Genomic DNA, 72,089 nt, shown 5'->3' with positions numbered 1-72,089 from the left:
CAGTAGAGCATAAATTAAAAGTTACTTGTTGTGCAGTAATGGAGAATATGTTGGAGTTTTGGAGATGCTTTGTCCTCTGAATCTCTGCTTTCCTCTGTCTTCTGATTCACGCACGCACGTCCTCCTATGGCAAGCTGTGTGTTGGTGGATCACCGTTGTCAATGGCTACCTTCCATCCTTCCAGTGAAAACTACGCTCACGCGCTCTGTCACAGCACGGCTAATCACCGGTTGGTTCTCGATCCGGTTGGAATAGGATTTGCTATCCTTTTGCGTCTGTCACTAACGCCCAGCCTTCAGGAGTTTGAAGCTCGTCACAGTCATTCAATCCTTGAATCCTACTCGGAATACCACAGACAAGGTTTAGACTTTCCGGATTCTCATGAATGCCGCCATCAGTTCTAGCTTATACCACGGAGATTCTGATTAAAGAATCTAAGAGATGCTCATTCAATCGGATATAGAACGGAGGTGGTTGTCAATCACACGTTCGTGGTTTGAGGAAGGTGATGAATGTCACAGATCATCACCTTCATCACAGTTAAGCGCGAATAAACATCTTAGATAGGAACAAGCGCGTTTGAATGGAAAACAGAAATACTTGCATTAATTCATCGAGACACAGCAGAGCTCCTCACCCCCAACAATGGGGTTTAGAGACTCATGCCGTCAGAGAATACAAAGTTTAGATCTGAAATGTCATGAGATACAAAATAAGTCTCTAAAAGTTGTTTAAATACTAAACTAGTAGCCTAGGGTTACAAAATATGAGTGGACTATGATGGATGATGCAGATATCCACTTCTGGGGCCCACTTGGTGTGCCGGGGCCCACTTGGTGTGTGCTGGGGCTGAGATTTCGTGCAGAGGCCATTTGTGGAGTTGAACGCCAGTTTTTATGCCAGTTTGGGCGTTCAACTCCAGTTTTTTATCCTTTTCTGGCGCTGGATGCCAGAATTGGGCAGAGAACTGGCGTTGAACGCCAGTTTACGTCGTCTATCCTTATGCAAAGTATGGACTATTATATATTTCTGGAAAGCCCTGGATGTCTACTTTCCAACGCAATTGGAAGCATGCCATTTCGAGTTCTGTAGCTCCAGAAAATCCACTTTGAGTGCAGGGAGGTCAGAATCCAACAGCATCAGCAGTCCTTTTTCAGCCTGAATCAGATTTTTGCTCAGCTCCTTCAATTTCAGCCAGAAAAATACCTGAAATTACAGAAAAACACACAACTCATAGTAAAGTCCAGAAATATGAATTTTTCCTAAAAACTACTAGAAATAGACTAAAAACTAACTAAAACATACTCTAAACTATATGAAATTATCCCCAAAAAGCGTATAAAATATCCGCTCATCAGATTACAATCGTGTGTAACAAGTTTTTGGCGCCGTTGAGATCACAATTTCGTGCACCAAGTTTTTGGCGCCGTTGCCAGGGATTGTTCGAGTTTGGACAACTGACGGCTCATCTTGTTGCTCAGATTAGGTAATTTTATTTTATGTTTAAGCTTTTTACTTTTTATTTTCGAAAAATTTCAAAAAAAAAATGTCTCTATTTTATTCTTCAAAGTTTTTAAGAATGAATTCTAGAGTTTCATGATGATCTGTTGAAGTCTGGCTGGCTGTGAAGCCATGTCTAATCTTTTGGACCGAGGTTTCAACTTATCATCACAAGAGCTTGTTGATTTATATCAATCTTGCTGTTGAATGTAATGATCTGCTAAGGCTTGGCTGGCCATTGGCCATTTCTAGTGCTTTGGACCGAAGCTTTCATTGAAAGCTTGGCTGGCTAGTAAGCCATGTCTAATTCCTGGACCGGAGTTTTAGACTAACATTGTATGATTCCTGGAATTCTCATTAAGAATTTTGAATTTCTTATTTTCTTTTTCCAAATAATTTTGAAAAAAATACAAAATTTTTTTTTATAAAATGATAATAATAAAAAATAATTTGTGTTTCTTGTTTAAGTCTAGTGTCAATTTTTAAGTTTGGTGTCCTACATGTTTTATTTAATTCCCTGCATTTTTCGAATGTATGAATTTTGTTCTTCATTAATCTTCAAGTTGTTCTTGAAGATTTCCTTGCTCTGATCTTTAATTTCTCTTGTTTTGTGTGTTTTGTTGTTTTTCATATGCATTCTCAATTTTTTAGTGTCTCTAATATGAAAATTTCTAAGTTTGGTGTCTTGCATGCATTGTTTATTTGACCTTAGTTTTCCATGATTAGTTGCATTTTGATTGTTTCTCATCATTAAAAATTCAAAAAAAATTTTAAAATTATGTCTTTTCAAGTCAATAATACAGAGAATTGAAGATTCAGAACATGCAGCAGAGGAATTACAGAGAAAAAGCTAGGCGTTCAAAACGCCTAGTAAGGAAGGAAAATTGGCGTTTAAACACCAGCCAGGGTACCTGGCTGGGCGTTAAACGCCCAAAAAGGTAGTATTTTGGGCGTTAAACGCCAGAATGGATATCATTCTGGGTATTTAACCCCAGGAGGGCACAGGAGGGAAGATTTTGTTTTTAATTCAAATCTTTTTCAAATTTTCATAATTTTTCAAAATCAAATCTTTTTCAAATCATATCTTTTCAATCATATATTTTCAAAATCAAATCTTTTCCATTTTTTTACTATTTTTGAAAATCCTTGCTAACAATTAGTGATTTGATTCAAAAATTTCTTCCTTGTTAAGAAAGGTTTGATATTTGAATTTTAGAATCATATCTTTTAAAATTCCTGTTAGCCAAGTCATTAATCTTAAAATCAAATCATTTTAAATTATTTTTCAATCATATCCTTTCAATCATATCTTTTTAAAACCCTATCTTCTCAATCATATCTTCTCAACCACATCTTTTTCAAAATGATTTTCAATCATATCTTTTTGATTTCTAATTTCAAAATCTTTTTCAAAATCACTTAATTACTTTCTCAATTTTAATTTTCGAAAATCATCAACCAAATTTTCAAAATTTCTTTTAATTATTTCAAAATCTTTCTAAATTTAATTTCGAAAATTCTTTCCCCCCTTCTCACCTTCTTCTATTTAAGGGACTAACACTCATCCTCAATGTGCAATTCGGACTCCCTCTCTCTATAAGTTCGAATTCTGTCCTCTCTACCTCTTTCTTCTATTCTTCTTTTCCTCTGACACCTCAAGGAATCTCTATACTGTGACATAGAGGATTCCATACTTTCTTCTTCTCTCTTTTATATGAGCAGGAGCAAAGACAAAGGTATTCTTGTTGAAGCTGATCCTGAACCTGAAAGGACCTTGAAGAGAAAGCTAAGAGAAGCTAAAGCACAGCTCTCTGGAGAGGACCTAACAGAAATTTTCAAACAAAAAAAGACATGGCAGCCAAAAATAACAACAATGCAAACAATGCAAGGAAGGTGCTTGGTGACTTTATTGCACCTACTCCCGACTTCTATGGGAGAAGCATGTCTATCCCTTCCATTGGAGCAAACAACTTTGAGCTTAAGCCTCAATTAGTTTCTCTGATGCAACAGAATTGCAAATTTTACGGACTTCCATTGGAAGATCCTCATCAGTTTTTAGCTGAATTTTTGCAAATCTGTGACATTGTCAAGACCAATGGGGTTGATCCCGAGGTCTACAGGCTTATGCTTTTTTCCTTTGCTGTAAGAGACAGAGCTAGAATATGGTTGGATTCACAACCTAAGGAAAGCCTGAACTCTTGGGAAAAGCTGGTCAGTTCTTTTCTAGCCAAATTCTTTCCACCTCAAAAATTGAGTAAGCTTAGAGTGGAAGTCCAAACCTTCAGACAGAAGGAAGGTGAATCCCTCTATGAAGCTTGGGAAAGATACAAGCAATTGATCAGAAGGTGTCCTTCTGACATGCTTTCAGAATAGAGCATCATAGGTATCTTCTATGATGGTCTGTCTGAACTGTCCAAGATGTCATTGGACAGCTCTACTGGAAGATCTCTTCATCTGAAGAAGACGCCTGTAGAAGCTTAGGAACTCATTGAAATGGTTGCAAATAACCAATTCATGTACACTTCTGAAAGGAATCCTGTGAATAATGGGACAAATCAGAAGAAAGGAGTTCTTGAGATTGATACTCTGAATGCCATATTGGCTCAGAATAAAATATTGACTCAGCAAGTCAATATGATTTCTCAGAGTCTGTCTGGAATGCAAGCAGCAACAGGCAGTACCAAAGAAGCTTCATCTGAAAAAGAAGCTTATAATCTTGAGAACCCAGCAATGGAAGAGGTGAATTACATGGGAGAACCCTATGGAAACACCTATAATCCTTCATGGAAAAATCATCCAAATCTCTCATAGAAGGACCAACAGAGGCCTCAACAAGGCTTCAACAACAGTAATGGTGGAAGAAATAGGTTTAGCAATAGCAAGCCTTTTCCATCATCTTCTCAGCAACAGACAGAGAATTCTAAGTAGAGCCAATCTGACTTAGCAACCATAATCTCTGATCTAACTAAGACCACTCAAAGTTTCATGAATGAAACAAGGTCCTCTATTAGAAATTTGGAGGCACAAATGGGTCAGCTGAGTAAAAAAGTTACTGAACTCCCTCCTAGTACTCTCCCAAGCAATACAGAAGAGAACCCAAAGAGAGAATGCAAGGCTATAAACACGTCCCACATGGCCGAATGCATAGAGGAGGGAAAGGCAATGATTTCCACTGAGGAAGACCTCAATGGATGTCCATTGGCCTCCAAGGAGTTCCCTAATGAGGAACCATGGGAATCTGAGGCTCATACAGAGACCATAGAGATTCCATTGAATTTGCTTCTGCCATTCATGAGCTCTGATGAGTATTCTTCCTCTGAATAGGATGAAGATGTTACTGAAGAGCAAGTTGCTAAGTACCTTGGAGCAATCATGAAGCTAAATGCCAAGTTATTTGGTAATGAGACTTGGGAAGATGAACCCCCTTTGCTCACCAAAAAACTGGATGACTTGACTAGGCAGAGATTACCTCAGAAGAGACAGGATCCTGAAAAGTTCTCAATACCTTGTACCATAGGCACCATGACCTTTGAGAAGGCTCTGTGTGACCTGGGGTCAAGTATAAACCTCATGCCACTTTCTATGATGGAGAAGCTAGGGATCCTTGTACAGGCTTATGGACTTGTAGAGGATGTCTTGGTAAAAGTTGAAGGCCACTACATCCCTGTTGATTTTATAATCCTAGACACTGGAAAGTATATGGATGAATCCATCATACATGGCAGACCCTTCCTAGCCACAGCAAAAGATGTGATTAATGTTGACAGAGGAGAATTGGTCCTTCACGTGAATGAGGACTCCCTTGTGTTTAAAGCTTAAGGATCTCCCTCTGTAACCATGGAGAGGAAGCATGAAAAGCTTCTCTCAATGCAGAGTCAAATAGAGCCCGCACATTCAAACTCTAAGTTTGGTGTTGGAAGGCCATCATCATGCTCTGAGTATCTGTGAGGCTCTATGAGAGCCCACTGTCAAGCTATTGACATTAAAGAAGCGCTTGTTGGGAGGCAACCCAATTTTATTTAATCATATCTATTTATTTTCCATTGTTATTTTATGTTTTCTGTAGGTTAATGAACATGTGAAGCCACAAAAACAACTGAAAAAAGCAAAAACAGAATGAAAAATAGTATTGAAAATAGCACACCCTGGAGGAGAAGCTTACTGGCATTTAAACTCCAGTAAGGGTAGCAGAATAGGCGTTAAACGCCCAGTCTGGCACCATTCTGGGTGTTTAACGCCAGAAATGGGCACCAGACTGGCGTTTAACGCCAGAAAGGGGCACAGAGCTGGCGTTTAACGCCAGAAAAGGGAGAAAAACTGGCGTTTAAACGTCAGAAAGGGGAGAAAAGCTGGTGTTAAACGCCAGAAATGGGCAGCAACCTGGCGTTTAATGCCAGGATTGGCAATCAAGGGGGCGTTTACACGCCAACATGGTGCAGGGATGAGAAATCCTTGACACCTTAGGATCTGTAGACCCCACAGGATCCCCACCTACCTCATCTCTCTCTCTCTTCTTCACACCTTCCCATAACACCCTTCCCCAGATACCCTTCACCAATCACCAATCACCTCAATACCTCTTCCCTAAAAACCCTTACCTATCAAATCCTACCCTCTTCTCCATAATCTCTTCACCAATCCACATCCATCGATCATAAAACCCCACCTACCTCATCATTCAAATTCAAACCACTTTCCCTCCCAAACCCACCCATACATGGCCGAACCCAAACCATCTCTCCACTCCTATATAAACCAATCTTCAATCCTTCATTTTCACATATCACAAACACTACTTCTCCCCTTTGGCCGAAACATCCACCACCCTACATCTCCCCTAATTCTTCTTCTTCTACTCTTTTCTTTCTTCTTTTGCTCGAGGATGAGCAAACCTTCTAAGTTTGGTGTGGTAAAAGCGTTGCTTTTTATTTTTCCATAACCATTTATGGCACCAAAGGCTGGAGAAACCTCTAGAAAGAGGAAAGGGAAGGCAATTGCTTCCACCTCCGAGTCATGGGAGATGGAGAGATTCATCTCAAGGGTGCATCAAGATCACTTCTATGAAGTTGTGGCCAAGAAGAAGGTGATCCCCGAGGTCCCTTTCAGCTCAAAAAGGGTGAATATCCGGAGATCCGACATGAGATTCGAAGAAGAGGTTGGGGAATTCTCACCAACTCCATTCAACAAGTCGGGATCTTAATGGTTCAAGAGTTCTATGCCAATGCATGGATCACCAAGAACCATGATTGAAGTGTGAACCTGGACCCAAAGAATTGGCTTACAATGGTCCGAGGGAAATGCTTAGATTTCAGTCCGAAAAATGTAAGGTTGGCATTCAACTTACCCATGATGCAAGGAGATGCACGCCCCTACACTAGAAGGGTCAACTTTGATCAAAGGTTGGATCAAGTCCTCATAGACATTTGTGAAGAGGACGCTCAATGGAAGAGAGATTCAAGAGGGAAGCCGGTTCAACTAAGAAGGCATGACCTCAAGCCCGTGGCTAGGGGATGGTTGGAGTTCATCCAACGCTCAATCACTCCCACTAGCAACCGGTCTGAAGTTACTATAAATCGGGCTATCATGATCCATAGCATCATGATTGGAGAGGAAGTAGAAGTTCATGAGGTTATATCTCTAGAACTCTACAAGGTGGTGGACAAGTCCTCTACTTTGGCAAGGTTAGCCTTCCCTCATCTCATTTGTCACCTCTGCAGTTCAGCTGGAGTTGACATAGAGGAAGACATCCTCATTGATGAGGACAAGCCCATCACTAAGAAAAGGACGGAGCAAACAAGAGAGCCCACTCATGGACCTCACCAAGAGCATGAGGAAATTCCTCATCATCAAATTCCTGAGATGCCTCAAGGGATGCACTTTCCTCCACAAAACTATTGGGAGCAAATCAACACCTCCCTAGGAGAATTAAGTTCCAATATGGGACAACTAATGGTGGAGTACCAAGAGCATTCCATCCTCCTCCATGAAATTAGAGAAGACCAAAGAGCCATGAGGGAGGAACAACAAAGGCAAGGAAGAGACATAGAGGAGCTCAAGCACTCCATAAGATCTTCAAGAGGAAGAACAAGCCGCCATCACTAAGGTCGACCCGTTCTTTAATTTCCTTGTTCTTATTTTTCTATTTTTCAAAAATTATGCTTTATGTTTTATTTATGTCTGTGTCTTATTACATGATCACTAGTGTCTAAGTGTCTATGCCTTAAAGCTATGAATGTCCTATGAATCCATCACCTTTCTTAAAATGAAAAATGATCTAAAAACAAAAGAATAAGAAGTACATGATTTCGAATTCATCCTTGAAACTAGTTTAATTATTTTGATGTGGTGGCAATACTTTTGTTTTCTGAATGAATGCTTGAACAGTGCATATTTTTTATATTGTTGTTTATGATTGTTAAAATTGTTGGCTCTTGAAAGAATAATGAAAAAGGAGAAATGTTATTGATGATCTGAAAAATCATAAAATTGATTCTTGAAGCAAGAAAAAGCAGTGAAAAAGAAGAAGCTTGCGAAAAAAAATGACGAAAAGAAAAAGAAAGAAAAAGAAAAAGCAAGCAGAAAAAGCCAGTAACCCTTTAAACTAAAAGGCAAGGGTAAAAAGGATCCAAGGCTTTGAGCATTAATGGATAGGAGGGCCTAAAGGAATAAAATCCTGGCCTAAGCGGCTAAACCAAGCTGTCCCTAATTATGTGCTTGTGGCGTGAAGGTGTCAAGTGAAAAGCTTGAGATTGAGCGGTTAAAGTCGTGATCCAAAGCAAAAAGAGTGTGCTTAAGAACCCTGGACACCTCTAATTGGGGACTCTAGCAAAGGTGAGTCATAATCTTAAAAGGTTCACCCAGTTATGTGTCTGTGACATTTATGTATCCGGTGGTAATACTGGAAAACAAAGTGCTTAGGGCCACGGCCAAGACTTATAAAGTAGCTGTGTTCAAGAATCAACATACTGAACTAGGAGAACCAATAACACTATCTAAATTCTGAGTTCCTATAAATGCCAATCATTCTGAACTTCAAAGGATAGAGTGAGATGCCAAAACTGTTCAGAGGCAAAAAGCTACTAGTCCCGCTCATCTAATTGGAGCTAAGTTTCATTGATATTTTGGAATTTATAATATATTCTCTTCTTTTTATCCTATTTGATTTTCAGTTGCTTGGGGACAAGCAACAATTTAAGTTTGGTGTTGTGATGAGCGGATAATTTATACGCTTTTTGGCATTGTTTTTAGTATGTTTTTAGTATGTTTTAGTTAGTTTTTGTTATATTTTTATTAGTTTTTAAATAAAAATCACATTTCTGGACTTTACTATAAGTTTGTGTGTTTTTCTGTGATTTCAGGTATTTTCTGGCTGAAATTGAGGGACCTGAGCAAAAATCTGATTTAGAGGCTGAAAAAGGACTGCAGATGCTGTTGGATTCTGACCTCCCTGCACTCGAAGTGGATTTTCTGGAGATACAGAAGCCCAATTGGTGCGCTCTTAATTGCGTTGGAAAGTAGACATCTTGGACTTTCCAGAAATATATAATAGTCCATACTTTGTGATGGATATTTTGGAAAACGAATTCCAATCACCTTAAAACTCACCGGCAAGTGGACCGGTTCGCATCAAGTAATAATAACTCACGTGAGTGAGGTCGATCCCACAGGGATTGAAGGATTGAGCAACTTTAGTTTAGTGGTTGATTTAGTCAAGCGAATCAAGTGTTGGTTTGAGTGGTTTGTAATTGACAGAAGCTAAATTGCATGAATTGTAAAGGGAGAGGGAAGAATTGCAGTAAATTAAAGAGCAAAGAAAGTAAATAAGATGAATCTTAAAGTGCAAGTAATATAAATTACAAAAACTTAGATTGCAAGAAATGTAAATGACTGAAGCTTAAAGTGCAAGAAATGTAAATTGCTTGAACAATAAAAGGATCCGGGAGCTGGGAATACAGAAATTAAACAAGAGAAAGTAAAATGGCATTAAACAGAGAAGTAAAGGGTGAATTAGAATGCAACAGATCTAAACAAGAAAAGAACAATTGCTTAAAAATCCAAACAGAGAACAAAATATAGCTCAATTGCAATGGTTCAAGAGGAATCAAAGATCCCAGGGTTAGAAGAGACTAGAGAACAAGTCTAGATCTCAATCCTTCCTTGATCCAACCAAGAACAATTGTAAGAGAAGTAGAAAAGTAAATTGCAGGAGAAGTAGAGAAGAAAGCAGTAAAGAGAATTTGGATTCAAATCTCAGTTGCTGAAATTATGCAGAAAACAAACAAAGGGATCTCAAGGTGAGATTGAAACAGAATTTCTTCAATTTTCCACCCAAGATCTAAAACAAGAAGTAAAGAATGTAGAAGCAAGAACAAGGAAGAAGAGAGATCAATTCTCCTTCCCAATTCTCGAAAATAAACTCAGAGTTCCAAAATCAAAGTAAAGCTCTCAAAATTACAAGTTAAAATTCTAAAAGAAAAGTAAAAGTCCTATCTAAATCAAACTAGCTTCTATTTATACACTTCCTATTTTTGGATTTTTGAATTTTGAGTGGGCCTTTTAATTTGGTGAAGAATTGAATTTAAATTGAATTTTGGTTCAATTATGGCCCATGGGTGTTTGCTCCCAGTAGTGTGCTCTGCTCCTGGTGAGAGTGCAACATTGTGGCTCGTGTCCTTGGCCCTTTGTTGCGTGTCGAACTTGTGTGCATCAGGGTAGTGCTCTGCTCTTGGCAAGAGCACAGCATTGCCTTGTCTTGGCATGTCTTGTGCGCACCAATTTTTCCTGGCCGTGTCAAGTTGCTAGCAAGCAAGGAAAGTAGCGCTCAGCTCTCCTTGAGAGCGCATCATTGGTGCTTCAAAGGAGGGGCTCCTGGTTCGAATCTTGCTGGAGGCATGCGCTGGCCAATTTCTTTTGTGCACCAAGTGGCGCCTTTCTTCTTGCTTCCTTGAGGTGCTTTGTTCGATCCTTGGGGTAGCATTTTATCCATTTTTGGCTTATTTTCCTTTGTGAGTAGCGCTCCCCCACTCCCCCTTGCTCATGAGTTCGAACCTTGTGGAAAGCATTGGTTAGCTTTTTCCTTGAATTTATTTTTGGGTGAAGCCCGATAATGCTCTTGACAAGAGCGGAGCATAATTCTTCTCCCCTCTCTTTCTTGGTTCATTATTGTGCTCCACTCTCAAGGAGAGCGTAGCATCCAAGCCTTGCTTCCTTGGTTCATTATTGTGCTCCTTTAATTTGGAGAGCACTGAGCTCTTGGAGAGAGCATTGTGGCTTTCCTCCTTCATTGTGCCACGCTTCCTTGTTTCTTTTGCCACACTTTTCTCTTCCTTGGGCCACACTTCTTAGGCTATGCTTTGTTGTTTTCTTCTTTTCTTCACCTACAAGTAATCAAAACAACCAATCAAAGTATCACCAAATTCACAAGGTTTATAAATCATCTAAAAATCAATTAAATTTAGCTTAAACCTCATGATTTAGTATCAATTAAAGGGTGGTTGATTGATTCAAAGAAACCATGCAATTCCACTCCAAATTACTTACTTACAATGCAAGAAAGTGCATAAAACTTAATGAAACAAATAAAAAATTGCTAAAAAAATTAGCACAAGATAACTTGTCATCACAACACCAAACTTAAAACTTGCTTGTCCCCAAGCAAGCAATAAACATAAGAGAAATTAAAATGGAATAGAGAAGTATGCATGTCCTTATTTAGTAGATAGTTGAAATTGGTTCATGGGATTTTATGCAGATCAATGGTGGCTCATTTATTACTTGCTGCTAAATAAACAATGTTTCCTTAAGGTTTCACTAAGGTTACTGCTACAATGCCTTGCTTTCTGCTTACTTCCCTTGTTAGCTTTTTCCTTCTTTATTTTGCTTAGAGAGCTTATTATTTATTGAAGGCTTGGTGGCAAATGTTGCAGCAGCCTTTGGCTTAATTGTACTCAATATTCCTTCACCACAGACACATGGCTCACCTTTTTCTTCCTAGGATCATTGGTGCCTAGCATCTCTTTGGATAACTAAGTGTTTTGTAGCTAGGTTGCTCTTTATTGTGGACTTTGTTGGCAATCCCAAATCAGTTGATCTAAGTGGCTAAGTTTTGAAATACTCCTTAGAACTTACTTGTCCAAGCATATCCTAGTACAAAAACACCACAGGCATGTGTCCTAGGGTCCAAGCTATTGGTGTCTAGCCTTATTATTTGTTTCTTTGCCACTTCTTGACTTTTCTTTTTCTTTTTCTTTCATGTTTTGATTTATTTTCAAGGGACTTTCATCAATACAAGGCTTCATAGCAGCAAACCAGCTTAGACTTCAAAGAACATGTCATTATGCAGCATTTATTTTGTGAGCTAACAATTGAATCAAACACATACCACCACTAACTTTCATCCTAACTTTTGCAACATTGAACAATTACTTTTCTAAATCATTTTTTTCTTTTATTCAAACGGCAAGGGGAACAAAACAAAATTCCCAAGCTAATGAAGGATGACAAGATTATGCAGATAGCTTTCTTTAGCATGTACTTCCACTTACAACTAAATGAACCTTCTAGCCAGACATAAAGGAGTCCCTGAATTAAAATATTTCACAACAACAAGGATCAAATGTAAATACAACTTGTTGGGTTGCAGCTTTTCATTCTTCCTTCTGTTGTGCCCCTTCTGAGTCATAATGCAGACGTTCTTTAATTTATTGGCTATTTTGTTGCATACTCCTCAAAAGTTGCTTGCTTTTCAAGCCCTTTAGGTACCCAGTTAATATGCAAAACTTATTTGTAAGCTTTTGAACTTACTTTGGTGTGTGAACACCAAACTTAGTTCCTTGCCAGTGTTTCTCATGCAACAAATTAACCATATGTGAAATCCTTTTTCCTTGCTAAAGGTAATAAAACTAAAAACTATGAAACAGCAGATTGGTTAATTAGTTTATCTGATTGCTTGAGGCTAGCATTATACAGAAGGTGAGAATGTGTTCTATGATGAAGTTTTTAGTGAAACACCAAACTTAGAATCCTTCATTCTCCCTTAGATTGTTTTGGTGTGCAACACCAAACTTAGCTTCTTGCAATATAGATAAAACTAATTGACCTTTTTATTAAAATAGCTATGAAAAGAACACTACCTCAGGTTGGGTTACCTCCCAACAAGTGCTCTTTTATTGTCACTAGCTTGACATCCTCCATTCTTTAATCAATTCAGGTTTTGAACCTCCTTTTCTTTGTCCCATTGGCCTCCCAAATAGTGCTTTGCCCTGTGACCATTGGCTGTGAAATGACTCTTTGTTACTTCATCTAATAATTCCAGGGTTCCATAAGGAAAAACCTTTGTCACCACATATGGACCAGTCCACTTTGATTTGAGCTTGCCAGGGAAGATCTTGACTCTTGAATTATATAGCAGTACTTGCTGTCCTGGTTTGAACTCCTTCTTTGAGATCTTCTTGTCGTGCCACCTCTTAGCTCTTTCTTTGTATATCTTGGCACTCTCATAAGCTTCTAGCCTAAACTCATCCAACTCATTTAGTTGTAGCAGCCTCTTTTCTCCTGCTGCTTGAGAATCAAGGTTGAGGAGTTTAGTGACCCAAAAAGCTTTATGTTCAAGCTCTACAGGGAGATGACAAGATTTTTCATATAACATCTGAAATGGGGACTTCCCAATAGGAGTTTTGAATAATGTCCTATATACCCAGAGTGCATCCTCAAGCTTTCTGGCCCAATCTTTCCTAGTTGCTCCCACAGTCTTCTCCAAAATCCTCTTCAATTCCCTATTTGCAAGCTCTGCTTGGCCATTGGTCTGTGGGTGATATGGTGTGGCTACTTTATGCATTACCCCATATTTGTGAAGGAGTTTCTGCATCTGTTTGTTACAAAAATGACTACCACCATCACTTATAAGTCCCTTAGGTATTCCATATCTGGTGAAGATGCGCTTCTTTAAGAATTGAAGAACAATTTGTGCATCACATGTTGTTGTGACTATTGCTTCCACCCACTTTGAGACATATTCCACTGCTACCAAGATGTATTTGAAGGAATAGGAAGGGGGGAAGGGTCCCACAAAATCTATGCCCCAAAGATCAAACAGCTCCACTTCAAGAATAAAATTTTGAGGCATTTCGTTCCTTCTTGTCAATCCGCCGGCCTTTTGGCATTCATTACACTGGTGAACAAACTCCCTGGCATCCTTGAAGATGGTTAGCCAGTAAAATGCACTCTGTAGTATTTTAGCAGCTGTTCTCTCTGGTCCAAAGTGTCCACCATATGCTGAACTATGACAATGCCATAATATATCTTTCATTTCTTTTTCAGGGACACACTCCTAATCATTCCATCAGAGCATCTCTTGAATAAAAAAGGTTCATCCCACAAGAACTTCCTTGCTTCATTGAGTAGCTTCTTCACTTGTTGCTTGGAGAATTCTTGAGGTATCTTCCTTCCTACTTTGTAATTTGCTATGTCAGCAAACCAAGGTGCTTGTTGAACTTGGAAAAGGTGCTCATCAGGGAAATTCTCATTTACTTGCTGTGGTCTATCTTGATTGGCTTCTTGTGGCACTCTTGATAAATGATCTGCTACTTGATTTTCACTTCCCTTTCTATCTCTCACTTCAATATCAAATTCTTGTAGCAGCATAACCCACCTAATAAGCCTTGACTTTGAATCCTGTTTAGACATTAAATACTTCAGAGCAGCATGGTCAGTGTACACTACAATCTTTGAACCAATCAAGTATTGCCTAAACTTGTCAAATGCATATACAATTGCCAAAAGTTCTTTCTCAGTGGTGGTATAATTTTTCTATGTTTCATTTAACACCTTGCTGGCATAATATATGACATGGTGCAACTTGTCTTTCTTTTTCCCCAGCACAGCACCAATAGCAAGATTACTTGCATCACACATAAGTTCAAAAGGTAAGTTCCAATCAGGGGGTGTGATAATTAGTGCTGTAATGAGTTTTCTTTTTAGAGTTTCAAAGGCATGTTTACAGTTGTCATCAAAGATGAAGGGGGTATCAATCATTAGTAAATTACTCAATGGTTTTGCTATTTTTGAAAAGTATTTGATGAACCTCCTGTAAAAGCCAGCATGCCCAAGAAAACTCCTTACTGCTTTCACATTAACAGGTATAGAGAGTTTTTCAATAATTTCTATTTTAGCTTTATCAACTTCTATACCTTTGCATGACACTATATGCCCAAGAACTATTCCTTCCGGAACCATGAAATGGCATTTCTCCTAATTCAATACCGATTAGTTTCTTGGCATCTTTTCAAAATAAGAGTTAAATGATGCAAGCAAGTGTTAAATGAATTGCCAAAGATAGAAAAATCATCCATGAAGACTTCTAAAATTTTTTCCACCATATCAGAAAAAATGGATAGCATACACCTTTGAAAGGTGGTTGGGGCATTGCATAGCCCAAAGGGCATCCTCCTGTAGGCGAAAACTCCAAATGAGCATGTGAATGAAGTCTTCTCTTGATCCTTGGGATCCACCACTATTTGATTGTACCTAGAGTATCCATCTAGGAAGCAGTAGTAAGCATGGCTGGCCAATCTTTCCAACATTTGATCAATGAAGGGCAGAGGGAAGTGATCTTTTCTTGTAGCATCATTCAGTCTCCTGTAATCTATGCACATTCTCCACCCAGTCACTGTCCTAGTGGGGATCAACTCATTCTTCTCATTGGTAATGACTGTCATTCCTCCCTTTTTTGGTACAACTTGAACCGGACTCACCCATGAGCTGTCAAAGATTGGAAAGAATATCCCAAAATTCCATAGCTTCATCACTTCTTTTTGAACCACCTCTTTCATGGTTGGGTTGAGTCTTCTCTGAGGTTGAACCACAGGTTTTGACTCTTCCTCCAATAAAATTTTATGCATACGACAGATGGCAGGGCTGATGCCTTTGATATCTTCAATTGTCCAACCCAAGGCTGTTTTGTGAGCCTTTAATACTTCAATCAACTTTGTTTCCTCTTCCATGTTCAAAGAGGAGTTTATGATTACTGGTAAGGCTTTTGCTTCCCCAAGAAATACATATTTGAGGTGAGGAGGGAGAGGCTTCAACTCCTGTTTTGGCTTATCCTCTTCCTTGTCTTCAATGGATATTTCTACCACTTCCTCTTCTTGCTCCTCCTGGTGTTCTTGATAGTTGTTCTCAAACATTTCTTCTACCAAGCTTTCTATCACATCCACCTTCATGTAATTCTCTTGCTTAGAGGGATGTTGCATTGATTTGAAAACGTTGATGACCATTTGTTCATTATGCACCCTGAAGGTAATTTCTCCCTTCTCTACATCGATAGTGGTTCTTGCTGTAGCTAGAAATGGTCTTTCTAAGATGATTGAGTTGTTTCCCTCTCCTTCTGTGTCCAGGACCACAAAGTCTACAGGGAAGATAAATTCTCCAACCTTCACCAGTAAGTTTTCTATAATTCCATTGGGCGTCTTGATTGATCTATCAGCCATCACTAGTAACATTCTAGTAGGTTTGATTTCTTCTATAGCAAGCTTTCTCACCATTGAGAGGGGCATCAAGTTGATGCTGGCACCTAAATCGCATAGAGCGTTTTCCAATGTCGTCTTGCCTATGGTGCATGAAACCACAAAACTCCTCAGATCTTTGAGCTTTGGTGGGATACCCCTTTGGATCACAGCACTACATTCTTCAGTGAGCATAATAGTCTCCTTCTCTTGCCAGCTTCTCTTCTTGTTGATGAGCTCCTTTAAGAACTTTGCATATAGGGGCATTTGTTCTAATGCCTCAGCCAAGGGAATGTTGATCTCCAATTTCTTGAAGACTTCAAGGAATTTGGGGAAGTGTTGATCCTTAGTCTCCTTGTTGAACCTTTGGGGATATGGAAATGGAGGTGTGAAGCTCACTACCTGCCTTTGTTCCTTGGTTGGTTCTTCTATTGTATTAGGCTTCTCTGAAGTTTGCTTGCTTGTTGTCACTTCTTTGTTGCTGGCTTCCTCTTTCTCAGCTTGCTTCTTGTCATTTTTCTTTGGCTTCTTGGTTGCTCCTTCATCTTTCACCAAGATCTTTCCACTCCTTAGCTATATAGCTTTGCACTCTTCTTTTGGATTTGGAATGGTGTCACTTGGAAGTGAGCTTAAAGGTCTCTCAATAGCAATTTGCTTGGAAAGCTGTCCAATCTGCCTCTCCATATTCTTCATGGAAGCTTCCTGGTTCTTTGTTGTCATCTCTTGGTGCTTCATTATTTTCTCCATTAAGAGCTCCAAGTTAGTGATCCTCTGAGAGTCTTGTGAGATTGGTTGGTTGTGAGGTGTTGAGGGTTGATGGTGAGTGTTTTGGTTGTTGGCTTGGTTATTGGATGGATAATGGTTAGAGTTGGGGTAAGTGTTTTGGGGTTTTCTGTATGTATTTTGGTTGTTATTCTGCTGGTTGTTGTGGTTTGTGTTTTTCCAACTGTTTTGGTTTGAATTCTTTTGCCATGGCTGTTGAGTCTGAGTGTGGTTGTCTCTCCATCTGAGGTTGGGGTGGTTCTTCCAGTAGGGGTTGTAAGTGTCACCATAAACTTCATTTAATCCAGAATTTTGATTGTGCATATACTGGACTTGTTCTTGTTGCTGATCCTCTTGAGTTTCTTTATTTGTCCCCCACGTGGGTGATGGTTGGCTTATGTTTACTACTGCAACTTGGAGGCTATCAATCCTCTTGGCCATTTGCTCAAATTGTTGTTGAATTTGCTGTTGCATCATTTTGTTTTGAGCTAGGATTGAGTCCACTCCTTCCAACTCCATTACTCCTTTCCTTTGTGATGGTTGGTGTTGCCTTTGGTGAGCAAAGAAATACTGGTTGTTAGCCACTATGTCAGCACTTGATTGAGAAAACTTGGTACTGGAGTCTTTAGAAGGGGAATTGGTGGATTTTCTTGGTTCTTAGGTAGATGTTTACTTTTGTTTGGTCTTAAAAAGAAATTATTAATACTAAAATGATGAAAAACGAAATTAGTTATTTGTTGACATATATGAAATCTTGAGGAACAAATTTTGTTATAAGGTTATCTCTGCTAGACTTGAAGCAGTGGATGAAGCTTTTGACACTTTAACTTTCTTTTTCGAGGCCTTTGAAGTTTTTTCTTTGTGCTTTGAAACGACCTTAATAGCAGCTTTTTTTCGACCATAATGAGAAAAACTTTTACCATACCTAGAAAAATTTGTTCAAGGTTGCGGTTGTATTGCGAAAATATTTTTGCCACCAGATGAGGAAATATTTGGTCACATCAAAGTTGGGAATGAAGTCGATTGGATCGTAATCAACTCGTCGACTTTTGTTGCGGCCTAATAGTTAAGACATTTGTGATTTAGAATTATAAACTTATTTTTCAAGTTGGCTTGATAACTCCGAGCCAAATAGGGATGGCAAAGCTTGAGAGAAACCCATTTATCAAGCAACCAAATATAGGGCATGGAGGGTTACTCGATATTGATCTTTTTTGTATATGAAAAATCCAATGGTGAAAACTTGAATAGCTGTGAAATTACCCCAAGTATTGTCCACATGATGTTACAATTTTTCATTGTCAGATTTTGAAATTCTGGGATCTCAAAACCAAGTTGGGCCACATTTACATTCTACAAAAGGGACGAGTTTGAGGTCTTCGTTTTGGAAAGATTTTGCATTATAAGCTTTGTTAAGATTGTCCAAACAAGTCTCTTATTTTGGGACAAGGAAATTCAGGTTTTAAGGCTGAAAACCTAATACCTTCGACACGTTGTTTGGTCGCAAGTGGTGTTTGATCGATGCCCATGAATTTCTCAAAGACAGCATTTAACCATAATTGGAAGAGCTAAAGAGGGCCTCTTGCACTTAGAGGCATTCAATTACGGAGACTTTCGACCATCTAGCCCAGTTCATCCTATAAGTTGCCTAAAAGAAGCTTCAATAAGCAATAATTCAATGCACCTTCATGGGTGGCCAAAGATTAGTAGAGCTTTTGCATAGTTACGCTGTAAAAGTAGAAAATTACTGCATTTAACCAAAAGCATAAGAACGTTATATGTTCTTCTTCAGTGATGGGATCACTACCTTGCCCCATATTGTTTTTTTATGAATTTCTCATAGGTTGAGCTTTTTCAATTGATTTTATAGTTTTTTGATGGCTTCAGATCGGGAGTGATATTGGTCCCAGAAGGAGAAAGACCAGTGATATCAGCAACATTGAATAGTGTAGGACCTACCATTCCACATGGGGGTTGTAGATTGTTGGTGGTTCGACTCCAAAAGTAAATGGTAGTCCTCATCATCCAATGATGAGTTGTAGGTTGGTATTGAGATAGTTGAAGCAAGTCATATGTACCTTTAATAGCCAAAAAATCCTTTTTAACTGGTTCTAGCCTTTTAAACCAAGTTAGGAAATTAATGTTCATCAATAAAACTTTTGGGTTGTTTCGAAAACCTCGGGTCAAATCATCGAATGGGGCCATGCATATGTCATCCTTGATCAATAATTCTTGATTGGGTAAGCTAGGAAAGAAGGGAAGTACTTCATCGATACGGGAAGGAGGAAGTAAGGGACTTAGAAAATAGTGCAATTGGTTATCGACAACAAAAGGAAAAAGGATTTTGTCCACATTGGTGGTATCGATTGGATTCTCAACGATAGTATCCAAGTCTCTCGATATCACTTTAAGGTTGGTGTTGGAAGTTTCTTCAATCGATTCTTTCTCCTTCTTTGATGATTTGTATTTCTTCAGAAGCTATGGCTTGAAAATAGAAGAAATTGAAGGAAAGTTTAGGGGGGTGTTAATGGAGTTTAAGAAAATAACAAAATTAAAAAAAATAAATAACAACAAAAATCCTAGAATATGTTCTTGATTTTAAATCTGGAGTTTAGATTAAAGAACAAATACTGAATAGGTAGTAAGAACGAGAATGAAAATAGGTTTTGTAAATTATTACCTGAAAAAAAATGGAGATCTCATAGAATATAGAAATGATGAGTTTCACTTCAGAGTAGTAAGTTAAAGATGATGAAGGTAAGGATCTCTTATATGTAAGAGTGAGTAATGTGAGTTAAAAAATATTTTCTCTCTCTAAAAAATGTAAAGTTGGGATTGCTTGAGGATTAGGTATTTATAAGAATGGGAGAGATGAAGCATTTTTTTTTTTGAATGAAGAGGAAGCGCGAGTAATGGGAAGACATACGTGATGGGACGCGTATTTAATGGATGTGACAATAGGGACGGTTACCATCAAGAAGATGTCAGTTATAGGTTTTTGAATGTCAGTTCTAAGTTATTTGGAAGTTGAAAGGATTGAATCGACATATTCACTATTTGGCATAAGAGGTGAATTGTCAATTTAAGGGGCCAATTTGTTACTTGATAAAAATATTTGTAATTGATAAGTCAAGTTCTAGATTAGTGATATTTGTCGAAATCGAGAAAGGGTTCGATTGATAGAGTTGGCAAGACAAATTCGGCTTAGGTTAAAGTCAATTTGATGGTAGAGCAGTTTCTGCAGAGTGGTAAATGTGGCCAAGGGAGCAGTTATCAAGTTATACTTGGCGGGAACGGTTATTTCATTGAGTCATCATCAGATTAACAAGTGTCATTTGAAAATTGGTGAAAGATGTTTATAAATAGGATAGCAAACAAAAATTTGGTGGTTGAAAATTCTTCTAAAAAACACTCTCACATCTCATATCCCTACGACTTTCTGAGATTCTTAGTCTTGAGTTAGTTTCTGCAAGTTTCCTTCCATACTTTTCATTTTCTTTTACAAATTTTGCACTTTATTTTCATACCGTTTATCTTTTTCGTAAATTTAACTTTGAACATTTTTATATTTTAAATTTGTCTATAATTTCTTTTATTTACTTTTGTAACAAAATTTACATTTGGTTAAATTTTATTTGCATTTGAAGTATTTAATTCGCCATTTGATTTTACTTTGGTTTTTTAGTTTATCTTATTTTTAAAAATATATATATATAAAAAATTTTTACTTTTTAGTCATGAAAAAATAAAAGACTTTGAGGTATGATAAATTAGTATTTGCAAAAAAAAAAAAGTAGATTTTGTTCCCACAAATTAAATACTAAATCAACCCAAATAAATTCACAAATAAACTCAGTTTGCTTTGATCTCTGAAAAATCTGTTAAACAATACCATTTAATTTCTTTTATTGTGTTATTGCTTTGAATGGAAGTATTATGTACAAGAGGATGATTTTCCCATTAATCATGGTGTCGAATGTTTCAATATTTTTAAAATTAATTTTAACTATTAATTTTAATTATAAAATATATATAGTTAAAATTAATTACTAAAAATACTGAAATACTAAATAGAATTGAAGGATATATGTGAAATACCTCCTATACAAGATACATAGACTAATATGCATACATGCATATGTATGTTTGCTTGTAACATTTATAACGAAAGAAATCGGCTGAATGGCTCATGTAGAAGTAGTCATCATGTCACTTGATATAGACAGCCATTATAGAGGTTGGTATAATTCCAAATAAAAAGTACCGTAAGTTCTAAAAGAACTAAAAATAGATACATGTCCAAAATGAAAAAAAATAAATAACAATAATAAATTAAAGAGGCGTTATATATAATTGAGAGAATACATATAAAATAATCCATTCGTTTTGCAATATTCAATAATACTGATTAATAGTTAAATTAGTCCATAAAAAAATTCATTTTTTAAATTCGTCTTTAAAAGATTTTATTAATAAAATTGATCTTTTAAAAATTATAAATTAATTATTTTCATTTTTTAGTCACTCAATTAATAGTTTTTGTCAATAATTAATAATATAGAATGTTAACTCACATCATACATGATATCTAACATATCTAATTAGACATTGAATAAATATATTTATAAAAATTTATCAATTTAGTATCGTTAGGTTATATTAGGGTTATAGTTTATATAATTAGAAAAATATACTAATTAAATTGATAAATTTTTATAAATATATTTGTTCAACGTCTAATTAGATAATAGATATGATAGATGTCATGTATGCTATCAGTTAACATTTTATATCATCGATCGTTGACAGAAACTACTAATTAAGTGACAAAAAAATAAAAATAATTAATTTATAATATTTGAAGAATTAATTTGATTGATAAAATTTTTTAGAGACAAATTTAAAAAATAACCTACCTTTCAAGAACTAATTATTCGACCATAAACCCACAATAATGCTCTTGTCTAAGTGAAAGTACACAAACTAAGTGTTTGTGAAAATTATCTCATTTATGTCAAATTAACTTGCTAATATATATATATATATATATATATATATATATATATATATATATATATATATATATATATATATATATATATATATATAAAAGATGCTTTTTAAGTAAAAGTTAAAAAAAAATAGAATACGTAGTAAAAATTTAGAATATATTTTAATAAGAACATAATCACTTTATATTTACTTATCACTATGAGAATTTGTTTAGTAGACAATTTGTAAATATTTCTATAAATGCTCGTTAAGCTTAAAGCCATATCTTTGGCCTTATGGACGCTGATCTCATTTCATGCATGAGATAGATATAGAATATTCCAAATAGTAATATTCTACGCATGTTCGATATAAAAAATGATATTGGCTTAAATAATTAATAAAAAAAATAAACATTAAATGTTAATTAGATTTCTCTTATATGAATAAGTTAGTGCTTGCCAATCCATAATCTAAAAAGTGTATGGGATCCGTAATCTAATTACAGACGCTATATATGAAATTATAAATATACTGCTTTCTATTAAGCGAAGAAAACAAAATGCTACTTGCATTGTAGGACATTGAAGCTAAGTGATATGTTGGATTCCACTATGAAAAATTGAAAATCATGATGGGTTCGTATTACAATTGTGAATCGACATCCAATTGTGGATCAATAATGATCCAAATTTTGACTAAAGATAACCAAATATCATTGCATTGTTGAGATGTTTTGGCATCATTACTAGATATACACAACATCGATCCCTACAATGTATGTGAACAACAATGAACTGTATAGTGGATACCAATCGCTCTCTTGATTATGCAATGTCAGTTAGAGTTGAATATCATGGATTTTGATCATATCATATTAGTCTAGCTAGGGGAAAAAGGCTCTTTAAGTCTCATATATGTTATTTAGACTTTATTTCTAAGCAATTTATCTCTAATATATATAAAAGGTGTGTTTAATGACTTTTCTCATGATTATGTTTTATGTATTTTACATGTGTTAAAGAATCGAGAAAATAATCCATCGACAAACAAAAGTAATCTCAAAGATAAGATAATTGAAACGATTCTTTTGCAAATAAAGATGATTGATAAGCTTTTGGATTAGTAAAACAAAAAACTCCCATCAAATTTATACACTCTGATTTGAACTCAATACTACCATTAAAATTATTGAAAAAAAAAAAACTATTCTTTGTTAAAAGAAAGAAATATATATGATTTTACGTTTAAAGTTTACTTTCGCATATTTTATTATATAAGTATTATTTCTCTTTATTTTCTTTTAACATATCACATGTTACAATTTTTAAAATTTCAAAAAAAAAAAAAAAGGTTAAATTACATCCATAAAATTTCAGTAAAATTACAAATTAGTCTCTATACTTTAAAAATTTATAATTGGGTCCCTAAAAAGATTAAAATTTATAATTTAGTCTCTGCCGTTCAAAAAGTGTTTGATTTAACAGAATATTCTCAGAATATTTTTTATTTTAAACATGTGAGCTGCACATGTTTGACAATAAGAACCAATTTGTAATTTTAGTAAAAGTATGAGGACCAACCATGTAATTTAACTATTTGAAAATGATCAAAAACTCTTTATTCTATTTGAACCCACCCTGCCCCTTCCCAGTTCTCTCACTCTCACTTTTTTCACTTTCCAAAATAACACCCCAATCCCAACACTCACTGTGTAATTTAACCAAAAAAATATGAGAGGTAAGTATGGAAGTATCATATAGTATGCCAATTGCAATTTATATTCTCACCCCTTTTTTTCCCTGTTATGATACGTCAGGTACAAACCGCACACTCTCACTACAAGAAAAACACTGAGTATCGTCGGATTAACCGTTGAAAAAATGAATAAAATCCGACGATAATTCAATTACCAACATAAACAATCAGATGGTATAAACCTCATCAATAAATGTTTACCGTCGAAATTTTTTCGTCCAACGGTAATTATCGTTGGATTTTGCGACGAATTATCAGCTCAGAAAACCAATTAGTTACCAGCAGATTTTTCGATGATATTGTTGGCACCAAAAAATGTTGTTTCGCACACTATTACTATCGGATTATTCCTACAGTAATTCTGACGATAATGTCAATTTCTTTTTAAATTTGAAATAAATGGTCAATTTTAATATTAAATTTAAATTTTTTTCACACAATTAGTGGTTGATTCATAAATAATGAAAAATTTTTATTAAAATAAATAATAAAATATTCAAATAAATTAAAAGTCAAGTACATCAAATGAATACAATGAAACAATAAAACGAAAAACTAATAACTACATATCCAAGTAGTCGTTGTTGTAGTCAATCCCGTGGCCCTGAGTCGGCGGCGTAGAAGGTGGTCATGTTCATATGCCACCAGCAAGGTCGATGCCAGCGACGTGTATCTGGTCTTGGTACACCTCCATCTGAGCCTCCATACGCTGCCATCCGCTCCAACGACTCCCCCCACTCCAGCCTGAGTTCATCCGTACACGTCACGCGCATGAAGATCTCCTGATACCTCTCCCGATAATCGTTAAGCTCCTAAGCCTACTGCTGAAGGCTGCGTTAGAGCTCCTGTACCTGCAGCCTCAAATCCACGCCTTCCTCGGGCTCGACTGGTGGCTGAGCCTGACGACGGCCTTAACGTGGAAGTGCAGAGGCTACTAGCAAAAAACGACCCCATCCAATATACGTGGTTCTTGTACGGCGCTGAGGCAGTCTCGTGCCAAACCGCATTGGGATCGACGACTGAAGCTGCAGAGCCATCGGTGGCGTCCTCTCCACCTTGTTGAGACTACTAAGTCACGACCTCTAGTCTCTATGTGTAGGACTCCTGTGTAATTAACACAAGTTATTGTGATTAGTACGATAGATATACAGTGAATCTCTAATAATTTTATAGCAGAAGATAATCAGATGTATGTTTACTCACATAGTGGTCCTGACACTGCTGATCAGCAAATGTCTCTTTGTTCTCCTTTAGCGTGTGGGTGCACTTGAACGTCTCCGCCAATGTCATCGCACGATCCAACGACTTTGACTACACATGATGCATTCAAAGTTACTTTACATACCAACCTGCCCTTAGTTTTCATGAAGGTCGCTAAGTTGCTAGTATACTTAAACGACCTGGTCGAGGCCCTGTTAGCTCTGTTGGTGAGACGCCGATGCTAGAACCCCTCATCGATCTCCGAATGAACAAATAGAGCATTCTTTATGTCCAGTCGGATCCAGCACGTCCGGCAGTCCCGCCCTTGAGGAACATCATCCAGCATCTGCTAGAGCCGCCAATCCATTCTAGGGTCGAATATCTTCCTGATGGTAAGGTTGTGCTCAGCATCCCACCTAAAGTGCAACTGTAATAAAGAAACTTAAAATTAGTTAAGTAAGATAGAAGATATAAACTAGCTAAAAAGGTTTGAAACTAAAAAAAAATAATTACCACTGAAACCACCGCTCCCTGGTCTCAGTGGGGATCTTCGTGTAACTAGGCCAGAGATGGTCGTACATCAGCTTGATGACATTGGTCATCTCCTAAGTACACGCGTTGCTATTTGCCGCAAACCTAACAACCCACAAACAAGAATCAACTTAAATTCACTAAACAAGAATCATAATCATTGAAACTTAAAACAATAACCAGGCAACCAAATCAACCTAAATCCACTAAACTGGAATCAATTTTCAAGAACTTTCAGCAATAAAGTTAATCATAATCATTGAAACTTAAAACAATAACCAGGCAACTATTTCAACCTAAATCCACTAAATAGGAATCAATTTTCAAGAACTTTCAGCAATAAAGTTAATCATAATCATTGAAACTTAAAAACACAAACCAGCCAACCAAATCAACCTAAATCCACTAAACAGGAATCAATTTCGGAAACTTTCAGCAACAACCATAATCATCGAAACAAAAAACACTAACCAGGCAACCAAATCAACATAAGTGGTGGAGGGGTGGAGGGGCATCAGCTGCTGCCTCACTTCCGTGGTTGGACCCCGGGGCACGACATCCGTCGCTGGAAGCGGCGTCGTCATCGTCGTAGACAAAGGCACTAGTTGGGGTTAGAGACCATGATAAATGGTTGGTCCATTAAACCAACAACATGTGGGGTCACCAGGGTGGTTAGAGTAGAGGGAGAGGATCCACAAGTCCCGAGGTACCAGAAAAAACCTCCCTCTACCCCAACCACGGCTACAACTACAACCAGTAGCCTGATTTGCAGCACCTCTAACTGTCAACATGTCTACAAATAAACAATTATCAAATAATCTCAGCAACAATTTCCCAACAAAGCAGTCATTAACGCAACAATTAACACAATTAGACAATTCCAAACACTTCAACAATTCAAAACCTAATATATTGAATCTAACCAAACTTAATCAACATAAATCCACTAAGATTAGAAAACTAAATGAACTAACTTTGAAACTGATTCAAAATTAAAATTGGAATTCTAATCAAACCTAAACTAAATTAAACTAAAATTAAACAATTATCAAACATTTTCAGCAAAACAGTCATCAATGCAGCAATTAACACAATTAGACAATTCCAAATACTTCAACAATCCAAAACCTAATGTATTGAATCTAACCTAACTTAATCAAGCTAAATCCACTAAAATTAGAAAAACTAAACTAAACTAACTTTGAAACTGATTCAAAATTAAAATTGAAATTATAATCAATTATAAACTAAATTAAACTAAAAGTAAATAATTAGCAAACAATATTAGCAACAATTTTTTAGCAAAATAGTCATCAACGTAGAAAATAACAAATAAGTCCAAACACTTCAACAATTTAAAACCTAATGTATTGAATCTAACCTAAATCAACTAAAATTGGAAAACTAAATCCACTAGATTTAAAATTAATTCAAAATTAAAATTAAAATTCTACTCAAACCAAAACTAAATTAAACTTAATTAAAATAACTAAAAAAGAGTTTCTCAAGAACCTGTAATGAATAATAAAGCAAGAAATAAGGTAAGAGGTGGATGTTGCAGCCTTGATCGCCAAAGTTTCAGTGGCGGCAAATGATGGTGACAGCATATGGTGGTGACGGCGAAGGGGAGAGAGAGAGAGAGAGGGAGGGGAAGAAGGAGGCATCAGCGTAAAGGTTTGACGGCAACGGAGAGGGGGTGGCAACGGCGGTGGTCTCGGCGGCGGCAGCAGATGATGGTGATGGCAGCTGGAATGTGAAAGAAAAAGGGGGGATGGTAGTGACGGTGGTAAGGGTTCAAATGAGGGGGAAGATGTTCGTAATTTGAATTTACACCCTTTTTACCGTCAGATTTACCGTCAAAAAATTCCAACGGTAAACCATTGCGTGTCACCAAAATGCATCATTTCACTAAATTGAGTTACCGTCGAATTTTTCCGATGATAAACCCGACGGTAAAGGACGCACCAATCTAATTTATTTTTCCTCCAAATATTACCGGCAAATTTATCGTTATAAAATAGAATCCACTGTTAATTACTTAACCTTACAGATTTGACGTGGTTACTGCCGGTAAATTTGACGGTAAATCTGATGCTACTCTACAATGCTAAATCCGACGGTAGTTAGCATTTTTCTTGTAGTGTCTGAAAGTATAACTACAAGAAAAATGCTGAATACTATCAGATTTACTGTCGTATTTAGCGTCGCACATTAATGTCAGTTTTACCGGCGGATTTATCGACGGTTTTACGGTCAAATCATTACCGACAAATTTCTGTTTATGAAGGTAAATTCATTAGTAATAATTGGAGAGTGAACGGAAAAAATAGGTGCGAAATTTATCATTCTGCCTATAAATCCACACTACAAGAAATACGCTGAATACCGTCGGATTTAGCGGTGACCATTACCGTTGGATTCGGCTACCGGTATATCGGTTTAGTGAAACGCTGCGTTTAGGCAATTTACTATCGAAAATTTTTGCTGCTAAATCCAATGGTGAAATTGGGGTAAAATTCAAATATGAACCCCTCCCCCTAACTTCTGCGAACTCACTCTCTCTTCTCTGTTCATGTAATCCATGAAAACAGTAGGTGCATTCGTTAACCCGAAGGATATTACTGCAAACTCTTAGTGTCCATAGCATGTTCTAAACGTTGTCTTAGGAATATCATCCTTTTTCTTCCTTATCTGATGGTAATCGGATCTCAAATCGATCTTGAAAATCACTCCAGCTCCTTGCAATTGATCCATCAAGTCATCTATCCTTGGCAGCGGGTACTTGTTCTTCACCGTCACTTTGTTCAACTGTCTATAATCCACACACAATTGCATTCCTCCATCTTTCTTCTTCACCAATAAAACTGGCGCTCCCCACGATGATACACTCGGTTGAATGAACCTCTTGTTCAAAAGCTCTTCCAACTGAGTCTTTAACTTTTCCAACTCTATCGGAGCCATTCTATACGGCGCAATCGACACTGGTCCGGCTCCCGGCACCAATTCAATCGCAAATTCAATTTTCCTTTGAGATGGGAACTCAGGGATATCTTCTGGGAATACCTCAGGAAAATCTCTAACCACCGGTATCTGATCCAAGTTCTGGGCATCACCCAACATATTAGCAGCCAACAGAATATAGCCCTGACACTCCTCCCCACTACAATGCACCATTACAGAGTTCAGGTAATACCTCGTAGCTACCACTGCTCCATTTTCTCTTTCCGGCATAAACCGAATTGTCCGTTCAAAGAAATCCAACAAAACCCGATTCTTTAACAACCAATCAAACCCTAAAATGATCTCTAGCCCCACCATTGGTAAACAGATCAAATCATGCACAAAGTCTCTATCCTCGAGCTTGAAACCTACTTGTCTACAACCTGACCTAGTCATAACTGTCTGATGCGGAGTATGTACATGCAGATCAAATGGTAACTCAGACACTTTCAAGCCTAATTCCTCAACTTTAGCAAATGAAATAAACGAATGCGAAGCTCTAGTATCATATAATGCAACTAAGGACTTATCACCAATTAGACATATACCTCTTATCAACAGATCCGCCTTGGAAGCATCCTTGGCATTCACAGCAAAGACTCGCCCCTGGTGCTGACCTTGACCCGCACTCTGGTTCTTCCCACGTGTGCAATCCCTCGCAAAATGACCAGGAAAGCCACAGTTGAAGCACCCACCTATACCAATCTTGCAAGAGTCATATGGATGAAAACGTTCACAACGACCACAAACTAAATCCGAAGAACTCTTACTCTGATTTCCTCTCCCTTTGCCATGCTGAATTTGATCATGGGTGTTTTTTCTAAAGCCTCCTTGACCTTGAGGCGCATATCCTCCTCTCTTGAAGCTTTGACCTCTAGGTTGAAAATACTTGCCATGCCCCCGACTAGAGCTCCCTCCATGAGTGTCCTTGGATGCCGCCACGGTCTTGGCGTATTCTTCCACTACTCTAGCCTTGTTCACCAAGTCAGAGAAGACACGGATCTCCATAGGAGCCACATCAGTCATAATACTATCCTTTAAACCCCTCTGGTACTTAATGCACTTCCAGCTCTTGTAAGTTTCCAGGGCACCTTGACATACCCTAGAAAACCTACAGAGTTCCTCAAACTTGCTAGTGTAATCTGCCATAGACAGGGAACCTTGCTTCAGGTGCATTAGTTCCATCTCCTTTACTTCCCTTGCAGACTCAGGGAAGTATTTCTTGTAGAAGGCCGTTTGGAACACCTCCCATGGAATGTCGGCGTTCTGAAGTTGTAGCAAGCGACACTCTGCTTGCCACCAGCGCTGGGCCTCTCCCGCTAGCTGATAAGCGGCAAACTCGACATATTGATTGAGAGGAACACGCTGCACCTGTAAAGCACGCTCCATAGCCTGAAACCAGTGATCCGCTTCAATAGGATTAGTGGATCTTCGGAAAGTTGGCGGATGAACCTTGAGGAACGTCGCCAAGGTCATCGAAACTCCTCTCGTGTTATCGCCGTTTCCCTCAGCATTATCATTGGCATTTCCTTCTCCATTCCCATTGCCATTCCCCACCGGTTGGTCTAACCTCTGCACAGCTTGCAGAGTCACAGCAGCATTAGCTTCCATGGTATTAGCGAGATTTGCCATTGCCGCCATGAATTTGGCATGATTGTCAGCTGGTTGCTCATTCCTACTTTCTCGGGTACGTGTTCGACCTCGCCCGCGAGTGGCCATGTAGGGTTCCTGTCTACACCAAACAATCGATATCAAGGTGATCAGTCTCAATATCAAAAGCCTAGTGCGTCAATTATCCCAAACGGGCACTCACAAACAAGCATGCTATGCAATATCAAACAAATAACCTAATAGCATCAAAGAAAAAGACACACAGAGTATGCAATAAAGCATAATTGGTCCATCCCTCAGGCTCACGAGGACGAACCACTCTGATACCACTAAATGTAACACCCTAATTAGCCTAAACTTTACCTCGCGTCGTAAAGCAAAGCTTAACCAGAGATTACGACAGTTCTAAAGCTCATACATATAATATATAGAAAGAATAATATAATCTAGAAGCTCGATAAAAGATATAGCTCAAATTTTTGGATTTGAAAAACACGTACTAACAGAGCTACTAGCTTAAGACACAAGAAACAGATAATATATAATAAAAGATAAGTATATAATATCATAAGAAACTAGCCACGGCTCGCGGAGTTTAAGCCAGCTAGCCATATACAAGTATACAGAACCATACAATGAAAATAGCTTATACAAGTTTTGTTCTCTCAAAAGTAAGCCTTTAGGAAAAATAAAATACAAAAGGAGAGATGTATAAACAAATTAAACCAAAAAAAAAAAAACTCCAAAAGAATCCATGATCCTCCGCTTCTGTCACCATCCAAAGCAACTCACATAGGTGGGTTGCGACCTGCATCTGAAAAACACAACAGAAATACGGTATGAGAACCGGAGGTTCTCAGTATGGTAACAGTGCCCAGTGATGTACGATATAAGACCCCGGGAGGCCAAAGGCAATCCTAAGCTCCATATCCATCACAAGATTCAAACTTAAAGCATTCTAAAACAAATAAGCATAATGTATAAACCTTAACATAGTTAAACCGGGTAATCTATCTTAGGGATTTCTACTCTAACTAAACACCGCTGTCCCATAGCCTTCACCAACCGATCCTCCATGCGATCCCATCGCCACCGCCTTCCGAACCTCCTCAATTCCAGTAGAAAACACAGGTAATATACAATGCAAATAGGCAAATAGGCATGTTATACAAATAGGCAAACTATTTCAAATAGTTAAAGCATGCAAACAGATAGGAAATGCATATGATGAATGCCTGTCCTACTGGCTGTGATATCACATTGTCGGTTCAACTGCCAACCCGACACATCTCCATGGAGACGTCGCCCTTCGGAATTCTCATATGAGAACCCCCGAGATATAGTGCTCGGATCACTGTCCAAGTACTGGTGCCTGCACGCTCTATAGATCCGAAGGGATGCGAGCGGGATACTCTTGCCACAGACCTCACATCTCAACGCAAGCAGGATGAACCATCGCCATTATGTAGCCGCCGCTACCTCGACAGGCGGGATCCAACCACCGTCCCTGCCGGGCACATAGCGTCTCATAATCTCAATATAAAACAATGGTACAGTGGTTTTCAGAAAACATTTTCAGTATAAAGTGGATCCATCAATCTCACTCAGAGTCCTCGACTCATCTCAACCACCGTCAATCTGCAATTCAGTTTCCGAACATCAACAATTCATAATTTCTCATCTCATATATCAATCATCCTTCACCTAACGTCAAACCATTCTCAGCACGCCAGAAACCTAGGCCTCTATTTTCTAATTTGCCTTAAATTCATCTACTAAAGCCTTTAGATTATATCCCATGTTTTAATACTCAAAACTAAGCCCAAAAGCCTCAAAATCATGTTAGGAAAATTTACAACCTTGTTGGAAAGGTAGAATAGTTGAAAACAAATAAAATTTTGAGAAACAGGGCGTGTGTGGCCGCACAGGGGTGTGTGCGTGCGTGTGCTCCGAAGAGTTTTAAAATATGTGCGTACGCACAAGTGGCAAAACTTACAGAATCTGTTCACTCGCACAATCTGTGCCAGCGCCCCAACAGACTGGCCTTCCCAACGTGTGCGTGTGCACAGGTGCGTGTGCGGACGCACAGGTTGTAATTCATCCTTAGATATGTGCGCGCACAAGCTGTGCTAGCGCTGCAAACAGAATGCATTTCCCTGCCTGTGCGTGCGCACAGGTGTGTGCATCTGCACAGATCAAAATTTTCGTAGGGTGTGCGTCCGCACAAGGGTGTGCGCTCGCACATATCAGAAATCATGAAATTCTGCAACTTAGCAGAATTTCAGATTTTTAACACAAACTTTGAATGATCATAACTTCTTCTATAAAATTCCAAAATTTTCAAAGTTTATATCAATTTAAAGGGTTTTCAAAGATCTTTAATTTTAAACAAATCTCATCAAATTTTGAAAACCAAGGCAAAAGTTATGATCAAACAAAGTTTACCAAAATTCCCTTTTTACCCAAATTTCACATACACTCAAATTTAGCAATTCCTCAAGCCACATCCAACTAGACCAATACCAAATCTCCATTTACAACACAATTTACCTTCTAGGGTTACCAATCACCATTCTCAATCATCAACATCAAATATATGACTCTAAATCAATCCTTCACCAATACATTCACCAATCATTACCTCATCTTCATCAATTCACATAATCAACCTCATTCATGATTTAAATCCATATCCAATAATATACAATCATTCAAAGTCATCAAGAATCATATCTCAATATCATAAATTCTCAACACATCAATATCATTTCAAAATACAACATCAACCAACTATATAAATCCAAACCTATCCTATAGGTCACTAGCCTAAGTGTCTATGAATATTATATACTACATAGAGGAAACCGAAACCATACCTTGGCCGATTTCTAATATGCCCTTAAACCAAAGTTGAGCACAAGCTAAGCTTTTCCAACACAATCCAAGCCATCAACAATCACCAAGAAGCTCCAACAAGTTCAATTACTTACCACTTCAAGCTATACCACACATAATTCACAATAATTCAACCTAGGGTTTATCAAACTTGAAATTTCACAAGGGTTTATTGACTCTTACCTTTTTCAACAGATTTGATAGCAAAGATCCAATGCTAAGCAAGGATTAGAGCAAACCTAAACATCCAAAATCACAAAAACTCACTTAATCCAAAATCCTAGAAACCCGAAATTTAGATGAGAAGAACTGAAGGGATTTCAAGCTTTCCTTATCAGTTTCTTACATGGATTTTGTAGAGCTCTTCACAAGGAACGCGTAGCCACTGACAGCATGCAAATCAGAACATCGTAGCTCGAGATATCGCGAAGAGAAGAGATGTGTGAATAGTGTTCTCTTCTCCCCTTTCTATTTCAGCATGAAGTTGTGTGTTATGTGTGTGTGTGCTGGAAATGGGTTCATTAATGAACCTTTTATATGTTGGGCTTGGGCCCAGTCTAACCGTTAGCGTTTTTAGCCCGTTTGACTCAACTTCGGGCCAAACCTTTAAAATTACGTACGGTTTTTCATTTCTAATATTTTTCTAAGGTTTTTGACTGTTTTCACTTTTTCTCGTGCGGTACCGGGCAGACTTGAACCGGTTCAACCGGTTCAACTGTCGGTTCACAGTTTTTTACGGTTTTTCGCAGAAAGCACATTTTCTGACTCAAAAAGATCCACTAAGTCCAAAAATCACCTTTAAATCCTCAAATTCTCACTCTAACTTTTCGGAATCTAATTTGGGCAATATTAATTACTTAATTAACCGGTTGATTAGTTGCGGTTTTTACACGAGATGTTGGAAGATTTATTTATTTTGTTAAATTTTCACCTTGTGAATTTAGCAAGTTTTTTTCATTAGAATGGTGCTATTTCTTTGAGATTAATTGGAGTTTGCTTCTTCTGTACTCTGTGCACCCATGTTCCAGGTAGGTTTTTTATCTTTAAATATAATCAATTGTTTAAGTTTTATGCCGGACTTACTTTTCCTAGGATAGCATTTTAGGACAGAAGTGGGAGAAAGTCGCGTAAAGGCGCCTTCTCAAAACCCTTGTTTGCTGAAAAATTGTGGAGTTATAAGAGGTTGCGCACTAGAACGGTTAGCATTTGATGTGTTATTGAATTCATGTTTGTTCTAATTTATGCCTGCTTATATTTTTCTGTGAAAACTATTAAATTTATTTGGTGGATGTCTCTGAACTAAGGGAAATTTCTACCGAAAATTTTCATTTAAATTGATTAAAATAGCTTTGGTTTGTGAGAAAATGATAATCGAGTTTGGTTGCAGATTCTAATTATAGGAGACACCCTGCCGAATTTTCTAAAAATTTTAATAAGTTGTGTTGTTGGATGAATTCTAGTGTGTTTGTTGCAAGATAATTCTAAGTCATCATTTGTGCATGTATGATAAGGATAACAGTGGTCTAGGGGTTTAAAACTTGAATTCTTTGAAGGAGTTGACACGTTTGTTTCGTATGTCTTCAACATAGAACCGTTTAGGTCTCAAAGGGTATCTAAGTGTCCGTAGTATAAGTGCCAGCTAACTAAGTGGTTAAAACCTTCGGATATAACACTTCACCTTTACTGTAATGGGTTCATGGATGGGTATTGGATATATACGGAACACGGAGAAGTGGATGAGTAGGGAATTAACTAGTCTGCCTCAAATTTCAATATGGTTGGGGGTCGATCGACGAGGGTCAGATGGTTAGAGAACCAAACACGGAAGAAATGAATTGGGAGGGTAACTAAGAGAGATACAACAAGATGGTGTTTGATGCAATAGGTGTTACTGGTACGGAAGATGTTGAACAAGAGCCTAACCTAGATGCAAAGAGTTTTTATCATCTATTAGAATCTACCGCAAAACCCTTGTACGAGGGGCCTGTTCATTCGAAATTTTATACATGTGTTAGAATGATGAGTATTAAATTTGAGTCAAATCACACCCAAGAGTCTTTTAATAAGTGGATCACCCTTTGCAATGACTTAATACCTGTTTGGACTAGTGGCTTCGCCGAAGCAAAGAAGTTAGTTTCAAAATTAGGTCTAAATTCAGTGAAAATCGGTTGCTGTTTGAATACTTGTATGCTGTATTACAAGAGGACGTAGATCTAACTACTTGTAGATTTTGTGATGCACTGAGATTTCATGTCGAGAAAGAATGGATTGGTAAAGGTGGCTAAAGAGAATTTTAAACAAACGAATGCACTACTTGCCCTTAATCCCTAGGTTAAAACAGTTGTATGCATCGATGAGTTTGGCCTCTTGCATGACCTGGAATAGTAACAACAAGATAGATGATGGTTTTATGACACACCCGTCACGTGGAGATGCTTGTAAGCTCTTTGATAGGTATAATACCACGAGTTTTTGAAAAATTAAATAATAAGTTAGTCATAATTTATTATTTTATTTTAAAAAATTTATTTTTTTAAAAGTAATTAAATTAAATTTTATAATACTTTGAGTTTAAAATTCATAGAATTTTAAAATAATTTTTATTACAAAGAGGTATTTCAAAAAAAATAAAAGAATTATTATTATTATTCCTTTGGCCGAAGGCCATTACGAAAGTAGTAAGAAAGAAGCCAAACGTTGCTTATACATGTATATATATACATGCTTAATAAGACACATGTTTCTTATTTCCATCAAACACATCATCACTATCCTAAATCCTCTAACTCCTTTCTTCCTCTCTTGATCACCGAACATCACAAGGAAAAGAAAGAGAGAACCGTGAGGGAGAGAAATTGAGAACCACCATGACCGGAAATCTTTTCGTCTTTTATTTTCTTGCAATCCGTAACTTCAATAAAAAAATTAAATCCGATAAAAGTGTTTGTATCTTCCTCCTCTACGTGTTGGTGTCACCTTTGTTCGGTAAAAGTTGACGGTGACGTAGCTCTCCTTCCCCTTGAGTTCGGCCAATTGGAATTCTAGGAGATACATATGATTTCTGACGTTTTCTTCTTCAACAGCTCGGTCGAAAAGCTTCTCCAGAACCTTGAGTATTTTGATTTCATACGGAGGTAGGGTTTGGTAACTTTATAATAATTAAATGTGAATTTGATAAGTAAATATTGATTTGATTTATTATTATTTGAGTTTGAATGAGTTTATATTGAATTATTGTTGTTGCTTGTGATTTGTTAGTTTGGCTATGAGGAACAGCTTAGTTGTGGTTATTTTAATGGTTTTGAGACTGTTGTGATGTAGTATTATGAGGAAATTGATGAGATTTGGTGGTTGAAAGATTAAATTAAAAGCTGAGAAAAATCAGTATCCGGAAGACTCAAAAACAAATTAAAATACAAGTAATATTTTGAAAGGGAAGGACTAAGGTTTCGATTTTGGGTATAAAAGGAAGATTAGTATTTAAACTTTATTTTTGAAGAGTAACATTTTATTTGTATATAAAAATCGAGGTACAATTTGTAATTATATAAGTTTTCGGGTATTTTGGATAATAAATAAAGTACAGGGATAAAAATGGGTATTTTATAAAAGTTCAGGGTTAATTTTATAAATATGAAAATAAGTGAGGGTTCCAAATATAATTTTATAAAATATTAAGGTTAAAAATAGAATATTAAAAGTTCGTTATTTAGAAAGTAATTAATAAAAGTTTAAAAAAATAAGGTTTTATAAACTAAGTTTAAGGAAAAGATATATATATTATTTATTTACTATTTAAAATATCTTATTTATATCATTGTTATTATTATTTTATTAAGAATATTATCTAGTAAAGATATTATTAATATTATAATAAGTCAGAGAAGAGCAAACTAAGTGATCTTAAAAGCTTTAAAGAACGCAAACTTAATTAAAGTTCTTTATAATTCTTTTCCATAAGACATTTAGGGAAATGTTAGGGAATAATGCAAAGACAATTTATATTGTAGAATGATAAGAAAGAAAAGAAAGAAAGAAAGAAAGAACGAAAAGAAAATAAGATAAGCAGAGATATGGTGGTGAGTCAACCGAGATTTGCTTTCCAATCTAGGGATACATAAGCCAATCTAGGGAATGGTCGCACCTGTAAGACAGAGGTTGCTTACAGAGGTTATGTCTGTATACATTGACTCAAGAGAGTCACACCTGTAAGACAGAGGTTCATTACAGAGGTTATGACACTGGAAGCCAAACTCAGACAAAGGTTGCTGAGTTAAGTGAAAATATAATTCAATAAAGAACAGAGAACAAAAGAATTAAAAGAATAAAAAAACCAAAGAACGTCTGCCACAGTAGAGCAGATAGAAAAGAAGGTATTAATTAAAGGTATCTCTGCCACAGTAGAGTAAAGTGCAAAGATTAAAAAGAAATTGAGTGCTATTTGGGTCTTAGTGCCAAGTATCTAGTAGGGACGGCGATGCGTAACGCTCACTTGATACTATAGAGACGGCTCAGTGAGGACGGCGATGCGTAACGCTCACTGGAGACCGAAAGAAAGGTTCCCCATGAGGACGGCGATGCGTAACGCTCATGGAGGGGATGTTGGCTGAGATAAGGACAGCGGTACAAAACGCTTATCTCAGGACCAGTGTCGGGAATCGGGCAACAAACTGACACATGAGCTCATGGCCTGTATAGGACTAGACATGCATCATACTTGTTTGTGCATATTTGTTTGTGGTTGTGTTTTCTATGATTGTGTGTGCTTGTGATTCGATTCTATGTTCTGTAATTATTGAGTTGGATTATACTTTGTTGACTATTGTTATTGACTGAGAACATAATGAAACGAACTTAACTATATACCCCGACCCTACTAAGAACTCTCCAGTTCTTACCCCTATCTCCACCCCCTTTCAGCTACAGGTGCGAAGATTTAGTGCGGAGCTACAGGAGCATATAAGATTATGCTTACAAGTTGAGTTGTTAGAATTTATATTCCCTTCGTCATTTATTCTTTTGGTTTTTAGAGGGGTGGGACTTGTATTGAGGATCTTTGAAATAAGTCTATGTATATAAAACTATGTGAATATATATACTTTTGTGATTAAGTAGTTTAAAACAAAGTCTCCTTTTGTTTTCTTAATAAGAGTTTCTGTTCGTATTCATGAAGGCTCAATATTAAATAAACATACTATATAATTAAAGGAATAGAGATAAGTAGCGCTCAAACTTTTAGTACGATCATGAGGTGCTAAAAGTTAGGGTGTTACATTATGGTATCAAAGTAGTTTGTTCCTGTTACTCTGTTAGAGCCTTGAGAATGGAATGACTATGCTTTACTGCATACTCTGAGTGTCTGTCATGCGATAGGACTTGTCTTAATGACAAGAGTTTGAGTTTTAGATGCATGATTGTCTATTGATTAATATTGTTAGTCGACCGTTGCCTTCCTCATGGTATTAGGTCTGGCCAACTTAATACTAATGACTTATGTATATGGGAACACTAATGGGTTGTCATGGACGAAATAGAAGTAATAGATAATGCGAACTACGGGATTTGGAAACGTTAGAGATTACGAAGTTAGCTCAGTTTCGACGTATACTCTTTATTCGTGCTACACGAACTCATCCCATCTCTTCCTTCATTACCTTCATTGGAATTCCTTGCTTTGGGTTTTCCAGAATATGATCTGATTATTTTCTGACCAAACCTTATTGTCCCTATGTACCTTGGTGGGCGAAATTGTGATTCACACTTTTCACAACTCTGCACAACTAACCAGCAAGTGCACTAGGTCGTCCAAGTAATACCTTACGTGAGTAAGGGTCGATCCCATGGAGATTGTCGGCTTGAAGCAAGCTATGGTCATCTTGTAAATCTCAGTCAGGCGGATTCAATTGGTTATGAGGTTTTGATAATTAAAAGATAAATAAAACATAAAATAAGATAAAGGTACTTATGTAATTCATTGGTGGGAATTTCAGATAAGCGTTTGGAGATGCTTTGTTGCTTCTGAACCTCTGCTTTCTTAGTGTCTTCTTCCAACCATGCATGTTCCCTTCCATGGCAAGCTGTATGATCCTCTCGGATGAAAAATTCTAGGTACGATCTCTGCATGGCTAATCAACTGTCGGATTTCTCGTCTCGAATGAAAAATACCAAGTACAGTTACCGCACGGCTAATCATCTGTCGGTTCCCGCTAGCATCAGAATAGGACCCTTGTCCTTTTGCACACTGTCACTGCGCCCAACATTTGCAGGTTTGAAGCTCGTCACAGTCATTCCTTCCCAGATCCTACTCGGAATACCACAGACAAGGTTTAGACTTTCCGGATCCCAGGAATGCTGCCAATGATTCTAGCCTATACCACGAAGATACTAATCTCACGGACTCGGTCCGTGTATTAGATATCCAAGAGAAACACACTCAAGCTGTCGCCCAATGACTACGTTGAGCTCAGATAGAACGGAAGTAGTTGTCAGGCACGTGTTCATAGAATTGAGAATAATGATGAGTGTCACGGATCATATCATTCTCCAGATTGAAGTACGAGTGAGTATCTTAGAATAGAATCAAGCGTGATTGAATATAAAACAGTAGTAATTGCATTAATTCATGAAGAACAGAAGAGCTCTATACCTTAATCTATGGGGTGTAGAAACTCAACCGTAGAAAATACATAAGTGAAAATAGTTTAGGCATGGCCGTGTGGCCAGCCTCCAAATGTGAAATATGGCATAAGCTCCAAAAGTATGCGAATACAATAGTAAAAAGTGTGATTTATACTAAACTAGTAACTTAGGTTTACAGAAAATAAGTAACTAAGTGCAGATAGTGCATAAATCCACTTCCGGTACCCACTTGGTGTGTGCTTGGGCTGAGCATTGAAGCTTTCACGTGCATAGGCTGTTCTTGGAGTTAAACGCCAGCTTGGGTGCCAGTTTGGGCGTTTAACTCCAATTTTGGTGCGAGTTTTGGCGTATTACGCCAGAAAGTTTTAGGCTGGCTTTTAGCGCCAGTTTGGGCCATCAAATCTCAAGCAAAGTATAAACTATTATATATTTTTGGAAAGCCCAGGATGTCTACTTTCCAACGCAATTGAGAACGCGCCAATTGGGCTTCTGTAGCTCCAGAAAATCCACTTTGAATGCAGGAGAGTCAGAATCCAACAGCATCTGCAGTCCTTTTTCAACCTCTGAATCAGATTTTTGCTCAGGTCCCTCAATTTCAGCCAGAAAATACCTGAAATCATAAAAAAATACACAAACTCATAGTAAAGTCCAGAAATGTGATTTTTGAATAAAAACTAATAAAAATATAATAAAAAGTAACTAAAACATACTAAAAACTATGTAAAAACAATACCAAAAAGGGTATAAATTATCCGCTCATCATACCTCTGTTAGCCTGTAAATCTAATTGCTTGTACTTCTCTTCGTGGACCCTATTTTCTTTGGTTTGAGTTTGAACTCGTTTTAATATAGCAATTTTTGAGGGCCAAAATTTTTATAAAGTGGGTAGAATTTAACACTCCAAATTTTTGAAAAGTTAAATAATAAGTTACTGATGATTTATTATTTTATTTAAAAAAATTATTTTTCTAAAAGTAATTAAATTAAATTTTATAATACTTTGAGTTTAAAATTCGTTAAAATTTTTAAATAATTTTTTAAAAAATATTTCAAAAAAAACAAAAAAATTATTATTATTATTATTATTATTATTATTATTATTATTATTATTATTATTATTATTATTATTATTATTATTATTATTATTATTATTATTATTATTATTATTATTATTATTATTATTATTATTATTATTATTCCTTTGGCCGAAGGCCATTAAGGAAGTAATAAGAAAGAAGCCAAACGTGGCTTATACATGTATATATATACATGCTTAATAAGACACATATTTCTTATTTCCATCAAACACATTATCACTATCCTAAATCCTCTAACTCCCTTCTTCCTCTCTTGATCACCGAACATCACAAGGAAAAGAAAGAGAGAGCCGTGAGGGAGAGAAAATGAGAACCACCGTGACCAGAAATCTTCGGCTCTTGATTTTTTGTGATCTGTAATTCTAATAAAAAAATCTAATCCGATAAAATTTTTCTTATTTTCCTCTTCTACGTGTTGGTATCACTTTTGTTTGGTAGAAGTTAACGGTGACATAGCTTTCCTTCTCCTTGAATTTGGCTAATTGGAATTCTAGGAGGCACAGATAATTTCTGATATTTTTTTCTTCAGCAGCTCAGTTGAAAAGCTTCTCCGGAGCCTCGAGTATTTTGATTTCATACGAAGGTAGGGTTTGGTAACTTTATAATAATTAAATGTGAATTTGATAAGTGAATGTTGATTTGATTGATTATTGTTTGAGTTTGAATGAGTTTATATTGAATTATTGCTGTTGATTGTGATTTGTTGGTTTGGCTATGAGGAACAGCTTAGTTGTAGTTGTTTTAATGGTTTTGGGACTATTGTGATGTAGTATTTTAAGGAAATTGATGAGATTTGGTGGTTAAAAGATTAAATTAAAAGTTGAGAAAAATCGATAACCAAAATACTCAAAAACGAATTAAAATACAAGTAATATTTTGAAAGAGAAGGACTAAGGGTTTCGGTTTTGGGTATAAGAGGAAGATTAGTATTTAAAATTTATTTTTGAAGGGTAACATTGTATTTATATATAAAAATCGAGGTACAATTTGTAATTATATACGTTTTCGGGTATTTTGGGTAATAAATAAAGTACAGAAATAAAAATGGGTATTATATAAAAGTTCAGGATTAATTTTATAAATATAAAAATAAGTGAGGGTTTTAAATATAATTTTATAAAATATTAAGGTTAAAAATAGAATATTAAAAGTTCGTGATTTAGAAAGTAATTAATAAAAGATAAAAAAAGGTTTTATAAACTAAGTTTTAAGATATATATATATATTATTTACTATTTAAAATATCTTATTTATATCATTGTTATTATTATTTTATAAAAAATATTATCTAGTAAAAATATTATTAATATTATAATAATTAAGATAAGAGCAAACCGAGTGATCTTAAAAGTTTTAGAAAATGCAGACTTAATTAAAGTACTTTATAATTCTTTTCCATAAGACATTTAGGGAAAGGCGAGGGAATAATGCGAAGATAATTTATATTGTAGAATGATGAGAAAGAAAAGAAAGAAAGAAAGAAAGAACGAAAAGAAAATAAGATAAGCAGAGATATGGTGGTGAGTCCACCGAGATTTGTTTTCCAGAGATACATCAGCCAATCTAGGGGATGGTCGCACCTATAAGACAGAAGTTGCTTACAGAGGTTATGTCTGCATACATCGGCTCAAGAGAGTCGCACCTGTAAGACAGAGATTGCTTACAGAGGTTATGGCATTGGAAGCCAAACTCAGACAAAGGTTGCTGAGTTAAGTAGAAATATAATTCAAAATAGAACAGAGAACAAAAGAATTAAAAGAATAAAAGAAACTAAAGAACGTCTACTACAGTAGAGCAGATAGAAAAGAAGGTATTAATTAAAGGTATCTCTGCCACAGTAGAGTAGAAAGCAAAGATTAAAAAGAAATTGAGTGCTGTTTGGGCCTTAGTGCCAAGTATCTAGTGGAAACAGCGATGCATAACGCTCACTTGATACTATAGAGACGGCTCAGTGAGGACGGTGATGCATAATGCTCACTGGAGACCAAAAGGAAGGTTCCCCATGAGGACGGGGATGCGTAAAGATCATGGAGGGGACGTTGGCTGAGATAAGGACGGCGGTACGAAACGCTTATCTTAGGGCCAGTGTCGAAAGTCAGGCAACAAACCGACACATGAGCTGATGACCTATATAGGACTAGACATGCATCATACTTATTTGTGCATATTTGTTTGTGGTTGTGTTTTCTATGATTGTGTGTGCTTGTGATTCGATTCTATGTTCTGTAATTACTGAGTTGGATTATACTTTGTTGACTGTTGTTATTGACTGAGAATATAATGAAACAAACTTAACTATACACCCCGACCCTACTAAGAACTCTCCAATTCTTACCCCCTATCTCCACCCCTTTCAGCTACAGGTGCAAAGGTTTCGTGCGGAGCTACAGGAGCATAGAATATTATGCTTACAAGTTGAGTTGTTAGAATTTATTTTCCCCTCATCGTTTATTCTTTTGGTTTTTAGAGGGGTAGGACTTGTATTGAGGATCTTTGAAATAAGTCTATGTATATAAAGCTATGTGAATATATATACTTTTGTGATTAAGTGGTTTAAAACACAGTCTCCTTTTTTTTCTTAATACAAGTTTCTGTTCATATTCATGAAGGCTTAATATTAAATAAACATAGTGTATAATTAAAGGAATAGAGGTAAGTAGCGCTCAAATTTTTAGTACGATCATGAGGTGTTAAAAGTTAGGGTGTTACAATAGGGTCCACCCTACATTTGCAAGCGAGCCAGGAACGTTAGATTAGCTTTGTCCTCTGACAGGTTTGCACCAAATTCTAATTTCGGTAACGCGTACTCTTGTTGGCATGTAGTGGTGACTCCAGATAATCTATCTCCCGAAATGTGCATGAAAGACCCATACATGTTCTTAATTTGTATCCAATCGAAAGGCTAAAATAGATGTCTTTTTGCAACCCTTGGTTGATGAGTTGATGGAGTTGTGCGTTAATGTTGTAGAAACTTATGATATTTCAACCAAGACAAACTTCCAACTGCATTCTGTGTTGATGTAAACCATTAACAACTTTCCTACATACGGGATGTTATGAGGTTGGTCCACTCAAGACAGAATGTGATGTCCCATTTGTATGGAAGATACAAAGGCATTTTGCCTGACGAATAAGGGTAAGAATTCGTGGTTTGATTATCATCGAAGGTTCCTCGATATTAATCATCCTTTTCGGCTCAACAAAGACTCATTTAGGAATAATGGAACTGAACAAGAAGAGGCACCCATGAGATTGACTAGTTTGCAAGTTTGGCATCGTGTCAGTAGAATCCCAATGATCATCGATAACGGGGCAGGTGTGAGACCTCTAGGATATGGTAAGGAGCATAATTGGACCAAGCATAATAGTCCACTTCCAAATTCAATCTTTTTGAAAAGTAAGTGAAATCCTCATTTTTACTAAACCAGAAACTCCAAACTAACTTCAAAACCTTTTAAGTTTAAAACCCCTTCAAAGAACTCAAAAATCATCCTGTTTGCAATTCAAAATCTTTAACTGAAACAACATAACTATTTTTCTATAATAATCACTTTATAGTTCGCTAAAACAACCCAAATCATACTCTTTTCTTTAGTTAAATCAAAATCAAAATAAAATAATTTTTCAATCAATTTAACCAAAATAAAACTTTTAATTTCTCATAAAATTTTGACAACATCTGCTCTAAAATTCAGACTTTACTACCCTTCTCAGGTCGCATCCAAACATCCCTCAAACCCTTCTCAATCGTTTCTAAATATCAAATCATTTTCAATAATCAAACCGTTCCCAAATATCAAATCATTTTCGTTAATCAAAATCATTTTCAAATATCAAATCATTTTTGTTAATTAAACTATTTTCAAATATCAAATCATTTTCAATCCAACGTCCAAAGCAAAGAAATCAACATAACTAACATTCCAGCAAACATTCAGTCTCAATATTTAGAAATAACCACAATCCAATCATTATCATAACAATTTCAAACCAAGCACAAAACCCAACTAAACAATTTCACTCGATCAATAACCTAACCAGGCAAGCAACTACATTCATTCAAAACAACTTCGTTCAATCTATAAGACTTAAAAAATCATAAAAATATATTTTTCACATTAATATTGACTTGTAACAATTCTTGAAAGTAAAAAGAGTTTAAGAAAAAGCCCCTGCCTCGATTGCAACTCGACTACGCGACAAAACCCTCTTTTTACTGGCCCGCAACAGCGGCAACCGCAACCACAGCTCCATAACGCTTCCGTAACAACAGCAGCTCCAAATGCAACATGCAAAAACCGAAACTCAACCCTACTAGTGGTGACGACGCACAAATGGCGGCGACGGGTCATGGCTCGACGGCGAAGCACGTGGACGGCTCCACAGACAACGACGGTGGCTCCTCCTTCTGCCTATCCTTCTCTCTCAAGCTCGTCTATCTCTTATTGCATTCGGTTGGCGACGAAATGCGACTTATGACCGAGGTGTGGCAGCGATAGCTCCTTCCCCCGCTTCTCTCTTCTTCTTCCTCCGCCTGTGGGTTTTGTGTGTGTGCAATGAGTAACGTGAGTGAGGGTGGGGTGAGGGGGTGGTGGCGTGAGTGAGGTGAGTGTGTTAGGGTTAGTGTGTTTGGATTTTAGGGTTTGGGTAATTGGGTTTTGAAATTTGGGAATTAGGGTTTCTTTTGGGAACAAATAATAAAATTAAGGTATAGAATAGTAATTGAAAACCAAATATAGTTCCATATAATTACTCTTGAGAATATTATTTATTTTTACTTACAAAATTATTTTTCAAATAAATACTCTACTTCAAAATTAGAGGTAATTGATGAGCGGATAATTTATACCCTTTTTGGCATTGTTTTTACATAGTTTTTAGTATGTTTTAGTTACTTTTTATTATATTTTTATTAGTTTTATGCAAAAATCACATTTCTAGACTTTACTATGATTTTGTGTATTTTTCTATAATTTCAGGTATTTTCTGGCTGAAATTGAGGGACCTGAGCAAAAATCTTATTCAGAGGTTGAGAAAGGACTGCAGATGCTGTTCGATTCTAACCCTCCTGTACTCGAAATATATTTTTTGGAGCTACAGAATCCTAATTGGTGCGCTATCAATTGCGTTGGAAAGTAGACATCTTGGAATTTCCAGCAATGTATAATAGTCCATACTTTGTCCGAGATTTGACGGTCCAAACTGGCATCTAAACGCCCACCAGAGACCCTTTTCTGGCGTAAAACGCCAGAACTGGCACTAGAACTGGAGTTAAACGCCCAAACTGGCATCCAAGCTGGCGTTTAACTCTAGAAATGGCCTATGCACGTGTAAAGCTCAATGCTCAGCCCAAGCACACACCAAGTGGGCCCCGGAAGTGGATTTCTGCACTATCTGCACTTAGTTACTTATTTTCTGTAATCCCTAGTGACTAGTTTAGTATAAATAGCACTTTTTTTACTATTGTATTCGTATGGTTGGAATAAGATTTGGAGGTTGGCCACACGGCCATGCCTAGACCTTTCTCTCTCATGTATTTTCTACGGTGGAGTTTCTACACCTCATAGATTAAGGTGCGGAGCTCTGCTGTTTTTCATGAATTAATGCAAGTACTATTGTTTCTCTTTCAATTCACGCCTACTTCTTCTCCAAGATATACTCTCGTACTTAATTCAGTTAAGTCAGAATAAAGGGGTGACCCATGACAATCACCCACTATCTTCGTTACTCGCTTAGACAAGATCTGCGTGCCTGACAACCACAAGCGGTCTACATGATGTTCAATGTAGTCATTGGACAACAGCTGGAGTATATTCTCTTGGGTCTCTAATCCATGGACCGAGTCCGTGAGATTAGGATCTTCGTGGTATAGGCTAGAATCAATTGGCAGCATTCCTGAGATTCGGAAAGTCTAAACCTTGTCTATGGTATTCCGAGTAGGATCTGGGAAGGGATGACTGTGACGAGCTTCAAACTTGCGAATGTTGGGCGCAGTGACAGTGTGCAAAAGGATAGAGAGATCCTATTCCGATACTAGTGAGAACCGACAGATGATTAGCCGTGCGGTAGCTGTACCTGGTATTTTTCATCTGAGATGAGAAATCCGACAGTTGTTTAGCCGTGCAGAAACCATACCTGGTATCTTTCATCCGAGAGGATCATACAGCTTGCCATGAAAGGGAGCACGCATGGTTGGATGAAGACAATAGGAAAGCAGAGGTTCAGAAGCAACAAAGCATCTCCAAACGCTTATCTGAAATTTCCACCAATGAATTACATAAGTATCCTTATTTTATTTTATGTTTTATTTATCTTTTTTAATTATCAAAACCTCATAACCATTTGAATCCGCCTGACTAATATTTACAAGATGACCATAGCTTGCTTCAAGCCGACAATCTCCGTGGGATCGACCCTTACTCACGTAAGGTATTACTTGGATGACCTAGTGCACTTGCTGGTTAGTTGTGCGGAATTATGAAAAGTGTGATCACAATTCCGTGCACCAAGCTTTTGGCGCTGTTGCCGGGGATTGTTCAAGTTTGGACAACTGACGATTCATCTTGTTGCTTAGATTGGGTAATTTTATTTTATGTTTAAGCTTTTTATTTTTATTTTTGAAAAAAAAAATTTTAGTTTTCGAAAAATTCATAAATTTTTTTTTAAGAATGAATTCTAGAGCTTCATGAGATATGTTGAAGCCTGGCTAGCTGTTAAGCCATGTCTAACCTTTTGGACCGAGGTTTTCACTTTCCATTGTAGAAAGGACATGTCTGTATTTGTTATGCTAAAGCTTGGCTAGCCATTTGGCCATGTCTAATTCTTTTAGACCGAAGCTTTAGACTAACATTGCATGAATCCTGGAATTTTTATTAAAAATTTTGAATTTTTTTATTCTCTTTTTCCAAAATAATTTTCGAAAAATACAAAAAAAATAATAAAATCATAAAAACCAAAAAAATTTTGTGTTTCTTGTTTGAGTCTAGTGTCAAATTTTAAGTTTGATGTCAATTGCATGTTTTAATTTTTCTTAAATTTTCGAAAATATATGCATTGTGTTCTTCTTTGATCTTCAAGTTGTTCTTGATGATTTTCCTTGTTTGATCTTTAATTTTTCTTGTTTGGATTTCTTTGTTGTTTTCCATATGCATTTTCGAATTCATAGTGTCTAAACATTAAAAAATTTTAAGTTTGGTGTCTTGCAAGTGTTTCTTTTCTTAAAAATTTTCAAAAATATGTTCTTGATGTTCATCATGATCTTCAAAGTGTTCTTGGTGTTCATCTTGACATTCAAAGTGTTCTTGCATGCATTATTTGTTTTAATCTTAAATTTTTATATTTTGTTTCATTTTGTTGTTTTTCTCTTTTTTCATAAATTCAAAAAAATAAAAAATAATATATTTCCCTTATTTCACTCATAAATTTCTAAATTTTGGGTTGACTTAGTCAAAAATTTTTAAAATTTAGTTGTTTCTTGTTAGTCAAGCCAAAATTTCAATTTAAAAATTCTATCTTTTAAAATCTTTTTCAAAATCAAATCTTTTTCATTTTTATTTTTAATATTTTCAAATTTCTTAACTAAAATTTTCAAAATTTTTTTCTTATTTTTATTTCATATTTTCGAAAACTTCACTAATAATTAATGTTTTGATTCAAAAATTTCAAGTTTGTTACTTGCCTGTTAAAAAAGGTTCAATCTTTAAATTCTAGAATCATATCTTTTAGTTTCTTGTTAGTCAAGTCATCAACTTTAATTTAAAAATCAAATCTTTTTAATTTCTTTTTCAAATCTTTTTCAAAATAAATTTCAATCATATCTTTTTCAAAATTTAATTACAATATCTTTTCCTAACTTCTTGTTTATTTTCAAATCTTTTTCAATTTAATACTTGACTTTTTGTTTGATTTTAAAAGTTTACTATTTCTTATCTTTTTCAAAACTACCTAACTACTTTTTCACTTCTCATTTTCGAAAACTAACTAACAACTTTTTCAAAAATATTTTTAATTAATTAATTTATTTAGTTTTCAATTTGCCTTTATTTCTTTTCTTAAATTTTAAATTCTAACTTAATTAATTAAATAAAAATAAAAATATTTTTCTTCTTCCTCTTTTTAAAATTCGAATACTCTCTCTCTCATCTCTTTCTATTTATTTTATTTATTTACTAACACTTCTCTTCATCTAATAATTCGAACTCTGTGTGTGTGTGTGTGTGTGTGTGTGTGTGTTCGAATTTCTTCTTTTTCCATCTTTATTCTACTCTTCTTTTCCTCTGACACATAAAGGAATCTCTCTACTGTGACATAGAGGATTCTGTTATTCTCTTTATTCTCTTCTTTTTCATATGAGCAGAAACATGGATAAAGACATTCTTGTTGAAGCTGATCCTGAACCTGAAAGGACTCTGAAGAGGAGGCTAAGAGAAGCTAAAGTACAACACTCCGGAGAGGACCTTACAGAAATTTTCGAAAAAGAAGCAGACATGGCAGCCGAACCCAATAACAATGGTGGAGATGCAAGGAAGATGCTTGGTGACTTTACTGTACCAACTTTCGACTTCTATGGAAGAAGCATCTCAATTCCTGCAATTGGAGCCAACAACTTTGAGCTTAAGCCTCAATTAGTTTCTCTAATGCAGCAGAATTGCAAGTTTCATGGACTTTCATTGGAAGATCCTCATCAGTTCTTAGCTGAATTCTTGCAAATCTGTGATACTGTTAAGACCAATAGGGTTAATCCCGAGGTCTACAGACTTATGCTTTTCCCCTTTGCTGTAAGAGACAGGGCTAGGATATGGTTGGACTCACAACCTAAAGAAAGCCTGAACTCTTGGGAAAAGTTGGTCAATGCTTTCTTGGCCAAATTCTTTCCACCTCAAAAGTTGAGCAAGCTTAGAGTGGAAGTCCAAACCTTCAGACAGAAGGAAGGTGAATCCCTCTATGAAGCTTGGGAAAGATACAAGCAATTGATCAGAAGGTGTCCTTTTAACATGCTTTTAGAATGGAGCATCTTATGTATATTCTATGATGGCCTGTCTGAATTGTCCAAGATGTCATTGGATCACTCTGCTGGTGGATCTCTTCATCTGAAGAAAACGCCTGCAGAAGCCCAGGAACTCATTGAAATGGTTGCAAATAACCAGTTCATGTATACTTTTGAAAGAAATCCTGTGAATAATGGGATGACTCAGAAGAAAGGAGTTCTTGAGATTGATACTCTGAATGCAATATTAGCTCAGAATAAAATATTGACTCAGCAAGTCAATATGATTTCTCAGAATCTGACTGGAATGCAAGCTGCATCCGGCAGTACTAAAGAAGCTTCCTCTGAAGAAGAAGCTTATGATCCTGAGAATCCTGGAATGGAAGAAGTGAATTACATGGGAGAATCCTATGGAAACACTTACAATTCTTCATGGAAAAATCATCCAAATTTCTCATGGAAGCATCAACAGAAGCCTCAATAAGGCTTTAATAATAATGGTGGGAGAAATAGGTTTGGCAATAGCAAGCCTTTTCTATCATCTTCTGAGCAACAGACAGAGAATTCTAAGCAGAGCCTCTCTGACCTAGCAACCATAGTCTCTGATCTATCTAAGACCATTCTTAGTTTCATGACTGAAACAAGGTCCTCCATTAGAAATTTGGAGGCACAAGTGGGTCAGCTGAGTAAAATAGTTTCTGAAACTCCTCCTAGTACTCTCCTAAGCAATACAAAAGAGAATCCCAAAAGAGAGTGCAAGGCCATAACTATATCCAAAGTGGCTGAACCTGGAGAGAGAAAAAAGGCAGTGATTCCCAGTGAGGAAGACCTTGCTGGACGTCCACTAACCATTAAGGAGTTCCCTATTGAGGAACCAAAGGAATCTGAGGCTCATACAGAGACCATAGAGATTCCACTAAATTTACTGTTGCCATTCATGAGCTTTGATGAGTATTCTTCCTCTGAAAAGGATGAAGATATTGTTGAAGAGCAAGTTGCTCAGTATTTAGGAGCAATCATGAAACTGAATGCCAAGTTATTTGGTAATAAGACTTGGGAGGATGAACCTCCATTGCTCATCAATGAACCGAATGCTTTGGTTCAACTGAAATTACCTCAGAAGAAACCGGATCCCGGAAAGTTCTTAATACCCTGTACCATAGGCACCATGACATTTGAGAAGGCTCTGTGTGACCTGGGGTCAGGAATAAACCTCATGCCACTCTCTGTAATGGAGAAACTAGGGATCTTTGAGGTACAAGATGCAAGAATCTCACTAGAGATGGCAGACAAATCAATGAAACAAGCTTATGGACTTGTAGAGGATGTCTTAGTGAAGGTTGAAGGCCTGTACATCCCTGCTGATTTCATAATCCTAGACATTGGGAAGGATGAAGTTGAATCCATTATCCTTGGAAGACCCTTCCTAGCCACAGCAAGAGCTGTGATTGATGTGGACAGAGGAGAGTTAGTTCTTCAATTGAATAAGGACTACCTTGTGTTTAAGGCTTAAGGATCTTCTTTTGTAACCATGGAGAAGAAGCATGAAAAGCTTCTCTTAATACAGAGTCAAACAGAGCCCCACACTCAACTTCTAAGTTTGGTGTTTGGAGGCCACCATTAAGATCTGAGTCTCTGTGAAGCTCTCTAAGAGCTCACTGTCAAGCTATTGACATTAAAGAAGCGCTTATTGGGAGGCAACCCAATGTTATTTAATTATGTTTAATTTTATAGACATTTTTTTCCATTGTTATTTTATGTTTTCTTCAGGTTGTTGATCATGTGAAGTCATAAAAATAGCTGCAGAATTAAAGCAAAATAAAAAATAGCATCAAAAATAGCACACCCTGGAGGACAGGGTTACTGGCGTTTAAACGCCAGTAAGGATAGCAGAATGGGCGTTTAACGCCCAGTTTGGCAGCATTCTGGGCGTTAAACGCCAGAAAAGGGTGTCTGGTGTCTGGCTGGCATTAAACACCAGAATTGGTAGACAGACTGGCGTTTAACACCAGAAAAGGGTGTCTGGTTGGCGTTAAATGCCAAAAATGGGCATCAGCCTGGCATTTAACACCAGAAAAGGTTGCAGAGTTTTGTATGCCAGAAATGGCACACAGAGGGTGTTTAAATGCCAGAAAGGTGCAGGGAGCAGAATTTCTTGACACCTCAGAATCTGTGGACCCCACAGGATCTCCACCTACCCCAACTCACTCTCTCTTCTCTTCACACCTCTCTATAACACTACTCCCCAAAACCCATCATAAAATCCTACCTACCTCACCAATCAAATTCAAAACATTTCCCTCACAAACCCAACCCCTTCATACACGACTTCCCTCTCTCTCTTACCCTATAAATACCCCTCCTTACCACCTTCCATTTCACACATCACAAACACTTAAACCTCCTTGGCCAAATTTACTACTCCCCTCTATCTCCTCCATTTCTTCTTCTTCTACTACTTCTTTCTTCTTTTGCTCGAGGACGAGCAAACCTTTTAAGTTTGGTGTGGGAAAAAGCTCTGCTTTTTGTTTTTCCATAACCATTAATGGCACCTAAGGCCGAAGAAACCTCTAGAAAGAGGAAAGGGAAGGCAATTGCTTCCACCTCCGAGTCATGGGAGATGGAGAGATTGATCTCAAAGGTCCATCAAGACCACTTCTATAAAGTTGTGGCCAAGAAAAGGGTGATTCCCGAAGTCCCCTTCATGCTCAAAAAGAGTGAATATCCAGAGATCCGACGTGAAGTTCGGAGAAGAGGTTGGGAAGCTCTCACCAACCCCCATCCAACAAGTCAGAATCTTAATGGTTCAAAAGTTCTATGCTAATGCATGGATCACTAAGAATCATGATCAAAGTATTAACCCGAACCCAAAGAATTGGCTCACAATGGTTCAGGGGAAATACTTGGATTTCAGTCCGGACACCGTGAGGTTGGCATTTAATTTGCCAATAATGCAAGGAGATTCTCATCCTTTCACTAGAAAGGTTAACTTTGATCAAAGGTTGGACCAAGTCCTCATGGATATCTGTGTGGAAGGAGCTCAATGGAAGAGAGACTCCAAAGGCAAGCCGGTTCAACTGAGAAGGCTTGACCTCAAACCCGTGGCTAGGGGATGGTTGGAGTTCATCCAATGCTCTATCATTCCTACTAGCAACCGGTCTGAAATTATAATAGACCGGGCTATCATGATCCATAGTATCATGAATGGAGAGGAAGTAGAAGTTCATGAGATCATACCTCTAGAACTATACATTGTGGCGGACAAGCCCTCCACTTTGGCAAGGTTAGCCTTCCCTCATCTCATTTATAACCTATGCAATTCAGCTAGAATTGTCATAGAAGAAGACATCCTCATTGAAGAGGAGAAGCCCATCACTAAGAAGAGGATGGAGCAAACAAGAGAGTCCACTCATGGACCTCAACAAGAGCATGAGGAAGTTCCTCATCAAGAAATCCCTGAGATACCTCAAGGGATGCTTTTTCCTCCACACAACTATTGGGAGCAACTCAACACTTCTTTAGGAGAATTGAGTTCCAACATGGGAAAACTAAGGATGGAGCACCAAGAGCACTCCATTATCCTCCATGAAATCAGAGAGGACCAAAAGGCCATGAGAGAGGAGCAACAAAGGCAAGGAAGAGACATAGAGGAGCTAAAGCACTCCATAGAATCTTCAAGAGGAAGAACTAGCCGCCGTCACTAAGGTGGACCCGTTCTTTAAATTCCTTGTTCTTATTTTTTTATTTTTCAATTTTTATGCTGTATGTTTTGTCTATGTTTGTGTCTTCATTACATGATCATTAGTGTCTAGTGTCTATGTCTTAAAGCTATGAATGACTCCATGAATCCTTCACCTTTCTTAAATGAAAATGTTTTCTGAAAAAGAAAAAGAAGTACATGAGTTTCGAATTCTATCTTGAAAATAGTTTAATTATTTTGATGTGGTGGCAATTCTTTTTGTTTTCTGAATGAATGCTTGAGCAATGCATATTTTTTATAGTGAAGTTTATGAATGTTAAAATTGTTGGCTCTTGAAAGAATAATGAAAAAAGAGAAATGTTATTGATAATCTGAAAAATCAAAAAAATTGATTCTTGAAGCAAGAAAAAGCAGTGAAAAACACAAGCTTGCGAAAATAAAATGGCGAAAAAAAAAGAGAAAGAAAAAGAAAAAGCAAGCAGAAAAAGCCAATAGCCCTTTAAACCAAAAGGCAAGGGTAAAAAGGATCCAAGGCTCTGAGCATTAATGGATAGGAGGGCCCAAAGGAATAAAATCCTGGCCTAAGCGGCTAAATCAAGCTGTCCCTAACCATGTCCTTGTGGCGTGAAGGTGTCAAGTGAAAAGCTTGAGACTGAGCGGTTAAAGTCGTGGTCCAAAGCAAAAAAAAAAGAGTGTGCTTAAGAGCTCTGGGCACCTCTAACTGGGGACTCTAGCAAAGCTGAGTCACAATCTGAAAAGGTTCACCCAGTTATGTGTCTGTGGCATTTATCTATCCGGTGGTAATACTGGAAAACAAAGTGCTTAGGGTCACGGACAAGACTCATAAAGTAGCTGTGTTCAAGAATCAACATACTGAACTAGGAAAATCAATAACACTATTTGAATTCTAAGTTCCTATAGATGCCAATCATTCTGAACTTCAAAGGATAAAGTAAGATGCCAAAACTGTTCAAAAACAAAAAGATACTAGCCCCGCTCATCTAATTAAAACTAATCTTCATTGATAATTTTGGAATTTATTGTATTTTCTCTTCTTTTTTATCCTATTTTGTTTTTAGTTGCTTGGGGATAATAAAAAATTTAAGTTTGGTGTTGTGATGAGCGGATAATTTATACCCTTTTTGGCATCGTTTTTACATAGTTTTTAGTATGTTTTAGTTACTTTTTATTATATTTTTATTAGTTTTTATGCAAAAATCACATTTCTAGACTTTACTATGAGTTTATGTGTTTTTCTATAATTTCAGGTATTTTCTGGCTGAAATTGAGGGACCTGAGCAAAAATCTGATTCAGCGGCTGAGAAAGGACTGCAGATGTTGTTGGATTCTGACCCTCCTACACTCGAAATGGAATTTCTAGAGCTACAGATACCCAATTGGTGTGCTCTCAATTTTGTTGGAAAGTAGACATCTTGGGCTTTCCAGCAAAGTATAATAGTCCATACTTTGCCCGAGATTTGACAGCCCAAACTGGCGTCTAAACGCCCACCAGAGACCCTTTTTCTGGCATAAAATGCAGAACTGGCACTAGAACTAGAGTTAAACGCCCAAACTGGCATCCAAGCTGGTGTTTAACTCTAGAAATATCCTATGCACATTTAAAGCTCAATGCTCAGCCCAAGCACACACCAAGTGGGCCCCAGAAGTGGATTTCTGCACTATCTGCACTTAGTTACTTATTTTCTGTAATCCCTAGTGACTAGTTTAGTATAAATAGCACTTTTTTTACTATTGTATTCGTATGGTTGGAATAAGATTTGGAGGCTGGCCACACGGCCATGCCTAGACCTTTCTCTCTTATGTATTTTCTACGGTGGAGTTTCTACACCTCATAGATTAAGGTGCGGAGCTTTGCTGTTTTTCATGAATTAATGCAAGTACTATTGTTTCTCTTTCAATTCATGCCTACTTCTTCTCCAAGATATACTCTCGTACTTAATTCAGTTAAGTCAGAATGAAGGGGTACTATCTTCGTTACTCGCTTAGCCAAGATCCGCGTGCCTAACAACCACAAGCGGTCTACATGATGTTCAACTTAGTCATTGGACGACAGCCGGAGTATATTCTCTTGGGTCTCTAATCCACGGACCGAGTCCGTGAGATTAGGATATTCGTGGTATAGGCTAGAACCAATTGGCAGCATTCCTGAGATCCGGAAAGTCTAAACCTTGTCTGTGATATTTCGAGTAGGATCTGGGAAGGGATGACTGTGACGAGCTTCAAACTTGCGAATGTTGGACGCAGTGCCAGTGTGCAAAAGGATAGAGAGATCCTATTCAGATGCTAGTGAGAACCAACAGATGATTAGCCGTGCGGTAGCTGTACCTGGTATTTTTCATCCGAGACGAGAAATCTGACAGTTGATTAGCCGTGTAGAAACCGTACCTGGTATTTTTCATCCGAGAGGATCATACAGCTTGCCATGGAAGGGAGCACGCATGGTTGGATGAAGACAATAGGAAAGCAGAGGTTCAGAAGCAACAAAGCATCTCCAAACGCTTATATGAAATTCCCACCAATGAATTACATAAGTATCCTTATTTTATTTTATGTTTTATTTATCTTTTTTAATTATCAAAACCTCATAACCATTTGAATCCGCCTGACTAAGATATACAAGATGACCATAGCTTGCTTCAAACCGACAATCTCTGTGGGATCGACCCTTACTCACGTAAGGTATTACTTGGACGACCCAGTGCACTTGCTGGTTAGTTGTGCGGAGTTGTGAAAAGTGTGATCACAATTCCGTGCACCAGTAATTCAAATAGATTTTCCCTTTATTCATAAAATAAAGTTCATAATATGAATATTCTGATTAAAGCATATAAAATTTTCATTATTTTTCAATTACTAAAACTTTAAGTTAAAGTTGAGAAATTGTCCGATTTATATATAAAATCTCTGAAAATATAATCTTAAATAAATATAATAAATCATAAATAACTTATTATTTAATTTCTAAAAATTTGGGTCTTACACTAAACTCCTCTCCGGAGGCAGCCACCAACACTGAACTACCTTGTTATACCCGAATTTCTTGTAATAGTTTCTCACGAAGAAGATATCTAATATATCCTCGTCTAAATCTCCTAAGTTTTACTGTCCGGTGAGTAAATTAGTATTTCGTCATCATTCTTTTTAAATGTTCTCCCATGATGGAACAAGATATCCATCAAAGTTTTCATCTACATTATGAAAAAAAATAAATTAAAGCCTCAAAAAAATTCACATATACAACCACAAACTATGGCGCTCACCCACAAACAATAAATTCAGAAACAGCCATCAACCAACCCAAATAAAATTGTATTGAATAAAATATCCATCTTTCCTCTGTGAAAACATAACATAGAAAAAAATTTTCTACTACCCACAAAACACACAAACACCCTAACAGATAATGAACAATGAAATATTTTCATCAACCTACATCAAATTCTGACCAAACAAACACAATGACGCATACCTTTAAATTGAAAGCATTAATTTTTTTTTCAGAACAGCCTCTGTGTTTCGCGAAGAACCCTTTCTCCTTCCCGACAACGATCACGCACGAAGTTTAGAGTGTGAGCGAACTCCACGAAACCAAATAGTTTCACCCTTGAAATCCTAGACAGTAGTCAGGCCTGAGAATTTCATAGCGCAGAATGTTTATGCTCAGAAGAAGAAGAAGATGATGAAGTGATAAAAAATTAGCCGACAACAGGCAAATTCGCCGAAAATGGGGTGAGAGACCAACTAGGTATATTTTTTACAAATTCAAGAACACAAACTATACAATTCGTAAGTTAGAGATCAAATCAGTACAATCCGTAAATTTCAAAAATTATTTTAAAATTTAACTCGAAATTTAGATTTCTACCTCTCTTGTGAAAATGAAAATAAACTCAAATGTGAAACCAATAGAAATTCAACATTTTAAGAAATATTTTTTCATTAAATATATCAAAATTTGAAATGTACATTCATTTGTCCCCTTTCTTTCTTCCCCCTACAGACTACAGTATATTCCTCTCTTTCTCGTTGCTGATAGGGGTGTTCATAAAAAAACCAAAATGTGGTTAACTGGTTAAAAAACCATAACCACATTTTGGTTAACCAGTTTAATAAAACAATTTTAAAAATCATATCCATATTTTTTAGAATTGGTTAACCAAAACCAAATTAAAAAAAACCGGCTTTTAACCGGTTAACCAAAACCAAAACCAAATTAAATACTTCCTTTTCTCTCTCTCCTTTCTCTCTCTCCCCTTCTCTCTATTCTTTTCCCCCTATTTCTCTCCCCTCTCCCTCTCTCTCCCCCTTGCTTTCCCTCTCTCTTCTCTCTCTCTCTCTCTCTCTCTCTCTTCCCTCTCTCTACTTCTCACTCTCCCTTCTCCCTTCTCTCTCTCTGTTTCTCTCTGTCTCTCTCTCTTTCTCTCTCTCTCTCATTGCCTTATTTCTCCCTCTCCCTTCTCTCTCTTTCTCTCTCTCATCCCCTTCCTCTCTCTACTCATCTCTCCCTTTGCCTCTCTCCCCTCCTCTATCTCCTCCTCCTCTTCCCCTTTCTCTCTCTCTCTCTCTCTCTCTCTCTCTCTCTTCCTCTCTCTCTCTCCTCTCTCTCCTCTCCTTCCCTCTCTCTCCTTTCTCCTCTCTTTTCCCTTCTCTCTTTCTCTTTCTCTATCTCTCTATCTATCTCTCTCTCCCCTTTCCCTCCTCTCTCTCCCCCTCCCCTCTCTTTCTATCTCTCTCTTTTTTTCTTTTCTCTCTTTCTCTCTCTCTCTCTCTCTCTCTCTCGCTCTTCTCTCTTTTCTTTCCTTCTTTCTCTCTCTCGCTCCTCTCTCTTTCCTTTCCTTCTTTCTCTCTCTCTCCTCCTCTTCCTCTCTTCCTTCTCTCTCCTTCTCCTCTTTCTTCCCCTACTCTCTCTTTTCTCTTTCTCTCTCAGCCTTTTTGTAACACCCTAATATTCAAATCCTTATGCTCGAGTCATAAGTCAATGATATTACGGTGGTACGACTCTCAGGTGGATTTTTAATATATAAATATAGGTAATTTCGAAAAGAGTATTAATCGAGAAGCCTGAAAAGAGTAGAAATAAAATCGCGAAGACGTATCACTCACGTTTCGACAACAAAACATAAACCGTGAAGCCGAAAACGATATACGGACAAGGCGTAGAGGAGATTAAGAGATAGATAACAGATAGATATATATAACATAAGTAAATAGCCACTAGTCGCGACCCGCGAAGTTTAGGCCGGCTAGGGTACAGTATGAAAGTAGATGACAACAGTATATCCTAATCTCTCCCAAAGGAAACATAAGAGCCTCTATAGGCAAGTTCCAAAAGAGTTCAATACATAATATAATCTTTTCAAAACATAGGTGGAGAGATTCTAATCAAACACAAAGTAGAGGAAATAAAGATCTTCGCCGTCTCTCAGACGACCCACAACTCACTTCTGAGCACCTGGACCTGTATCTGAAAAACAAGAGATATATACGGAATGAGAACCCCGGGCCCATGGGTTCCCAGTACGGTAAAAGTGCCAAATAAATACAATGCACTGCAATAAAAACTCACCAAGCATCCTAAACTCCTTTTCACCAAGTATCCAGCCTAGATTCTCACTAATCTATAAATAGGCATCTGTCGTAAGGGAATACTAAATCTAGATCACATCTCATATGACTCCCAACTCGCTGACTCTCCCACGAATCAGATTTCAGAATCATAAACAAAGCCATCATCAGTCGTGCTGTCTCAGCAATTCTATATCAATATATCATGCCCTCCCTAGAACTAGTGAAACCACATCACTGCGTCTACCCAGGGAGCCCAAATCATCTCAACTAATGATCACCATAATCATGCAATCGCATCATCAATTCATCTCATCAAGAATAGCCCTCAACCTCCACCGACACCAACATGAGGGGCCTCTCAGTTGTACAAACACAAGCAATACAGGCAAGTAATACACAATTAGGGTACAAGTAGAACAAGTAGCACATAATCAGGTAACTTAGCATATATAATGTAGAAATCCAAAACAAATAGGCAAACCCAAACAATTCAAACATATGCAAATGATGAATGCCTGCCCTATGGCTGATGATATCATCTGTCGGTTATCAAGCCAACCCGACATGTCCGGTAGCTAACCCGGGCACAGTCTCTCTGTTGCGTATTAATATCATTAGAGGGAATATGTGCCCTGTCACCATTAGAGGGTATCTGCGCCATGTCGCCATTAGAGGGTATCTGCGCCCTGTCGCCATTAGAGGGTATCTGCGCCCTGTTGCCATTAGAGGGTATCGGTGCCCTGTCACCCTTACAACCAGAGAGAAAACACAAGCATGCTTACATTCAACATTTTTCATCATTATTCATTTATCATATTCGTTAATTTATCATATATGCCTTTATACTCAGCCATAATCCATAATGGCTTTGCCGTAACTCGGCAATAACTCAGCCACCCGGCTCACAGTTCAATCCAGAACTAGCCAATTTATCAACATGGCTCCGCCGTATCCGGCAACAACTCAGCCATCCGGCTCATGGTCCAATCAAGAACCAACCATTTATCAATAAATATAGCCCTTCGGCTCATGGCATACACGGTACTTCCACCGCCATCCTCCATATCTCATATAATCATATCTGATCATCATTGATCATAACCTTTTCCCTTGCTCCACTCGCAAGTTACCACATCCCCTAGCTCCTTCCTCATTGCTAGGCATACCATAATGATTTGATACATAAGGGGTGAGATCGGAGGCTTAAAAGTATGAGGTTTGGCTTTAAAAACTCAAAAATCAACTTTGGCATGAAAACAGGGCCACGCGTACGTGCACTCCACGCGCACGCATGGATGGCCAAAAACTCATCGACGCGCAAGCGTCAGCCACGCGTACGCGTGGGTGCTCTTGCGCCCAGGCACAAAACTGGCACGACCCTGGCACAACTCTCTGGAAAATAGCTGGGCATTTGGTACAGCGCATCGACGCGCCCGCGCACACCACGCGCATGCGTGGATGGTGCTTTCTGGAAGAACGGCGTGCACGCGCCAGGTGTGCCTACGCGCGTAGGGTCGTTCTGCTAAAAATTTTCTAAGTTAAAAGCTGCAGAATTTACAGATTCAACCCCCAATCTTCCGACGGACATAACTCTCTCATTTTAAATCGTTTTTCACCCGTCCTTCGAACGGCATGGACATCCCGGATCCAATTTCATTTCTAAATAGATTTGGCAGAAAACAGAGATCCGTAGTCTAGGTTATGTCCCGTCAAAATATGCCCCAAAACCATGTTTCCATACAAAACCACAAAGTGCCATTTTCAAAACAAGCCATTTTCAACTCTTTTCAAAATCAATCAAAACATGCCAATTTCAGCCTTTTCTTTGAAATCAATCAAAATATACCAAAATCAACATCAAGCCTCCTCAACTCGCACGTTGACACTTTCTCAAACTCAAACAAATTTACATATCATATACTCTTTCTCATGCCAAATTTCAACAACACTATTTCCAATCAACCATCATTATACATAATCAATATCGTACTCACTATCACGTGGCTTCACCCACAAATCAACCTTAATCATTCCTCAAGCATATATCACGACAAACATATCTCTAATGCATCATCATACCATCAAGGCATCAATAATCATAATCACATATATGACCATATAATATATCTCAACCAAAACCAAACATACTTCATCTATATAATTGCACCCAAATTTACCAAATCCCACACCTCAACTCCTCAAACCTTATTATTCAATAACCAACCCAATCATTCATATATTCATTACCTGAAATTCATCCAATCACTTGTGTCATCATACAATGCACACATCAACTTACCTTTCTCACCTTTTTTTTTCGGCCTCCGGCCCAAAATCCACGACCTCCGGCCCAATATCATAATTTAAATGCATAAACCACAAATCAATACTCATTACCCAGTACATCAAATTCTCAATACACCAAGCATACAAGGCCACACAATTCTCAACCCAAATCATTAATTCACATTACATACCAACTATGCATATTAGCACCAACCATTTACACAATCCAAACTTAATCCTAGGGGCATCTAGCCTAGGAATTCTCATCACAACACACGGTACTTAAATGAAACTTAAACCGTACCTCTTGTAGCCAAACTAATTGAGCCTCTTCTTTGGAAGTCTTCACCAACCTTAGCTCCAAGCCTCACCAAAGCTCCTCAAGCAATACCAATCTCCCAATTGTGCACCAACATCACCAAATACACTAACATAACCAATATCACATACATACATCAACCTAGGGCTCATAAAAATGACAAGTCACAAGGGTTTGAGCACTTCTTACCTCAGCCCATATGAAGTAGGGATAGAACCCACTTAGAATCCATGTTGGAGTATCCCTAAACACCCAAAATCACAAGATTTCAACACTAATTACCCAAAAACGTGTAACAGTGGGGAATTTCGAAAACTGGGCAGAGATGAATGGAATACTCACCACAAAACTTAGATAGAATTGTAGAGGATGAGAAGAGCGACACGTGGCCGCAAACGGCTCGTCAATCGGAGCTCCGTAGCTCAAGTTATGGTGGTTTGAAGATCAAAGAGAGCTAGGTTTTCTCTCTTCTCTTCTCTCTTCCCAATTTCAGCGCCCAACACCCCTTCTTTAGGGCAAAATGAGCTGAAATACTCATAACTAATGTTTATATATGTTGGGTCTTGGGCCCACTTAGGCCCGGTTCACTTATTTTTGCCCATTGGCCCAATTTTGGGCCAAAACCTTTAAGATTAGCGCTCTAAATTGCACTTTAAATATTTCTACCTTCCCTAATTATAGTTCCTCATTTATTAATCTTATTTACCCATAATCAATTTCCTCAGCTGTAGTACCAGACAGATCTCAGCCGGTACTGCCGGTCAAAATTCCACTGCGCGCTTTTACGCAGAAAACTATGTTTTTCGACTCGGAAAAATTCACTGAATCCAAATATCATATTTGAATTATCAAATTCCAATTGCCAAATCTTCCAACCATATTCGCTCTTATTTAACTTATTATTTAATTAATTTCGGTTAGACCGGGTATTACACTTTTCTCACTCTCTATCTCTCTCCTCTCTCTTTTCTCCTCTTCTCTCCAAAATGAGAGAGAGAAGAGAAAGAGAGGATGAGGAGATAGAGGAGGAGAGAGAAAAAAAGGGAAGAGATGAGAAGAGAGAAGAAGTGAAAGAGAGAGAGAAGATGAGAGAGAAAAAGGGGGAGAAAGAGGGCAAGGAGAGAGAGAGGAAGAGAGATACAAAGAGAGAGAGAGAGAAGGGGAGAGGGAAGGAGAGAGGGAGAGAGAAAGAGGGGAGGGGAGAGAGAGAGAGCATGGGGAGAGAGAGGGAGAAAAGGATAGAGAGAAAGAAAGGGATGGGAAGAGAGAGAGAGAGAGAGAGAGAGAGATAGATAGATAGATAGAGATGAGGGGGAAAGAGAGAAAAGGAAGAGAGGAGGAGAGAGAGGATGGGGGAGAGAGAGAGAGAGAAGGAAGAGAGGATAAGAGAAAGAGGAGGGGGAAGAGAGAGAAATGGGAGAGAAAGGGAGAGAGATGGAGAGGAGATAAGAAAAAGTAACTCGTATCATTTAGAAAGAAAATTATTTACATTAGAAAAAATTATTTATAGAAAATGCTGAAAAGAAATAAGAAAGAAAAAGGAACGAAGCAATGAAAGGGATTTCATTATTACAAATGTTACTCGTATCATTTAGAAAGAAAAAAAATTAATTTTTAGAATAAAAAATTCAATTTAAAAAAAGGTTAAAAATTGGATTTTTGTATGTAAAAAAATTAATTTTTGTGTAAAAATCGGTTTTTAATTTATAAAAATCGATTTTTAGGTATAAAAATTAGTTTTTGGTGAAAAATCGGTTTTTTAAGTACAAAACCGGTTTTTGGTGAAAAACTGGTTTTTTAAGTATAAAAACCGGTTTTTTAGTAAATAACCGGTTTTTGATTAGTTTTACATTATAAAATTGGTTATTAACCGGTTAATAAAATTTAAAACCGGTTATTAACCGGTTATTAAAATAAAAACCAATTTTAAAAAAATAACCGGTTTTTGATGTAAAAACCGGTTATTTTTTTAAAATTGATTTTTATTTTAATAACCGGTTAATAACCGGTTTTAAATTTTATTAACCGGTTAATAACCAATTTTATAATGTAAAACTAATTTAATTAATAACCAAGACTATATTTTTGGTTAACCAAAAAATTGGTTTGGTTTTTGGATTAACCAAATCATGAACACCCCTAGTTGCTGATGAAAATATAAGATAACCCTGTTTATTAAATTAGATATATATGGATTTGTACATAGGAACCTAAAACAGTTTTAGATTGATGCATGAAAATATCAATTGTTGGTAAGGACGACAAGTTGTATATAAGGGATATGTTTCTAGTTTTGGACAATTAGGATAAAGATGTTATGTTGGTAGACTAATCCCACATATTGTAACGTAGGATACAATTATTAGCTATGAAGAAAGTTCAAAGAGAAGGGTTCCTATCTAGAAACGTCCTATCCTCGAATCACCCGTGACAGATTCCTAGTTAAATTAACATACAAGTGATCACGGATAAACTAGGTTGGGTTTAATGAAATTTATTTAATTATTTAACTTATTTTTTTAATTTTTTACCGTATTTTTTAACTCTATAAATTTTTAGACTAATTCACCGTAAATCTGAATTATATTTAAAATTTTACAGTTGATGGTTAATGGGTTCCTAATTTATTGGCAAAAATGGTATTGTTTAAATTTATCTAGTGTAAGATTAATTTTTTAATGATAGAATGTATTGTAACGATTGATTATAGATTAATCAATTAAACTTTAAAAAATGATAAAATATAGGTGGGTTTATTTAAATAAAAAAATTATTATTTACATTTTTATTCGAAATACGAGATATGTATGGATTTATGTGTTATTGTATTTGGCTAGCTTGTCATTTGTCAATGAGGTTGGGTTAGAAATGGCTGAGGACGGAGAAAAGATTGGATTTGAGTGCCTGTCAAGTCTAGGCTAATTGTTTTACACGAGTAATTTTAACGTAAAATATAAAAATATTTAATTATTTTAATATTTTATTCTATTATAATAACAGTATTGATGTTTTATAAAAAAAATTTAATTATAAAAAAATAAAACATCACTGACATTTTACAAAACAATAAAACGTTATTGATATTTTGTAAAAAAAAAAAAAAAACATTTTTTAGCGATATTTTATAAAAAAATATTATTTTAATTATAAAAAGACAAAATGTCACTGATGTTTTGTAAAAGTCCACAATAACATATAACACATGATTTAAGTCATTTTTGAGAAATTTATTATTAATAATCTAATATTGAAAAAAATTTCGTCAACTCTCCTCTTCCGAATTTCTCTTTTTCTGAAAGAGTCACTATTAAACTTGTAACATAATTTGCTAATAATATAAATAAAGTCTTTGATATTATAACATATAAAAAATAATTAAATATTGTGTTTAAGTAAAATTAAATTTATCTTTTGCAAGTTAGACAAGTAAGATCAGATTAAGAGATTTAGAATGCAGATAAAATTCGAATTAAAAAAATTTACAATTTAGATAATCCTACCTTAATTATCCATTAAGACCCTACATGTATATATGTAATACAGTACTACCTAATAGGCGGTAATCATAAGAAGAATCGTTATAATGTAGCAAACAACAATAAAATTGTTGTAGGAATTAAGAAACCTAAGTCAATCTCAATTAGTTCCATAACCAATTAAGTGTGGAACGAAATATTCAATTTTCCAACGGTGGGCAGAGAGATAGTGATCGACCCTTGTTTGGTACGAGAATCTTTAAATTCTATATTAACCGCCGAGATTTCTTAGTTAATTATCTTCTTTTAATTTTGTCTTGCAAAGCTTATTCTATATTCTCCAATAATTGTAGTTAAAAATAATGCGCGCCATCAAATTCACGAGCTGAAGATTCTGAAAACACCATAAATTTTCAACTGCTCTTGCCAATTGTTATATGATTTTTTTTTTTAAAAAAAATCGGAAGGTTATATGTGTAAGTCAATAATTGAAAAATATAGTCCATTAGTTTACATGTTTGGAATATTAATAAAACAATATTTTTTACGATGAGTAGAAATGCTATTTTTTTTGCCTGAAAAATAACAACAAAACAAACAAAAAAAAATAAAAAATAAGAAATTGTTTAAGAAACAAGGCAATCTTGCTGAATGCTATTCTCAAATTTTTTTTAAGGCAACATGAGTTCCACTTGGTGAGTATGAGTTCTTATCGCCGTCTTTGTCATGATATCGGCCACTTTGTTTGCATCTCTCAATATCAACCGGCGGTCAACATGCCATTTCCAAGACATGATGTCCCGAATTTTCAGCACCAAAAGATCTACAAAACCAGAGTTATCTTAGAAATTATTGACAAGAGTAAAGACATCCACACAATCTGTTTTACAAATAACATCTCTATCTTTACCCCAAATTCCAGGCTTGAAGATATCATCTCCAAATAGCAAACAACTCTCCTTGCAGAATATAACGACTCTCAATCGTTCCCAAATAGCCTCGTTGTCAACTTCCGTTTTAATCTCTGCTAACACAGGTAAAACCAACATGATCACCAGTACCAAGATAACTTGCATCACAATTAACCTTAAAAGTACCCACCGAGGAGAAAATCCATGATCCACTAATGGTAGAGGGGATAGAAATTCGTTGCAACTCAAAAACATTCTGAAACTTCTTTTCTAAGAACAAAGCCATACTAGTCACCTTATTCAGGGGCCAAGACTTATGTAGATGAAAGATCTCATTGTTCTTAGAACGCCAAATCCACCATAGACCAGAAAAGAATATAAAAGGACGTTCTTTGCTATGAAGCAAGAACTAGTTCATCAAATTCAAAGGTTGATCAGAAACCTCCAAAGCCTGCCAAACTAGCTAATCTTTTTAGACAATCCCGAATACAATGAACAACCGATTTCTGGACAGAAAAATATCGTGGACAGCTGTCCGTCGCTGAGATGCCCCTCCTGAAACGAAAAGTAGCAGTGGGGCAGAGCCTCTTTAAGACAAAGTTAGGCCAAGAATTTATGTTTTTTTAGAATAAGCTGATGCCAAAACCAAAGCCAATTTCCCAGGTCCTCCCAACCAAACTTTTTCTTACTGAGCCATAAGTAACCACTATGAGAGTCATAAACCTTTGACGTCGCACCAGACCAAAACCATCCTACCACTAAACTTGCTTGCACATCCAGATTATAAGAAAGAATGTTCCCTTGCAAAAACTGGTTTAGAGGAGAATATATATTTTGAAGGTGCCACTGTCCAGATGACCAAAGATCCAGGATCCGGAGATCCAAATCAGAAATGTAAACATAATTTATCTCATGACAAAACTGTCCCTCTTTTCTCCAATTAGAAAATCAAAAGTTCTGGTTTAGATCCCCAATGCACCAAACAAATCCATCCTTTAAGAGATCCCAAGTTTTACATACACTCTTCCAAACATAGGAGCCCGTGTCTCGAGACTGGATGAAATAGTCTCTGGGAGAGAAACAACATTTTTTCGCCAACAATTGAACTCATAACTTGTTTGGATGATGAAAAAATTGCCAAACTAGCTTCCCAAGAAGAGCAACATTAGCACAAAATGGATCTCGAATCCCCAAACCACCCAAACTTCTTAGGGGTGACTAACACCTTCCAATTAACCAGATTCACGCCTCTACCATCAACTTGACCTTTCCAGAAAAAGCTACACATCATAGATTATATCTTATTGGATATCCTTTTAGGGAAGAAATATACTTGTATATGGTAAGAAGGAATCGCAGTCACTACTAAATTGATCAAACACAGTCTTCCCGCCTTGTTAAGCAATCTCCCTTTCTAGCTGGCCAGCCTCCCCCGAATCTTATCCAGAACATCATTGAACGCTGCTCGCGTCACCCGAGAGTGACTAAGAGTAACCCCAAGATACTTACCCAAGTTCTGGACGAATCTAATGGATGACACTTGATGATCGATTTTTCTATCGGTAAAGAAATATAAAAAAATGATCGCGTTGTAAGTATAGCTTCTAAACCAACAGAAAATCCTTTCGTACAAACGTTTTGGTTGTCACAAGTAACAAATCCCTTTAAAATTGCTAACCGAAGTATTTAATCCTCGGGTCGTCTTCTCAAGGAACTGCAGGGAGGTGTTCTTATTATTGGTTATGAGTTTTGTAAATTGGTGGTTTTGAAAGTAAGGAACAAGTAATTTAAATGACAAGTAAAATAAATAAATAACTGTAAAATAAACTCTTGGCAATGTATGAAAATTCGAAAGTCCTATCCTAGTTACTCCTATGAGAATTGAAGTTAATCCCACTTAGTTAACCTTTACGAAAGCAAGGAAAAGTCAAGTGAACTAATTAGTTAGATTCCCAAGTCCTAGCCAACTCCTAAGGAAAGACTAGAGTGAGTGGAATTCCAGTCAATTAGCCGACATAACAATCAATCACGATAAGTTGATAACTCAAGAGCCTCCAGTTAATCAATTAAAGCCAAGAATATAAAAAAGCTAAATAAGAATCATAAATCTGAAATACCTCAATTGCATTAATAAGAGAAAATCAATCTAAACATAGAGAGTTCATAAGCCAATTTGGCAACATAAGTAATTAAATGAGAGCATTAAAGTATCTGAAAGTAAAAGAGAAATATAAAGTAAAAGAAATATTGAACCTGATAAAGAGTTGAAATCCTAAATCCTTTACGAGGAATCCTAATCCTAAAACCTAAGAGAGAGGAGAGAACCTCTCTCTCTCTAAAAACTACATCTAAATTGTGAAAAGTGAATAATAATCGACCTCCCTATGAATGGATGCATTCCCCCACTTTATAACCTCTAATCTGTGCTTTCTGTACTTGGATCTGGGCCAAAAAGGGTTTCAGAAATCGCTGGGAGCGTTTTCTGCAGTTTCTGGTGCGTGGCGTCTGTCACGCGTCCGCGTGGGTCACGCGGTCGTTTCATCTGGAGTTTTTCTTATCACGCGTTTGCTTTGGTCACGCGTACGCGTCATCTGCGTTCTGCTCAAGGCGCACGTCCGCGTCAGTCACACGTTCGCATCGCTGTCTTTTCGCGCTGGGCACACGGCCACATCGTCCATGCGTTCGCGTCGCTGCCAGTTTCTTCAAAAACTCCATTTTGTGCTTTCCTTCCAATTTTTGTATGTTTTCTTTCCATCCTTTAAGTCATTCCTGCCTTAGAAGATCTGAAAATACTTAACACACAAATCACGGCATCGAATGGTAACAAAGGGTAATTAAAATTGATAATTTTTAAGCATAGGAAACATGTTTTTCACATATATCACATAATAAAGAAGGAAAAGTAAATCCATACAATTTACATGAATAAGTGGGTGAAGAGTTGAATAAATCACTTAAATTGAGCACAAAATATATCATGAAATATGGGTTTATCATCCTCCCCACACTTAAACAATAGCATGTCCTCATGCTAAATCCAAGATAAAGAGTAAGGTAAGATTAAAGTGGTGGAATCTCATGCAATGCAATCTATTCTAAATGTAACTACCTAAATGAATCATGCAATTCTAATTGTTATTCACTTGTATATAAAGCTTACATGTAGTTAAATTAATTCATATCCTCAAGGAATCATATATGCATAGCCAAACCTTAGATAATGTTAAAGCACTTTTACAATTGAGATGGGTAAAAATATTTCACAAACTTACAAGATAATTAACAATTTAAGCAGAGATATATAGTGATGAGCTATTGAACCCTCACTGGATTTTGTGTTTACTCTCTAGTCACTTAGTGTTTATTGGGTTAATTACTCTATTCTTTTTCTATCCTTACTTTCTATAACTTTGTTCTTCATCTAACCAATCAACAATTATAGAATACAGACATACAAAATTCATGAGGTCTTATTCAAGGTTGTAATGGGGCCAAGGTAAAGGTAAGGGTATATGTATAAGGCTAAGTGAGCTAATAAGCGAATCCTTGATTAGTCTAAGATCTCACCTAACATACATACTATATATGATTTTAAAGTTCCTTAACCTATTTACCCAACATTTTCCCTTTTGGATTACAAGCTCATACATTAATTTTAAGTTTGAAATTCTTGACCCATGTGCGTTGACTCTTTTTATTTTGCATTTTGGGAAATTTTTTTTGTGTATTCCCTTAATTAAATAATGTAAAAATACATTTTTCTCTTTTTTTTTAAATCAATGCACATGGTAATCCCATTGTTTTGATCTCACATGAGCATGCTTCCCAAATTTTTGTTTTTGAAATAGCTTACTCTTTTTAAATTCCTACTTTGTTTCTATCATCCCATGTTCCCATAAAATTCCCCACACTTAAACAATACATAATTTCTATCTTAAGCTAACCAAGGATTCAACTTGAGATTTTTATTTTGTTTTTCTGCTTAAGGCTAGTAATGTGGTTTATAGAGCAAGAGGGGATTAAAAAGCTCAAGGGGGCTAACAAGGGTGATGTAAAAGGTAGGCTAATTTGGGATAAGTGAGGAAAAATTCAAATGATGGCATCAATCATCTCTTGGTATGTATCTATATTCTATAATTGGACATATAAATTAAAACAAAGTAAAGAACATCAGAATGAAAAAGAAGGGTAAAACACATAGGAATGAAATTTATGGTCTGAATGCAACCATACAATTAAGCTCAAAACTCACAGGCTGTGTGTTCTCCAGCTCGAAAATCATATATTAGTTATACATGTCATGCAAGTAAAAATTAAGAGTTTCCATTATTCTCAATGTAAATCTTAGGGTGGCCCTTAAAATCTTAGTGTTGTTCCTTGATGAAATGTTGTTAACTAACTAACATGTAATGATATATATACAAGGTGTGTGGATTGTTTTAATTTACTAAGATTTCTAGTTTACTCCTTTTATTTTCAATTAAATCAAATTATTATATGCTAAAAGGGTAAACTATACTAATGAATCCACATATTCTCTAATTAATAAGTTTGAATGGCAAGCTAAACTAAATGGCTAAAATATGAACTAAAGTGCAAAATGCGGAAAATAGGGTAGAAACACAGCAAAAGAACAATGTATAAGTACTGAAAAATAAAAATAAAAATAAAAATATAGGAAAATAACAAAATAAGATAAAAGAGTCTGTAGTGGTTCACCAAAAAGATACGCCAGGGATGGCGACCTCCCCACACTTAAAGTAAAGCATCGTCCTCGATGCTCACTCAAGCTGGGTGTGAAGGAGTGTCATCGCCGGAAGGATGGGCTGCTGGAGTCTCGGTGGTGGCCTGAAGGTCTGCAGACTGGATGAGGGTAGGAGGATCTGTCTAATGCAGTGGAGGCTCTGACTGTATTGGAATCTTTGGGTCTACGGCCTGAATCTGGTGTGACTCCTCCTGCTGTGGCACAGCCTGCTCTGGTCCTGCCTGCTCAGCCTCTCTCTGTGCATGTCTCTCCTCCTCATGCTCGTCCGCCTCCTCCTCGGATGGCTCTGATGGTGTGTCAGGCTCGGAGGGGATGTCGCCGCCAGATCGGATCATCAACTTGAGGTGCTCATAGCGTCGCTTGTTGCGACACTCAGATCGCTCATATCGCCGCCGATTGTGGTGCTCCATCTGGTCCAGCTGCTGAAATAAGCGGTGCACGAGGTGATAAACAGGCTCTGAGGCAGGTGAAGGTGCAGTGGTGGTAGCTGGGGTAGCAGTAGATGAAGAAGGGGCAACTGAAGGTGTGGCTGTCTCATCAGGAGCGGTGAGGAATGGAGGTCTGTAGCCTAAAGCCTGAAACTTCCTACTGTGAGGAATGATCTTCTTGCAGTCTGCAGCAGTCGGCTTCGCATCAGCCAGCTCCCAAGGCACGTCAGCTCGACGGCCGAGCTGGGTAATCAGATATGGGAAAGGGAGAGTGCCTCTGACATGGACCCTGGCCATGTAATACCGGATGAATCGTGGAAGATACAGGTCCTTACCCTCCATCACACACCAGAGGAGGGTGATCATAGCAGCAGGCAGCTCCCTCTCATGAGTGCTCGGCATAACAAAGTTGCTCAGGATCTGGTGCCAGAGCCGAGCCTCATCATTTAGATACATCAGCTTGATACCCTTAGGCATCGCTGTGTTCTTTCCCATGACCCATGGGACAGTAGGATCAAGGGCTATCCTTTGCTTGACAGCATCCCAGTCAAATCTCATAAAACGCATATCCTCTTCAGCCTTTTGGTAACCGTCAGGATGATCTGACTTAGGTTGAAGCTGCAGAATATCCTCAATGGCTTCCTCAGTGACCAGTATCTGTTTTCCTCTGAGGTGCACTGCATCCAGGGAAGTCTTGAAATAGTTGCAGTAAAACTCTCTTACCCAGGAAGCATTGACCTCTGTCAGGTTTCTCTCTAAGAAGAACCAGCCTCTCTGTTTTATCTGTTCGGAGGTGTACTACTGTAGTTCTTCTAGAATTTTCAGAGTCCTCTCCAGGTACAGGTTCCTGGAGGTGGCAAACACTGAATACTTCAGCTCACAGTATCTGTTTGCAAATTTAACTGGATCATTGGCAGGGAGGAGCTGGTCAGCCTTCTCTTGCGGGGTAAAGTGCTTTTCTCGCCAGGAATCATCATGCATAATGTCCAGGATAGACATAGAGGATTCACCTCTTTTTCTTTTGCCAGTGGTTGCTTTGCTTTTTCCTTTGCGCTGAGGGTCAGACATCCTGAAAAGCAGAAATTCCAGGATATAATTGAAGAACAAAGTAGGAAGACAAGTAGGCAAATAGAATAATAACAA

General features: G+C 37.0%; 1 protein-coding gene and 2 non-coding genes across 3 annotated transcripts; all 3 read right to left on the bottom strand.

Moving 5' to 3' along the window:
* Positions 1 to 3,756: 3,756 nt before the first annotated feature.
* On the bottom strand, positions 3,757 to 3,864 carry LOC112761440 (small nucleolar RNA R71). Its single transcript, XR_003181835.1, has one exon. It is a non-coding gene; the product is annotated as a small nucleolar RNA R71 (small nucleolar RNA).
* A 24,011-nt stretch (positions 3,865 to 27,875) lies between these two features.
* Positions 27,876 to 29,963, bottom strand: LOC112757420 (uncharacterized). The gene has a single exon (XM_025806011.1). It carries the CDS (start codon positions 29,961 to 29,963, stop codon positions 27,876 to 27,878), a length of 2,088 nt encoding a protein of 695 aa, XP_025661796.1.
* Positions 29,964 to 49,377: 19,414 nt separating this feature from the next.
* Positions 49,378 to 49,485, bottom strand: LOC112761050 (small nucleolar RNA R71). The gene has a single exon (XR_003181459.1). It is a non-coding gene; the product is annotated as a small nucleolar RNA R71 (small nucleolar RNA).
* Positions 49,486 to 72,089: the final 22,604 nt, after the last annotated feature.

The sequence above is a fragment of the Arachis hypogaea genome, chromosome 16 (genome assembly GCF_003086295.3).
Source record: "Arachis hypogaea cultivar Tifrunner chromosome 16, arahy.Tifrunner.gnm2.J5K5, whole genome shotgun sequence".
Taxonomy (NCBI): domain Eukaryota; kingdom Viridiplantae; phylum Streptophyta; class Magnoliopsida; order Fabales; family Fabaceae; genus Arachis; species Arachis hypogaea.
The sequence above is the reverse complement of the archived record's forward strand: the minus strand, read 5'-3'. Positions and strand labels throughout refer to the sequence as shown.

Coding starts and splice junctions, on each gene's coding strand:
- LOC112757420 (XM_025806011.1), bottom strand. CDS start 29,963: ATGGCCACTCGCGGGCGAGGTCGAACACGTACCCGAGAAAGTAGGAAT.